This window comes from Dioscorea cayenensis, chromosome 1 (genome assembly GCF_009730915.1).
Source record: "Dioscorea cayenensis subsp. rotundata cultivar TDr96_F1 chromosome 1, TDr96_F1_v2_PseudoChromosome.rev07_lg8_w22 25.fasta, whole genome shotgun sequence".
NCBI lineage: Eukaryota > Viridiplantae > Streptophyta > Magnoliopsida > Dioscoreales > Dioscoreaceae > Dioscorea > Dioscorea cayenensis.
In genome coordinates this window covers 4,867,391-4,922,499 of record NC_052471.1, presented here as the reverse complement: position 1 = coordinate 4,922,499, position 55,109 = coordinate 4,867,391, and the positions used below count along the sequence as shown (strand labels likewise).

Sequence of the window (55,109 nt, the reverse complement as noted above, 5' to 3'; positions counted from 1 at the left end):
GCCCTGAATTATAAGCTCTCTAGAAAACTTGCCTCGAGTTTTTCATAGAAAGTGTCCCACTTTTCACACTTATATGTGAATCCATCGTGTGTAAAATTGCAATTAAATACACCATTCAAAATTGAACTATGGAATTCATTAAGAATCAAATTCATCCTTTCTACATTGCGAATTACACTATACACCATAGGGAAGGGATAAGAAATAGATAGTGTATCTCCAAACAACCAATGACTTGTTTTTACCCATATGAACCTATTTCGATTTACCAATTACACAAAGTTAGGGTTACTATCATTGTTGAATTATGTTATAGGTACAATCCCATTACCCTCGATGTCCCTGCCACACCGCTTTTCTACCTAGTGTTTTAGTTAAAGGATCACCCGATTTACTCTCCGATCTTACATAGTTTAGTGATATCACTCCATCTTCAAGCAATTGCCCTCACAATATTAGTGCCTTAGACGTATATGCCTACTCTTACCATTATATGATTTATTCTTGGCTCGTACATACAGCCCACATGCTATCACTAATGAATTGAAAACCGAAGGGGTCGGTTTCATCCAAAGAGGAACATCACGAGGAAATTCCTAATCCATTCGCTCGATGCTCTGCTTTTCTCAAGTGCAACAAATTTTGACTCCATTGTTGATTTTATCGCTGCAAGTTTGTTTTGAAGACTTCCAAGACATCAGCATTTCCTCCTAAAGTGAAAAATAAATCCACTAGTTGACTTTTGTTTAATTTGAACTCGAATCCGCTTAGCATCACTATGCCCTTCAAGTATCGCAGAAAACCAGTAATACATTAGTCCAAAAATTAATAGTTCCTTTCAAATATTTTAATATCCCGATCGTGGCAATCCAATGATCCTTATTTTGGACTATGTGTATATCTCGCTCAACTCGCAAAACCGCATAAGCAATATCGAGACGAGTATAGTTCATCAAATATATTAAACTACCAATTACTTGTGCATATTCATTTTGAGAAACACTAACCCATTTATTCTTCCTTAAAATGAAAAAGCACTCATCATATGGAGTCGAGACAGTTTGCAATTAAATTGATTATATTTCTTTAATACTTTTTAACATAATTTTCTTGTGAAAGCATTATTCCATCATCCGACGAAATTTTAATTCCAAGAATAAAATGTGCTTCACCCATGTCCTTCATGTCAAATTTAGATGCAAGAAAATTCTTCTGTCTAACTACTATTTCTAACGTAAGTACCAAAATAAGCATGTCTATCTCGTATATAAACAAATTATAACACCCACATTGTTAGAAAAATTTGTCGAGATACATTTATCGATTCATTTATAAAATAACTATTGAAACTAAAACATGATTAAATTTTTCATGCCATTGTTTTGGTGCTTGTTTGAGCCCATATAAAGATTTTCATAAGTTTGCATACCTTATGCTTGTTGTTAGGAATCACATACCCTTCGGATTGATCCATATAAATTTCTTCTTCGAGATCTCCATTTAAGAAAGTTGTCTTAACATCCATTTGATGAATAATTAAATTGTTAATAGCAGCCTAATGCAATTAAAAATTGTGATGGAAGAAATTCTAGTAACAGTGGAGCATAAGTATCAAAGTAGTCAATGTCTTTCTTTTGAGAATATCCTTTAGCTACTAATCTAGCTTTATATTTATCAATAGACCCATCAGGTTTAAGTTTTTCTTAAAAAAATCCATTTGCAACCCTATAGTTTTTTGAACCGTGTGGAAGGTCTACTAATTCCCAAGCATGATTAGATAATATTGACTCTAATTCACTATTAATAGCTTCTTTCCAAAACACAACATCAATAGAGGTGATAGCTTGAGAATAAGATTGAGGATCATCCTCCATAAGAAATGTAATGAAGTCATTTCCAAAACTATGTTCTTTCCTAGTCCTTTTACTCCTTAATTCAAAATCAGAAGCATCAACATTTGCTGAATCGGTATTAGAAGTAATATGAGGTGAATGTGCAATGTTATCAACACATGATTTCAAAGGAAAAATATGTTGAAAAAATCTGCGTTTTTAGACTCCACAATAGTATTAGGTTTCATAATGTCACTCTTAATGACCCATGAATCTATATGCAAAGACTATTCAAAGCTATATCCAATTAGCATACAATCAAAAGTTTTGGGACCGCTTTTTCCTCTTTTTAAAAAATCATGTAATAGTACTTTTTGCTAAGAAACCCCAAACCTTAAGATATTTTAAATTAGGTGCATATCCTTTCCATAATTCAAAAGGAGTCTTACCAGTTTTCTTAAAAGGAATTTTATTTTGAATATGACAAGCTGATAAAATGGCTTCTCCCCATAAATTATTAGGAGCGTCTGAACTAATTAACATAGAATTCATCATATCCTTAAGAGTTCTATTTTTCCATTCAAACTATTCCATTAGAAGCAGAGTGAGTAAGGGGGAGTTGTCTCATGTATTATACCATGGTTTTCACAAAAGGTTTTCAAAAAATTATCTTCATATTCTCCACCTCTATCTGATCTAAGTCTTTTGATTTTCTTATTTAGTTGATTCTCAACTTCATTTTTATATTTTATAAACATTTCACATGCTTCATCTTTTGATCTAAGGTGTATAAAACAAGATATCTAGAGTAATCATCAACAAAAAGTAATATAATATTTCTTTTCCTCCTCTAGTCATCGAATGTTTTAAATCACCTAAATCGTAATGAATTAAAACCTAGTAATTCGATTCCCTTTCAATAGTCTTACAACCTTTTTGGTAGATTTAGATTCTACACAAATCTCACATTTATCAATTTTTATTGAATCATTATGTTATGAATCAAGCCTCAGTTCTTTCATTTTCTTGATGTATGAAAAATTTACATGTCCCAATCTAGCATGCCATAAATCAATTGAATTCACCATGTACGTAGAAGAAGATGCTTTGTTTCCATTGTTAACATTGAGTACATTGAGAATAAATAAACCTTGACTACAATACCCCTTTCCAATAAAAATCCATTCTTAGACATTATTAATTTATCTCGACTCAAAGGCTACTTTTATTCCAAACTTTTCCAAGCAAAGTGAGACTCGATACTAGATTAGCACGAAGATCGTAGGGCATGCAAACACATCATTCGAAATAAAGTTTTTCCTCAAGTAAGTTTTAGAAGTACCTTCCCTTTTTCCAAGAACCGGAAAAAGGGAGATGAATCTCCCATGAATACTTGTTCCTCACCTTTGGCTAAAGGATCGTAGGATCGAAAGCATTCATATCTCAGTAAATATGCCCTCGTGGGCTCTGACCCTACAATACGCTTTTGCATCCGCCACCATAAGTGTTTGAGAAAACAACATCATGCTATGATATCATCATTGTCTCCTTCAGCTTATGTTGACTTTTAGCAATTGTCTCCTTTCGTTCTTTCTTGTAGTGACATTGAGATGCATGAGTGCCCTGGGTTTGCTACAAAACATAACACCCACCTTTTCTTTTTGTTTGAAAAATTCGATTAAATTTGAAGCCATCCTTCTTATCTCTATTGAATCTTTTGTGTAGAGCCTTTGAATTTATTTCTCGTTCCTTTGAATTTCTGGAATTCGTTGAAATTTGACTTTTGTTTGATCCTCGCTTCAATGAGATTCGCTTTTGGATGAGAATTCTTTAATCTTTGTCTCGCATTATCTCTTTGCTTGGGCTTCTTCTTCAATTCGGATATGCATAACAATGTCTTCAAGAGTCATGAGTTTCCTTTTATGCTTCAAGTTGTTTTTTTGTAGTGTTTCCAAGATTCGGTAGACGCTCAACTGAGGAAGCCAAGAATGAACGCATCGTAAGATGATTTCTTCATTCTTCGCATCATTGACCAAAAACATGATAATCATGAATTTGGGAAGATACATCTTTGTCTTCACTCATTTGGAAATCGAGAAATTTTCTATCGCATATTTTTTGATTCCCTGCGATCTTTAACTACGATTTTTACGCAATGAATCCCATATTTCTTTTGGCATTGCCTCGAGATCGCAGTAGATGTCATACAGTTCATTTGAGAGTGTGCTGAGGATGGTATGCCGACATATCTTGTTTCCCTTCTCCCGCATAGCAAGATTTCCGATAAGTTTCTAAAAGTTGGATCCGGCTTTGTTTCAACGATTATGTGCAAGGTTGAACATGTCTAGCGCCGAGAACACCTTTTGTTGCCATCGTTTTGAAGAACGTGGCTGCGAATTGATCAATCTTTGAGACATCAAGTAGTGACTTAGCGGTGGTCATCGCGTTCTCCATAGATTGTTCTTAAGATTGTTGGAAAAAACAGGAACGGGAAGACAAAACAGAAAAACTGAGGCATGCAAGAGCACTATCCTTAAGAACAAATTCACCTCCTTATTACAAAGGCGACAGAAATCACTGCATCTGCCGTTGTTCTCCGTGATTCAACAACAGTCCTCCTGTTTCACGACAAGAAAAGAGAACGAATGAGCGCTCAGATTTATGATTAGGGGGAAAGAGGAAGATGAATCAGGTTATGCGGATAGGCGGCAAGACAGAGGGCGCAGGAAGACTCAAAGAGGTTCAGAACTACGGCCTCAAGAGGCACAGATGAAAGGCTAAGAGGAACCCGAACAGAAAAAGGCAAAAAAATTAAATTTGACTGAAAGGGGTAAAAAGGCATGCACTGGATCGCACTCCACTAACCGTGCATTCGTGTCCGCGACATGCGCCAAAATGAGTTCAGAATTTCTAAGCTAATTTCCTGATCCAAACCCCAAATTTCAGACCCCTCTACCAGCTGAAGAGAGCATAACTAAGAGCATAACCACTAAAGCAAGATTAAAGTATAATGAATAGTATTATATATAAAGTGGATGAAGTTCTCAGAAAGCTAAGAATGCAGATTAAACTTTTAGTGGAAATGTTTTAAAACAAATATGGGCCTAAAGTATATGGGCCCTCTAACAACATATAGATTCCAAAAATTATTAATACAAATAAATATGTATCACATGAGTTACATAAATAAAAAATAAAAAAAAAATCTAAAAACTAAATGGGAAAGTAAGAAGGACTACATACATGAGATTTTTAGTAATTTTATCTAAAATAATTTATCTAGCTTTATTCACAAATATTAACTCACCAACATCATCATAGTTCTAGTTAACCATCAATCAAACGAGGAAAACTTATTTTATACTTGTCCATGAGTTTTTTACTTGGTTACTAGAATTTTGTACATCACCAAATGTATAACTTGGATTAATTCAGATTGACTTTATTTATGTCTATTTATTCAAAATAATATTGTCTCACCTATTCAACACACTAGTAACTACCAAATGTTTTGATGTTGCCTTAGTGCAATTAAATATGATTAAAGATATTGCATTTTAATAAAAGATTTGAGATCATGCGGCCAATCTAGCGAGATAGCATAAATCAAACATTTGAACGCAGAGGAAAACACGTAACCAATAATGAAAAATAAATACAAATTTGAATTAAAAATAAGCAACTTTGTTTGAAGGTAAAGAATAGCAAAAATGAATATAATATTATTTAGTGAGATGCATTTTTATGCATGTTTTTAATTGTGGAAATTGCCAAAAAAACCTCTTTAAGTTTAGTAAAATTGCCAAAACACCCCTGTTAGTTTTGCAAATCCCCAAAAACCCCTCCTTTTTAAAGTCTATGTTTTTTTCAAACCCCAAACCCCGTAGAACGGATGTGAACCGAGTGAGTTTCAAATTTTTGGACGTAAAAATGCCCTTGCATGGGGAGTCGTGGGTCGCAGCCTATCTCGGCGATTTGAGAGGAAGTGGGGTTTTCCGTAGGGTAACCCCGAGAGACGAATTTATTGGAGCCGCTTAATTGCTTTTTCTCAACTCACGCCTTCGCCTTTTCCATTTCCAGTCGCCTCCGAGTTGTCTCTACCTGCAAGCCTCCGTAATTGCCATTTCATCGCCTTTTTCCCTTTCCACCCAGATCTCAAGGAGAAGTCCCCCGCGAACTAGTTGGCATTTCATCGCTTTTGCAAATCTAAGGTATTGAGTATGGTTTTTATGTTAACTCGCTCACATAAAGAAAGATTTTTTTCGCTTTTGCTTTTCGTGCTCCCTGCTTTTTGTTGGAAGATATCAAGTCTCGCAGGGGATTTCTACCGGGGTTTTGTTAGTCCGCAGGAGATTTCTGCTAGGGTTTTTGTTTTGTTTTGCATTTTCAGATGTATACACTATCGAAATAGTTTTTTTCGATTGTTATGATTTGTGTAATATTTATAATGTACATTTCCGCTTCGCTTGATATGGTTGCGCTTACAAAACGAGGTCGACGCTTTAAGAAATGAGATGTTACGCTTAACATTTGTTGTCTCTGCTAGTATTCTCGCCTCTGCTTAACAAAATGGGTCTCTGCTTAACATTTTTATATCTCTGCTTGATAACCGAGAGTTTACCGCTTAAAACCTTATATTTACCGCTTAAACTTTTTGTCAATACCGCAGTGCTTGTGATTACGGCGGTCAACCTAGTTAATGGGCGCTGCTATTTGACACCCGGCCATGGAGACCTTAGTGAATCGAAAGTTAACACGACCCTCGATAATCGGGAGATTATTCAAGGACACCGCTTTGCGCTGCTCAATCGAGATGGAAGCCATATACCAAGAGAGGGCCCTTCTTGATTCTTTTGCAAAGGTACTGATGGTCGCACTCAATAAATTCGTGGATCGGGGAAAGCTCGCGAGTTTCGCACCTCAAGATGTGGCCCTCGCTCTTGGTCTCAAGGCTGCGATGGCGACGCAGCTGGTCTTTCGTAAGAAGAAAACCGTGTCGGGCTGTCAAGGCTCTAAGATCTCATCAAAGACCCTACGAGAGACACAGAGACTCCATCAAGAGCACTCGGTGCAACTTGTTCGACGTAGGGAGAAGAAGATAATTTTGTCAAACTCCCGATGGTGTACCCTCACGGGACAGCCCCTCTTCCCAAATACATCACGCTCGGTTCCCGAATCGGATCGCTGATTACGCCGATGATCTACCGACCCATGGGGCGACACGCATGGGCGCAGCGACGCACAAGTGGCTTATGGAGGATATTCCACAAGCGGCCGCCCGAGTGCAAGATAGATGCGCCGGAAGAAGACCAACATAGTGGTACATTAAGGGTCGCTTCGTCAGCGCTTAACGCCCGGTTTTCACGAAAGTCGACCGAACGGGAAGAAAGTCCGCTTCTGAGAAGATCCCAAGGATGTCAGCTACTTTACGGTGAGTACTTACCCGAAGCAAGTCGACTTGTGAGAAACGAGCTTGTCATCGCTCGATGGAAAAGAGAGTATTAAATCACGGACAATGTCTAACATAAGTCTTTAATGTTTAAACATTGTTTTTAGCGCTTAACTTTAGTATTTACCGCTTAACTATTATTAATAACCGCTTAAATATTCTGCTCTCCGCTTAATTATATTCTATAACGCTTTAAATATATAGTTTCCGAAATGGTTCCCATGACGTCAAGAAGAAATATTTGTTGGCGCCAACCCGACTGGATGGACGCCATCGCTCCCAACCACTCAGCTCAGGCGAGGATGAGAGGGCGCCTCTATCGCGCGCTACGGACGCCGCTCTCCTACTTCCACCCCACCACGCCGCACGCATTCCTCGGCACGGAGAAGCCCTCCCTCACCCCGCAGATCTGCAACAACCCTCCTACCACGCACAACGACGAGCCCCCGACCATGGCGCCCTCCCGACCGTGGCAGCCCCACCGTGACATCAGGGCGAAGATGTCACCGCAACTCTTACGCAGTGCACGCCAGATATTGATGATCGAAGTTTCTCGGCTTGTCGCTGCGTGCGAGGCGCCGAAGGATCGTCACAACCGGCCGCGCCTATCCCTCGAAAAGAACCAAGCACCCGGGACGTAACGAGGCGTCGAATTTCGACGACGACCTATATCATCGGGAAGGTCATTCCAAGGCGCCACATTCGAAGAGACTTGCGTAAAAAGAGGAGAATAATATCGCCTCGTCTCCACCGGCGGCGACGATGAAACAATAGCAACACCATCGGGCGGCCGATGTCAGCATCGAAGTCTGCCGCCGCTGATGACATGGCCACGACGGTGGAGGACATCGAGATGATGTGGTTGCTGCCGCGGTTGAGAAGGTCGCCGACTTCTTCTCGCCGAATCGCCGACCCGGTGAATCGGGCCGCCGAGATGCGCATCAAAGATGGACACAATCCTCAAGGTCAAGAACAAGTTAAGGGAAGTGTCTCGCGGTTGATGCTGCCGCCGCCGTCCCTCAAGATCGGGGCCGCACACAATCCCACAACAAGAACAACAATGTAAGGATGTGTTCGCAGCTGATGTCGCCGCCATCGTCCCCGCATCCAAGGAAGATGCTGATGAAGACCCCGACCGAGCAACGAGAGAGATGATCAAGGCCAATCAAAAATTGGACCATACGGCTCGGAAAGCTTTTTATTCAAGAAGAAGAAATGGGTTGGCTCTGAGTCGCCTTAACAAATCACGAGCAGGAGTTGATGAGGATCTTCCTCAACCGCACTATGGACGGGTAAGTGTAACGCTTTTTATGATATTGTTTAAAGGGTTTCTTATAGTGTTTAACTATTACCCTAATAGTGTTTAATACCATTATGTTATCATTTAAGTTTTTCGCCTTACCGCTTAATTATATATAATATCATGTAACAATCTGATAATATCATTTAAAATATTATCAATATGGTCTTCTAATATCTCGTTATCGCTTTATCCTCAAAGACCGTCGCATGGAAGAACGACATGCCGAGACCACACGCCGACAAAGTTATACACGCTTGAGGGGAAGGAGATGGTCACTCGATGATGTGATGGACGCCAGATGCATAATACAAAAGTCGCCGAGCAAAGAGCCATATCCTTACAAGAAGCGCGCTCCATCATCGCATCGCTATGCACTGCTTTATGTCAAAGCAGGACGACGCACTACGACACAATTATGGCTATGATCGGGGATGCCGCATGCGAACTCGCATGAAGTTCAAATTGTCATCCTCCCGATAATCATGAATGGCCACTTCCATGTCGCCGTCTCCCGACAATGATAATCAAGAATACGAGCATTATTCTTCACTGTCCCGGGTACGATAAGGACGCCGTTGGACATGGTAAGTTCTTTAATTACGTCCGATTAATATCCTGCTTTGGTATTTAAATCGGTATTCTAATCTCGACTTGCATATCTCGACAGCGGAATCTATTCGACCTTTGTGTCGATATGGAGTTAGGCGAGTGCTGACGGCAAGCAGTACCCGCTGCGACGGCTACGTAAAACCCCACGCTAAAACAAGGAAGCGCCGATTGCGCCGCCTCACGCTCATGCGGTTTATCGAGCGATCATCGGGGGTGAGAAGTTACGGCCACCGCAGATGGACGTTCCTTACCTCAGACACGGTATGTTACCCCGTGATACTTAAGGAGGGAGGGCGTACGTCCATGACAAAGTGGGTCGTCACAGCGGGTTAAATTGCTTTTTGAATAACATGTCTTGTATATCCGATCGTCAATTTTGTTTTCAAACGTAAATCGACAAATTCAATTCATTGTTTTCGTGTTCAAGAACATGACTTGTATACTCTTAATGTAAATTTTGTTTGTTTTGAATTGTAAAGCGGGTTAAATTCCATTCGGTTTTATTTCATTGTTTAATTTACGTTGTGCTTGTGTACATTTCACTTTCATTGTTTAAATATAGTATATATCGTTTAAACATCGGCTTTTAAATATTTCAAATTACGGTGTATCCCGCTAAAATAACACTTTCTCCGCTTTTAAATGAATGCACTTATTGTTTAACTAAATATGGAAAGTTGCCCATCAATACACAATTCAATTCATCGCTTTAAACATCGCTGAAATATTTCAAATTACAGCAGTATCCGCTTTAAAATAACAATGTCTCCGGTAAATACATTCAATTCGCTATAAATACACAATGTTTCCCGTCATCGCTCGGTTTATTAACAATGCCTAGTCGGCGATGCGCTCATCTGCAAGATCGCCGATCGCTGACCGGATCCTTGCGCAATGACGCAATGTAACTTCGCGGACATCAAACGCCATGCGACTCGATCCTCTTTCGCCTAGGCCGCCCAGTCCGCCTTTCTAGTCACAGCGGTCGCAAACGAAGCTCACGATTTCGTCTCAAGGCCTCGCCATCGCGTGCATGGGAATATAGCTTCCTTGTACGCCAGCTTGTAATTGTCGACGGTGAAGTACCCGCCATAAATCGATGTACGCTGGTGTTCCGTCTCGCATTATTGTCGCAGCAGCATGTTTCGCAAGGGATACCATAAACTTGCCACCTTCGATACGAACAAGTTCCGATGGCGAGATCCACGGAGTCTGCCGCATTGGTCGATCACTGCGAACGATCATCGACACAACGACCAATCACGAAGATTTCGTACCGCCCTCAACAATGATCTCTAACTTCGAATGTATGTCCGGGCATAAGTAGGTCTCCCATTTCGTCGCTTGCTCACGCCGGTTACATAACATGCGCATCAACTTGAACCCTGCAAATAAGGTTAAACAAAGACGATGATGGTTAAATAATTCATCAACATGTTTAAACATTATCGTAATTAAATAAACGAAATGATTAATATTTAAAGTCGAAAAGTGTAATTAAACAAAGATTGAGAATGTTTAAAAGGGTAATACAAAATGTTAGTGTAAATCAACATTCGCAGCACCTTATGGAGTCGACCATTTTTCGCCACCCAGAAATGACGAGCTTCCTTGATCCAAGCATCGAAACGACTCCACGACGCTCGAATACATCTCACCCCAACGATCACCTCCGAACGTATAATTCGACCAATGTGCCATATCTCGATTTATTAATCAACCAGTGATGAGCTTCGGTGATACGGCCCTGCAGCTCATTCACTGTATCATCGAAATCTTTAGCCGTGGATGCCCACGCAACGCGAAGCATATGACCAAGACCCTCCCTCAACGCCTTCCCAAGTCCGACATCTGGCTTTCATAAAATTGGCCTCCAAATGTCGAAGACAAGACGCATGTGGCGAAGAAGGGAAGACTCTCGCAATCAAGCGCTCACAAGGCCCTCGACTCGTCCGACACGAAGGTAATTATCTCATGATAATCTCCACCGTCGATAAGGCATCGCCCAACTTAGATACGAACCAAGTCCAATCGGCATCGGGTCTCGTCGTCGACTATACCGAAGGCGACGTGGAAAAACCATTGTTACCATCTTTCCCCTGGCACCCAAAGAGTGTACCTTTGATATTTTTCCAAGGAGGTGGGTACCATCGAGAAACAGCAGCTGCCTCGCAAGCCCTCTCGAATCCCACAATACACGCCACGAAAGAAAAAGAATGCACGCTTTAAAACGATCACCGCCTCTCTCCACGATCGCAACGCCGCCGGATTTGTCTCACCCACCTTATCCACATACCAAAGCAAACAAATCATAGCCGGAGATGTCACTCGCTGCCGAGGACCACCCCGGCATGCTCTTTTTCCCCAACCAAGCCTCGCTTGTAGTGGTATGCTGGACACCATGTTCCCCAGCAACATGTCCCTTCGAATGTCGATGGCCTTGCACAAGGGACTGCCCTTGAGCTCGAATCACTCGTGCGCTAACCCATTTTTTGGACGCTCGGATGCGACGTCGAACCTACGCCACCACCGCAAGTGCGACGGGTTGATTGTCTTGATTCCGAAAGTATTTTTGTTATACTCTTTTGATGCATGATGCGCTAACGACAACCATCTGCAGACAAGATTCCACGATCACCCGATGTTTTTCGTTCTTTATGAATTTGAAGTCAAAATTCCTTTTGATTGCATGATTTCAAGTACATCCCTCGAAAATGTTCGACATCGCCAAAACGTCGACCAATATCCAACGACAACACTTCGTAACGATCTCGACGAGGAAGGAAGACATCCCACACCGCCGTGGTCACCATGGGGATGAATCGGGAGCACTCGCAATCCGAATTCCCCGCCAACACTTCACTCAAATGAAAAGATCAATATGTTAAGCTGGAGAATACAATGTTTAAGCGATAATGACAATAGTTAAACGTTAAATTAAATACTTAAACAATTAACTAATAACGTAAAGGACTAGTACAATATGTTAACCAAAATGACTGACATATTTAAACAATAATGACCCCGCATAACCGGAATAATTAAAAGAAAAGGAACTTACAACGAGTAAACCTCGCTTTTCATTAGGATTCTGCATAGCACATTTTCTGCTCTCGATCGACAAGATCAACTACAAGACATTTGAAGATGGAGTGGACGTGACACATCCACTGGAAGTCAACATCGCTTTTCTATTGGGCAAACCGCTTTTATATCCATCTCGTGTGATGAACTTAACCCTCGACAAGAGAAACTTCGAGACCCCATCGCTCACATATCTCACTAACACCAATTCCCCAAGAAGTCTCGAGCAGTGAACATTAGCACTCTTCCCTCCCCGTCAATCTAGCAATACCACAAAAAAACTCTCCATAATATATCTGGTCGAAAACCAAATCATACAAAACCAAATGAAATGAAGAACAAAACGAAGACGACGTAAGAAGAAGTAGAAGATGTAAAGAACAAACAAAGCAGTCGAATCGCAAACAAAAAAAGCGCATGCTTGTATGATAGAGGTTAGACTAGACGTGATGTGATTGGGCAGGGTATTTTTTTCCCTCCATCCCAAGGGCAAAAAGGGAAATATATGTCATTGTCGCGAGGAAGACATGTTGTCATCGCTCGAATGAAAGTTCTCAACTCAACACGAGTCTCTCGTAAACGCTAAGCTTTTTTTATGTTTAAACGGATACATATAGTGTTTAAAAATAACGAGTTAACCTGCTTAACTAAAAGTCTATATCATGTAAATAATATGTTATTGTTTAAATCGAACGCTTAATCGACATCGCTGCTGCTAGATGGGTACCTCCCCGGGTCACCGCTTTAAACATATTTACGTATTTTTCTTAAACACCGTTGTCATTGTTTAAAGAGTAACTTGAGTATTGTTTAACTTTTTTTCTATTGTTTACAATGACGCTTTTTGTTTCCCACATTGCTTTTTACTAGGTCTCCTGCTTTAAATTTCGTAAGTTCACAAACAAATACGATTGCTTTCGCTTTTATTTATAAAATATTTACAACATTTACAACATTTACAAAGATTTACAACATTTACAACATTTACAACGTCCCGGCTCGGGACTTTGACACTCACGACTCGACCCTCGAGATAACGAAACAAGTGTCTCAGACATTCGAACGCTCACGCCGTCGATAACAAGCGCATCAACTCAACCTCGCAAAAACGCATAACATTAAAAAGGTTAAACAACACACATTCATGAAAAACGACTATTAATCAATGTGTCATGGTAGGACTTAAACGACGATCCCGATAGTTAAACACGTAACGTAATCAGCTGTACAATCGACGTAATTTTCTTAAACGCTAACGTAAAAGTCTCAGTGGTAAATGTCAACCTCAGTCTTTAAAGGATGTTTCACGATCTCCTCCTCTAGAGAATCCTCCGCAATCACGCAATACGTGAAAAACTTTCTTTTCATACCCAAGTCGAAATGCTCTCTTAATCGCTTTCCCGCCATCCACTCACGGAGAATCCTCCGCATTCGTGCAATTATGAGAGGACTTCGGCTAGGCAGAAAAGATAGTTTAACTAGTTCGCTGATCACGGCTAATCGATTCTCAAGATAAGGAAGAAGGCTCACTGAAACATCCTTTCGGGATAGAGTGGTCATGTCAGTGGGAAGAGGAGGAAGAGGAGGAGGAGGAGGAGGAGGACGATGAGGACGACGAGGAGTGGTTGTCCATGGGGAGGGTTCTTCCTGGTTATTTATGGTGTGAAGTCCACAAGCAGTCGACTCTTCAGATCCGAGAAAAAGTTAAACGCACAGCTGCCGACATCGATCGACGAGAACGAACGCGTGTTCGGAAATTTGATGTTATCGCGCATAAGAATTAATCGCCATTAATCTTCACGCACGGATACCATAACCTCGCCACCGCCACGCGCCACATGCCAACAATTCGGATCAAACGAAAAAGATCACCGCTTTACGCAGAGACTTTTGAGAATTTACACGCTTACTTAATAGTTATACATGTAAAAGATAATGTTAAACGGAGATGGGAAGTATTAAACGGATATGATAATTATTAAACATATTAGTAAAATATTTAAACGGATAATAGCAAATAGTTAAACATTATTTAAAAATATACAAATAGATAACCATAAACGAGAAGAACTTTTACTAAACGAAAACGAACTCGTCAGTAATCATCGCTCTTCTCGCCGTAATACAACTTTACAACCATAAACGAGAAGACGTACTAATGGCACATGCTCGCCTCGACAATAAAATCGACTACGACTCATTTGAAGATGAAGTCAGACTTGACCAATCCGATGGAAATCAATTTCATTTTTCTCGCTCGGAAACCGATTTATATATTTTCGTATGATAAACGAGGAGAACAACAAGATGTAATGTAACTCCCTGCCATTTTCTATCGAAACCAAGCAGAAGTTCTTCAAAAAGGCTGAATACGACGTGATTTAGGCTTTCCTTTCCCACCATTTTTCGTGCCAAAACGGATTTCACAATACTGACCCATTCAGTCGAACTGAGGGGGTAAAAGGAAGTTAAACACTAACTAGGGCTAGTCCGTGGTGCGTAAAAGTAGGAGGGTTTTGTAAGCTTTGAAAATTACGAGTGACAATGAATTTTCCCTAAAAAAAATCAGTGATGCAAATATTTTTCTAAAGTCAATTAAACACAATAATTTGGATGTGGTTGCAAACTTCCCTTATCTTCGATCCCTACACGTATGCCATGTGTTTTTCTTCCACATCAATCAGCTGAAAGATCTCTAACAGCAAAACATCCAAACAAACCTATTACCAGTCGACACGTGTATAAACTCTCAATCTATAAAGAACCTTCCAGAACTCCTCGAAGACCTCATTCCCATCTCAGAAGCTTCACAGCCTTCACTTTGTCCGAGAAGTCGAAGGAGGAGCAACAATGGCGAAGATCTCAGCTCAGAGATCCGTCCTCATACTCTTGGGGGACTATGCCGAGGACTATGAGGTATTACTGCTTCTTTTCTTTCTCGTTCGTCAGCTCCATCTCTCCATTTCAATCCGATTGATGGTTTTCTTGCCTTGTTTCGCAAGGTAATGGTTCCCTTCCAAGCTCTGCAAGCCTTCGGAATCGCCGTCGATGCTGTATGCCCTGGAAAAGCCTCCGGCGAGGTCTGCCGCACCGCCGTCCAACAGCTCGAGCCCCATTACCAGGTGATCGTTCTCTCTACCGATGCGTTTGGGTCGATGTCGATTTCTTGATCTTCGTCTTCATCTCTTGTAGACGTATACGGAGTCCCGGGGACATAATTTTGTACTGAATGCGACCTTTGATGAGATCAATGCTAAGGATTATGATGGATTGCTTATCCCCGGAGGTCGCGCCCCGGAGTATCTTGCCATGGATGAGAAGGTTCTGAGCTTGGTGCGTGAGTTTGTTGAGGCGAATAAGCCTATTATTGCCGTTTGCCATGGCCAGTTGATCTTGGCGGCCGCTGGGGTGGTGGGAGGCCGGAAATGCACTGCCTATCCGGCTGTGAAGTCGGCCTTGGTTGCTGCGGGGGCTCACTGGGTGGAGCCTGGGACGCTGGCTGGGTTTGTTGTTGATGGGAATCTCATCACAGCCTCGTCGTACATGGGCCATCCTTGGTTCATTCGATCCTTTGTTGAAGCTCTTGGGGGCTCTATATCTGGCGCTGATAAGAAGATACTATTCCTCTGTGGGGTATGTTTCTGTATCTAGATATCATCTTAGTAATATATATTCTCGGGGTAGTATTATCTTGGCTTCAATTCAGGTCCTGAGTTTTATGCATGCTTAGTAATTAGAACTCTGGTGGTATTAAGAGTTTTGTTGAATGATATTCTTGTAAGGTTGCAGAAATTCAAGCTGAGGATAAATTCACTGAGAACAGTAGCCTTGATACTTACTGTCAAAACCTGTGGATTAGTATATTGTGACAGTTTTGTTAATGATTAAATGATGTTATAAAACTTTAAGTAGGCTTGGAGGAAATTTAGCTTGTGATTATGTTCTGGCTACCTGCTTGATGAAGTTAAGGACACCATGGATGGGAAAGAATTATATTTTGACTTCTCTCTTTTCAAGGATCAATGGAATACATCAAAAGTAACAAAAATTCGTCCACTTCTTAAGTGGCAAGTTGCTTCACTAGTATAAACTGTGTGTTTAATTTGAAATGGTTGTAAGCACTGCTGTTGTGATTATCTTTTTATATGGAGTCTCTTACATAGTTTGGAATCAACTAGGTTCGATTGCAGGGGGTTGTAAAGAGCAAATGACGGTAGGAGTTGGTGGATGTATTGCTCAAACTTCACTGAAATTTCCTTTTAAAGTTGATAGATTAAAAATATGACAATTGTGAAACTTAAAAAGTCCCCAACACTTTGAAGAGTACAAAACAGTTTTGCATGGTGCATTGAGATCACAACATGTATCAGGATCCTGCCTATTACTTGTATGGTAATAACTAAAATAAGTGTTAAAAATTTTGCATGGAAAGACAATAACTCTCTATCATTTCATCCTCAAACAATTCTATTGATCCACATTATTATCATGCTTGCTAATGGGATGGTCTTGAAGGTAGTTAATTACCATTGTTGTGGTAGCGACTGTTTTGTAAATGGAAGGCAAGGCTATGTAATTAAATACAAAACAAATTCCCTTCTGAAAATAAGGTGGAGACAGTAATCTGTAGTCCAGTAGCTCTTTATAATTTGTTATTGTCATGATTATATCTATCATCTCTTCTCTTTGAGCACTCATGGGATGGTTGTAAAGCTATGCATATCTTTTGGCAGGATTTCATGGAGGATTATGAAGTCATGGTACCATTTCAGTCACTTGAAGTTCTTGGCTGCAAGGTTGATGCAGTCTGTCCCAAGAAAAGTGAAGGTGACACATGTGCTACTGCCATCCATGATTTTGAAGGGGACCAGACTTACAGTGAAAAACCAGGACATTATTTTACCCTAAACAAAAGCTTTGAGAGTGTAGATGCTTCATGTTATGATGGACTTGTGATACCTGGAGGTCGAGCACCGGAGTACCTTGCATTGGATGAGAATGTCCTTAACTTGGTGAAGCATTTCATGGATGCAGGGAAGCCAGTTGCATCTATTTGCCATGGACAACAGGTCCTGTCTGCTGCGGGTGTTCTTAAGGTAACTTTAGCTATTACTTTTTGTTGCATATATCCTTTTGGAAATTTGGTTCTTAGGGTTCAATTAAACCTCAAGCTCCTAGGGTAGTAATCAGTCAAATAATTTGTAAAATACAAGCAATATTTTGCATACACTTCTGTGTAGAGCTTATCTATCTTGAAGTGCACATTACATCTTAAGCATATATACATTTTAGTCCAAAGAAAAATAGTTATCTCCTGGGTGTAATATCTGGCTGCAGATCAATTGTGATCGTCAGAGAAATTCTCAATGGCCAGTTTTTCTGTTTAATATTTGTTGTGGTTATGAATGAGTAACTACCATCCTTGAATTCTCTGAAAATTTTCCAGATCTGTATGTAATCTCTGACCAGTTTGGTTTTTGTTAGTATTATGTAGGAATTAAATAAATGATTCTGTATGTATTATTACCAATCAGCATTATTATTGGTGGTAGCTTCTCGCAATTGGACACTTGGTTGGCAATTTTTTGCTTCAGCTCCTATGATCTGCTTTTACCAATCTCAACTACGAGACCTCTTTATTCTAGTTGTTATTATGTTAGACATGATTGGTTTTGAAGAGCAAGGTGATTTTTGTATTGAAGGACCCAAAAAAGCAAGAGACAGGGTGTGACTGAATATTGAGCAGGACATAGCATGCTACCAACACATGTTTTCTCACATGTTAATGTTTATTAACCTGAACCTTTATAGTTCTTGGAATTTTTTCTTTCTGACAATCAATATTTGTATTGCAGGGGAGGAAGTGCACGGCGTATCCTGCTGTAAAACTTAATGTAGTGCTTGCTGGAGCGACATGGCTGGAACCTCAGCCAATTCATCGCTGCTTCACTGATGGCAATTTAGTTACGGGGGCAGCTTGGCCTGGACATCCAGAGTTCATCTCTCAGTTTATGTTACTACTCGGTATTAAGGTTTTGTTCTAAAACAGGCAACCTTTTCTTGGTCATTATGCTTGAATTTCACGGGAAGAGCACCTGTTCAACTTCTCAATCCTCGTCTGCAAACTAAAATACTCTGTAATAATGTTTCTTCCCCATCTCTTGGTTTCCACATATACCATATATGATGAGAATGTGATGCCATAAGACACTATGTTTACCTGCTTTAAATGATCATGTCAATATGAATAATCTATTTTCTTGTTGTCTTTCCGTCGATGCTATTAATGTTTTAATCATGCATTGAAATTGATTGTTCTCCATGTTGTATTCAAACCAAGATATCATTATTTCGCCCATAAAAAAATTCTTTATTGCAAATAAGATTAATTACCATCTATCATATCCTAGAAATAGAGCTAACACATAAATTGCTAGCCTAGCAGATCCATGTTAATCATAACTAATAGAATACTACTGATAACTAATATAATACTTTAGTCACATAAAACCTTTTAGGATTATGTAACTAGCTAGGACTTTGGAATTACTGGTGGCTTGCTTTCAAGTAAACCCTTGATTTCATGCAGGGGAGTTGGTGCACTTCTTTCACCCTCCAACTTTCCTCCATTGCTCTTGAATGACTTGACCTTCTTCTTGTATGGCATTCTCACAGGCTTAACAAGATCCTCCAAGCTCTTTGCATCAGATAAAGAAGTGAATGACTGTGCCTTCCCTTGGTAATACTTTGATAGTCCCTTTCTGCAATGCAAACATTAAAATAAAGACAGTTAGAAATATCTGCATGCATGCATGATATTAAATATGAAAGCTTTGCAAATCACACAACTTGATTGGAAGTTCAGCCTTGACAGAAGACATCTGATAAAGAGTTTGTTTGTTTAATGAAGAAGTAGCATCATCCAAAAAGTCTGCAGATGAAGAGGAAGAAGAATCACTTGCAGAGAAGGATGATGACAAAGAACCAATAGAAGACTCCATTAAACCATCCATTGCTGACTGTATGATCCCTCAACCCTTCTTAAATACTAATCCTTGTAGTCTTTTACAGCTTGGCGGATTACACAAGACAAGATAAGGTGAGAGAGTACTTGGCATGTATTTATATATATATTAAGTACATAATTATGGGAAGAAAATCACTGATTGATTTAATTACACATATGATGATGGCTGCTTTCCATGCATGTTAATTGTTACCAGTTTAGGATAAGATCTCTCTCTACTGGTTTTCCACCCATTGTTTTTCTGCTCATAACTCTACTTGTGAGAGAAACAAACAGCCCATTGTTTTTAGAATGAAATTTTAGCCTGCATCATGTGCATTGCCTTAAATCAGTAGGATTACTGTTATGTGACACAGAATTTTAGAATGAATGTCTCTTATGTGTTTTTTCGGTGCTAATTTATTTAATTATTTTTGTGATCTTTCACAATATTTATTGCATTATTTTGTGCTCTTATTTGTCCTGATTTATTAAAATTCATTTGGTATGTAGATATATTAGGGAGTTTGTTTTTAAAAAAAAAAAATCTATATTTAAAGATTTTATTAGGGAAGTTTTATGTTTGGAATTAATTTTGTTTGTATAGCATATTAGCATGTCTGGAGAGATCATATTTTTATCAAGGTTGATTGCTTGGTAATATAATTGGAAAGATTGATTTATTCTAAGAAATTTCTGATTTTTATTAACCAAAAAAAAGAAAATTAATTTTTAACTGTTATATGAAAAGATATCTTTTGTCCTATTATTATTAAATAATTAACGGGAAAGTGCAAGGTCATTTATATACCTTTCTTGCAGTACCTTTTCATCGGTTTGTATAATAGATTTATTCATTGATTTTAAACTACTTAACCAAAATAGCTGAGGAGATGAAAGCTGTTTTTTTTGGGATATTCCCGGAATCCCGGGAACAGACTTTGTGTAGATATAGATATAGGCTGCATCTTTTTGAAAAAAAGGTGTTTCTGTTACAGCAGTTGGATTTGCATACCATCTCTGGTTTGTACAGTGTTATCTTTTCATCTCAACATTGCATTTGTACAGTGCTATGTAACAGTATAATAAATGTCAAATCCGATGCATAATATTATAAATAGTTATACCAATAGTTATACAGTTTAAAGTGGGATATATAATATATTGATTTTAACCATTTGATATAACAGTAATATAACTAATCACAGTCGTCCAATTTAATTTTTACTAGCACGTTTTAATAAACATCAATACACCCTGACTATCTATTGTTGGGGTAATTTTTTTAGTTGAGTAGTAACATTTATTTTTGTTTTAATTTAAACACAAACATTTAATTTATATTAAAATGGGTATTAATTTTTAATTTGATTGCACCGATGAGTCTTTTGGAGTTTTCCGGTGAGGGTGAGGATTAATTAATGTAGATGCCGAACTGCTTGCATGGCTACTAGTGGTACCTCGCCACTCAACCCTCGAGACGTCGCAAGGCTGCCCAATACATCTGAAATTCCACAATATCTAACACAGTAGACCACAACTAATGCAAGGGTTCTTAGGATACAGAAATGAATACATAAATATTAACAAGAAGTTTACATTAATGCAATTAATACACTACAACTTAAGAACTGGGAAAATACACAAATAGCTAAACTAGCTACCCTAAAACAAATTCTTGCCATGCACTTCATATCCGCATCGCTTCGCTGAACTGATACCTGGGGAAAGGGAAGAAGGGGTGAGCAACTAAAGTTACTCAGTGAGGGGAGGTTAGCACAACTTTAGCAAAAATACACCAACAGCAATAATAATAAAAAATAAATCATCAAAATAAATGCTTTACCAAAACAATACTGGTTTAGAAACATTATTACATATAATAGAAGTCTTCAAAAGAATTAAAATAACATAATAATACTGAGAAAACCCTTTTTACCCAAACTAGGGTTTATAACACAAAAATCATAAAACATGGTTTCAAATACAAGTAAAAACAACCAAATGTCATGGTTTTGAAATAAATAAGCACAATACCCAACACTCACCCAGCATAACGTGGTCTAGAAAACTCTCTAAACTTTTGCCGTGGCCGTGGCTAGGTTCAGAGCCGCCAAGGTACTCATGCCCTTGACGTTGACCCATCAGTTCACCGGTTGGTGACTCCGGCTACTCGATGAATATCCAGCCAGGGCTTTACACTCTCACCTGAACTGGCCCTCATAGTAATCAGCCGGTCAACACGCCGCCTCAATAGGCTGGCCGTGGAGACCGCCTACTGCAGTATGATATCACCATACAATCACCACAATAAACACAACTCCACTCGGAGTACAAAAGTCATCCATATCATAAATCAATAACACCTCGGCCATTTGCACAAGGACAAGATAAATACACAAGCAAAGCTCAAGCTCTTAACACAAATTAATTTACAAATCCCAACACAAGAAACAACATGAGAATCCTTTCCTTCAACAATTCAAAATGAGTTTCAAGCCTTAGATTTCACAAAATCAATGATTTTCACAACAAATCTCAAGTTTCACACAAAACAAGGATTTCGCAAACTCATTGAAAGATATCGATTACAAATCCAATATTAACAAATCAAATACCAAATAAAACATTCAAGAATTTTAACAATAATAACTATCATTAACCAAAATGCCAAACAGGTAAAAACTAATAAAGATTTACTTAAACCATGATGGAAACCAATATAAGTATATGTATATATATAGTTATCGATATTCTTCTAATAAAGGCATGCTTTTCAATCCCACTCACTGAATTGGCGATTTGTCTTCCTCGCAAGCTAATCCTCGGTTAAATCTTTACCTCGAGCCAAGACTTCTTTTCCTTGTCAAAGCACAACAATAATTAGCAAAAATTAAATCAAACAACGAAACCCTAAGTTTTCTAACAAACAACCCTAATTCGATCTTAGGATTGGCTCAAAGCTAAGTCTAAAGGTTACCACCGAATTTCAAGGGGTTTTAGCTTCACTCTAATCCAAAGAAATTAAAGAAACAACTAACGATTGTCGGTGCTACAGTAACTTCGTTGCTATAGTACCCACCCTTATACTATAATTTTCTCACAATTTACAACACTAAATCAAGAAATTTCTTCACAAACATTCTCATACATGAATCACAAATCATTGGCTTCAATTTGAGCCTATAAATAACTAAATCCATGGAGAAATCTAGGTTTTTTAAAAAAAAATTCTAAAATCAAGGAAATACGAGAAAAATTACGGGATAAAACTTAGATCAAGAGTCATACCGTATTCAAGAGGATGGGAGAAGGAGAATGGAGGCTTTAGTTCGCCGTAAAACCTCGCTGGAAAATTTTTAAGAAAAGAGTAGGGTTCGGCCAACACAAGGAAGGAAGATGAAGAAGAAAGGAAGAAGGGTTTTAAGAGAAGAAAATTCGTGCTGCTACAGTAACGGACTGCTACAGTGTTGGATTGACAAAAAATCTACAGCAATGGGCTAGTTAAATCTACAGTAAAATCTGGTTATGACACCATGAACATAACATACATCACAAAACTTAAGAGAAGTACTTCTGGTGTCGTCGTACTATTTTTATATATCTTCTTACTCTCATTGCGTAATTATAATCAAAGAAAATCACATAATATGAAAAAGAACACAATCATAAAACTCTACAAATCCTATACACTACTTAAATTATATACAACTTTATAACTCTACAACGTCATATATAAAAATCATGATCACGTAAACATACATTTTGTCTTATAAACACAAAAATTATCATGTTGAAAAACAATAACACAGAAATCAGCCATATTTGCTAAGTTATATACATAGAAATCAACAAATTAGGTTGAATTATACACACAATTTTGTATTAATACAAAAACACAATTGAAAAACAGTAACTCAGAAATCAACCACATTTGCTGTAACTTTCTCCTTACGCTCTTGGTCTCTTGCTCTAGAACTGTGATACTCTTGAAGAACTTCTCCTTGTGTTCTCGGGCTCGACTGGAAGAGAGAAATGGGATTCTAAGGCAACGGGGATCGATGGAGAAAGGGGGAAAAAAGATGAAAGTCCTACGTGGCCATAGTAAAAGCCACTAGTTCACCTTGCAGACATGGCACCTTCCACGGATGCAAATGATATGGACCACTGGTAGCTACACAAGTAGTTTAGCGTCCACGTCAATTAACAAAAAAACCTCAAAAGTCTTGTTCGTGTAATCAAATTGAAAGTTAGTATCTATTTTGATATAAATTGAAATAAAAGCAAAAGTTAGTACTCAATTAAGAAAATTACCCTCCATTCTTCTTATAGCTACATAGTTTAGCTATTATTTATACTATTGTTTTTATAACAGTTTGTGTTAGTATTTTTCTATCTCTATTTTTTTTCCTAACCTACGGATGTTCTACAATTGATGTTCTACAATTGACGAACGCTAATACCGTATTAGTTTTACATAATACTTCTAATAATTATTATAATGATTAATTAAATAAAATATTTTAAAATATAAATAAACCCTTTATGTTATATAAAAAGGTACCAAAGATATTTTGTTTATCTTTATTTACTATAAAATTATACAGTACTAAATAATTAATTGAACCAAATGTCTTATTGACACAAGAATCTCAATTTTCAGCCACAAAAATTAAGAAATTAAATGATGACAAGCACACACATATAAAGAACAGTAATAATGACTAAGATGGACAATAAATTAAACTACATTTACTTTTTTTTAGAAATATTAAATATTCAGATTGGCTTTTGAAAAACCCAAAAGTATTTTTTTATAAGTTAAACACTTATGGATTCCAAAAATATTGTTTGTATTGGTTTTTTTGAAAAAACAGAAGCGGTAAAAAAAAGCTGAAAAACAGTTTTTTTCAAAAGCTAAGCTAATCATGACCAGTTTATGAAAAAAGTTGTTTTTTAGCTTATTTTCACAGTTTCTGTTTCTACATAAAAGCTAATCCAAACAGAAAATACAAAAAGTGCTTAAATTTGAAAAAAAAAAAATTTCAGAAGCACTTTTACTAAACTAAAAAAAAATATTTTTTTTGATAAGCCAATCCAAACAAGGCCATATTAGAGAGAGACTTATTAGAGCAAAGCCAGCAGTGAAAGGAATAAGCATCTCCCCCAAATTCAAATTGGCTTGTCTTGCAAACAAATTAAGGAATAAATAAATGAGCATATACTTGAGGACCAGTGTGGCAAGAATAAGATTAATACATTATTGGGAACATTTTTAATCTATTCATTAGGTCCCCTACCACTCAATTCCATCAAGTTGAGGAATTCCTACCTTTCATTTCTTATTTAATTTGAATATTCAACAAATAATTTGATGAATATTCTTTCGAGATAAATGATTTAAGTGTTAATATAAAATATTCTGAAGTTATTGAGTGAAATAATTAAAAAATGTCATTGCGACAATTGTCAAGTGGTTAAGAACTTAAATATTATATACTAAACAAGTAGTGCATTTCACAAAATTTTTATCAAAAAAAAAGAAATGTCAATTACATCTCAAAAGTGTATGTATATTTAGATTTTATTAGTTAATAAATGAATAATAATTTTTGAAGACATATCATGATATAATGTCTTAAATTTTACTGACATTAGTTTGGGTTATAATATTAAAGTTTGTAATTATCTAACAAAAAAATTGTATTTTTAATTCTTACAAATAAAGTGTCCTAAAAAGTTGTCTCATATTTGGAAATTATTAGAATGAAATAAAAATTTTAAAAAATTATTAAAAGTGAAGACTATATACATATATATAACTTTAAAATTTTTCCATTCATTTGACTCTGGTCAATCTCAACTTATCAACCATTTTCTTAAAATATAATATAAGTAAACAAATATAAATAAATAAAGTATGTGCTTGCCAAGTAGCTAGATAAATTTTCAATTTGATTTTTGAGTTTTGGATGCCTTTTTTTTTAATATAATTTAAAACCTAAAACTAAAATCAAATTATAAAATGTAAAAATACAACATATTAATACAAACTTAACAAAGTTTGTTCAAAAGAACTTCTAATTATCAATTTTTTTCTTTGACTTAAATTTGCAACATATAAAGATCTTTATGAGGCTTTTCTGGCATTAAATTCAAATAAATCTCCATTTCAATTTTCCAACTCATTTATTTTATTTTTTTATAATTTATTTACAAGAAAATTACAGGCTGGGTCAGAATGTCCTTCCAACTTGGGCAGGTTGTTGGCAGGCTTGTCCAACTAAGAAATAAATAAAATAATTAATGAAAATAAAATAATAATAATAATAATAATAATAATAATAATAATAATAATAATAATAATAATAATAAAAAGAAAGCCAGCTCCAGTCAAAAAAAATTAAGACCATAACTTTGCGTTTTCATCCTCGCAAAAGTTGTAATTAGGATTTTTTGCATATATATACAGTAAAAATTTATAATTACATGCAAACACCCCTTGCGAAATCCATTTGCTGAAATTTGAAAGTTTATATTAAGACAAACAGTGATAAAAAGTATAAACTTAAATTTAAAAACTAAAAAAAAATTAAAATGTGAAATATCAGATGGTCTGGAGAAAACAGGAGGCCTTGGAATGAGTATCCAATAACTCCAGAAGATGTTTCATAAATATTTATATGAATTAAAAATTAATAATATTTTAGTTTATTAACACAGATATATTGATGTATAATGTATTAATTTTATTATTGTGGTTTGCTATGAGGGGATTTATTTAATTTTATTAAAAAAATAAAAGTATAATAATATTTTTATATCATTTATCTATGAACTTCCAACCAATTCACATCCTATATATATATATGAACAGAGAAATTTAATGAGGGTACCTAATTTTTTGAGCTTTTAGCACTCCACCTGTTAAGGGGAGACAATTGTTCTTGTTGAGGTGACATTTAAATAAATAATTTTTTTTTTAATTTTTAAGTAAGAAAATAGATTCATGTTATTCTCGTGTTAAAATAAATTGTTCACACATTGCATTATATCCATACAATGCTACATCAGCATACATTGCATTATAATTTATATCAATGTAGCACCACCACATCAACATAACCATCCATAAATATCAAGTCAAAAAAAGATCACACATATGCTATTTTCATTAGGTGGAAAAGGATGACAATTTTTTTTTTTTTTTCTCACAAACGTGAAAATGATGTTAAAAGTATGTCCATCGTCTGCTAATAGACCCTCATCCGGTGATATAGAATTTAAGTTACAAGTCAGCATCCACAACGAAGAATTTATTACTACTATTGTATTTAACAGATTTGAATTTTCACAGTATCATTTTTTGTAGTGGGGTCAATATTGCTGAACCAAAAATCCTACAAATAAGCTCCATCTCTAATGTATTTATCGTGATTTAACTTTTAAATTAATATTAAAAGAAACTCAAACTAATCATTTTCATTGCAAATATTCTCTCCATCAAATATCTTAATATTGATGTATAAAACGTTAAGAATATATGGATTATTTTACATTTTTTAAAATTTTGATATATGTTTTAATTAGTTTTTAGTTATCAATAATTGGAGGTCATTTTTGTTTTTTGTTTTTTAAATTAAAAAGGGGTTGTTTAAAAATTTACAATACAACAAATTCAAACCATAAAAGCTTGAGATATATGTTGACACTGTTATCAAAAGTTATTTAGCTCAACACACTAGTTGGTCAATATTTAGAATAATAAGTCATCTCACACACACACACGCACACACACACACACACGCACACACACACACACACACATATATATATATATATATATGAAAAGATAGTTAATGCGAGATGTTTAAATTTAAAATTGTAATGTTAGAATTGATGATAGTAATATAATTGTAACTAGGTAATAATAATCAATAACAATAATAAAATTAAATTAAAAAATATATAAACATTCAATTGATAGAAAATATACCATCAACTAATAGTAACAATTGTAACAACAGATTTAAATACTCCTTAAACAATTAAAATAATAATTAATAATTAAAAATTATAATCAAATAAAAGAATCGACCAATTAAAATGCTGTCAAAATTTAAAAATAAATATAAATGCATTAATAATAATATTTCAAAAAATAAAGGAAACTATTTTCAGAGGGGTTTTCCCAATGACAAAAAATAAAATAAAATAAAATAAAATAATATGGTGATATTTTTAATCAAATATTAATAATATACATGTTTAATTGCAATCAAGAAAAAAACAAAAGAAATAAAAATGGGGTTAAATGAAAAATATTTTATTTTTATTATGTAAAACACTCTATTTAGCCCCTCACAATCTATCCTTTGATTCGTTTAATATGATTTGTTTTTAAGGAGAGATATGTATTTTAATTTTTAAAAAATATAAGTTCTTCTTCATAATATAATTATATTAGAGGAATGTAATGGATTAATTATATTAGAGGGATTAAATAGGATATTTGAAAAAATAATAATTATCTTAAAAGTCAAGGGCCTATTGGCAATTTGGAAAAGAACAGCCGTTCAAGACTCTCCAACCCTCGCGCTTGTTTATCTATAAATACCTTCGGTTTTTTCCGATCCAGTGGAGGAAAAGGGCTTCGAATCGATTGGTTTTGCTTCTCTTCTTCTCTTCAATCTTTGCTCTTTGATCTTGTTCTTTTGCCGGTTTGAGGAAATTTTAGGGTATGAGCTGGTTTGATAAGCTTCGCTGCCTCTCCGATCGGAGTCATTTGATCTTTGTCATTTATCGTCGATTTATTCCTATACGTTGTAATTCTTCATTGAATCCTATACGTTCTTAAGATTGAACGGATTCTTGTGGTTTGTTTCGATTCTTTTGATCGACGCTGCCATGGAGCCAACCAATTTCGTCATTGGAGGTATTGTCTTGATTTTTTGTTGTTTAATTTTAATTTTTATTTTTTTGTTGTTGTTTTTTAGGGGTTTGTGTTTGTTTCTTGTGTTTCCCTTTATCATTATTGAGAAAAATATAATTTTTTTTTTGTTTATTGAGTCAATGATTATGTAAAGTTCTGTTTTTCGAATTTTTAGTTGATTTTTAGGCTGGGAGGAGTTTAATATATATATTTTTCAAAATTTGTATACGTGCATTTATGCATTAATGCGCAATTTGATGGTCCCAAGTTTGTAGCATTATGGATTTAAAAGGGTAGATTCCATAGCCCTCAATAATGAGCAAATTGGTAGGCATTTTCTGTACTTTAATTTGATATATTTTTTTGGGATCCAATGGAGTATTTGTTTTTGGTTGAAATTCACTCCTACAATTTAATCATTAAAACTTGTTGGCTAGTTTAGTATTGTGCTTGACTAGAATGTCAGAACACTAAAGATCATGGCTTTACTGGATTACGGTTTTTCTCTTATTATCACTTGGGTTGTATATATACTTAACTAAACTATGAATCTGTTCTTTCCTGTCATTTTTATTTGTTTCTTGTAGCATATTATGTTCAGTTTGTCCTTCTCTTTGACTTGAAGTTTGATTAGTTGCTAGGGAAAAACATGAGCACCTTAGTTCCATGTTAAAGCACAGAGAACATTAATATTGAGGTACAAAATGTTTAATCTGGTTAGACACTCTCAAATCAATATAATATCTATGGTTTGGAAGGGCCAAGAAGTTAGCTGAAATATTTGTTAGTTAGGCCGTTTGATTCTTCTTCTAGTGAGGCCATTTGATTTCTTCTTATTTATTTATTTTTTTCATTTGGAAGTTGCCGAAAATTAGGTCTGCATATACATTATGTCTTATTCGTTAGAGTGACCTTTAGGTTGCGAAAACTCTTGTATGCTTTAGTAATGATATTTTATTTTTCTTGCTGCAGGTTCATTTCTCGCACACATTGATAAACATCAAACATCCCCCCCTTCAGTTATTGTTGTCGGTGGAGGGATATCAGGGATTGCAGCTGCTCGTGCCTTATCAAATGCATCATTTAATGTATACCCCTTTTATGGTGTTTTTTTTTTTCCAGAATCGGTGTCAATATGTTAATTTAATCTGAGAAGATCTTGTGGTTTTCACATCTTTTCGAGGTGATGTTTTGTTTGCTTCCCTTTTAAAGTTTGATCTCTATGTTTTAGGTCACTCTCCTTGAATCACGTAATCGGCTCGGCGGTCGTGTGCATACCGACTATTCTCTTGGCTTTCCTGTAGATATGGGAGCATCATGGTAATTCTATGTGGATCATAGCTTTTTCTGTCTAACAAATTTAATATTTTTAGTGGATTACCTGACTCTTATTTGTTGAAATTCAGGCTACATGGTGTTTGCAATGAAAATTCTTTGGCCCCATTGATTCGCCATCTTGGTCTAAGGCTATACCGAACTAGTGGTGACAACTCTGTATTATATGACCATGATCTGGAAAGGTATATAACTTTATGTTTCACTCTATTGTTGGAAACTCAAATTTAGTCAAATATTCATGCAATTTTTTTGTATACTGATATGTTAAATACATGCTTCTTATAGCTATACTCTTTTTGATAAGAATGGGCACCAAGTCCCCCAAGAACTTGTTATTGAAGTTGGGCTGATTTTTGAGAAAATTCTCAAAGAGGTAAACTACTTTTCTTTGTCATATTTGTGGTCCTGGTCATTTTCTAATGTAATTTTATTATGTAAATTATGAGCGCCTTCTTTTCTTGAGGATTGCAGACTAAAAAAGTGAGGGATGAGCATATCGAGGATATGTCTATCCTCCGAGCAATTTCAATTGTTTTGGACAGGCATCCAGAATTAAGGTAACTTCATATATTTTTGCATTTTCTGTGCCATTCATTCATATTTTATCTCTGAATGATCTTTATGTATGTATGTCCTATCTTTTCTTTTGTGTAGGCAAGAGGGTTTGGCATATGAAGTGCTGCAATGGTATATATGCAGAATGGAAGCATGGTTTGCTGCTGATGTAGATACTATATCTCTGAAAAACTGGGATCAGGTAAGGCTTAATAACTGTTTAGGTTATTATATTTCTTATAAGCAAGGATAGATATTTTTAGTTGTCAAATCCTTAATGAATTGAGCTGTTCTATATCACTCCCCTTCTGCAACAGCTGGCATATAATATAATCTGGCAATCTATCTAAGTCAAAAGGCAGAAGGGGTAGTAGCCCGGATTGCTGCTTTTATATCAATGGCTTTCACACAGTCAAATTTGGTTGGCTAAACATTTGTTATTTCTTCTTTTTTTTTAAAAATAAAATGCTCCTTTCCTTCCGAGAGGTAGCAGACTTAGTGTACTAAAGGTGTAATTTATGGTTTACACAATATTGATTCTGAATGAACATGTATATGTATGCACCATTAGCATAAGATTTTCTGATTATATTCTATTTATTGAATGCTGGGTATTATTGCTTGAAATTAAGAAGGTATGCATAACATCTCTCATGGCATACTATCCCTCTTACTCTTCCACACATATGACTCAATTTTAATTCTTATCTTTGGATGTCTCTTTCATGCATTATTTGTTACATTTATTCAAGAGAATAATGTTTTAACATGGTTGACACTGGTGGAGAAATTTGACATCTCTTTGGTGATTTTTGTAATAAATCTTTTGAACTCCTTCACTATTATTTTTAAAGATATCAGCAAATAAAAACAGCTCAAGCAAAGATTAACTTTGATTATTGAGGTATTGTGAGCTTATGATCCTTTCTAAATGCAGGAGCATGTGCTCACAGGTGGCCATGGACTTATGGTGCAAGGTTACTATCCTCTAATAAATGCTCTTGCCAAGGACCTTGATATCCGTCTAAATCACAGGTATGTATTTATGAGCACAAGTAATGACACTGATTTCTTATCATTTAGAATGTATGATGATTAGTGGAGCTGTAAATTTATTTACTTAACTGTGAATTATATTTCTGAGTTCCTCTGCAGTTGACGTTCATTGTGAATGTTCTAAACCAAAATATTTCTGCTCTAGTAGTCTCCTTTCAATTGAAATACTAGAATGGTCTTGTGTTGCTGATACTATTGAAATTTTGAAGATAATTTCATTAACAGTTGGTTGATCTTATTTACTTTGCGGTTATAATGTCCCACACATCTGTAAATTTATCTATGGAACTCTGGTTCTATTCCAGTAGCTATTCACTTACTCTCATTCACAATTTATTATTCCAATAGAGCTACCACAATAAACCAATTCTTTCTGAAATTTCTGCTATCTAACTATCCTTGCGAGTCCTCTAGTTTACACATTGGTCAGGAAAAAAATGTGGCAATCTTATCCTGAGCTCAATTTCATGACTATTTTATGGCATGTGTACTTACTTTGTCAATCATTTCCTCCTCAACGATGAAATCAGGGTGACCAAAATTCTCCAGAACAGCAACAAAGTCATAGTTACAGCAGAGGATGGAAGCAGTTTTATAGCTAACGCTGTGATCATCACCGTTCCACTTGGCGTCCTCCAGGCAAATCTGATTGAATTTGAACCTAGTTTGCCTGAATGGAAGCTCTCAGCACTATCTGACATAGGTGTTGGAAATGAGAACAAAATCGCCCTTCGCTTTGATTCAGTGTTTTGGCCAAATGTAGAAGTCTTAGGAATCGTCGCACCAACATCTTACGCTTGTGGATACTTTCTCAACCTTCAGAAGGCAACTGGATATCCTGTTCTTGTATACATGGCAGCCGGGACGTTCGCGTATAGCATAGAAAAGTTATCAGATGAAGAAGCTGCTAAACTCGCAATGGCAGAGCTCAAGAAAATGTTACCCAATGCCACTGAGCCTGTAAGATCAAATTTTTTTGCTGCCTTCTTTTCGCTCTTTGATCAAAACTGACCGGCATTTATTCTGTTCAGGTTGGCTATTTGGTTTCACGCTGGGGAACAGATCCAAACTCTCTTGGGTCTTACTCCTGCGATTTAGTCGGGAAGCCAGCTGACTTATACGAAAGATTTCGAGCTCCAGTTGATAACATTTACTTTGCCGGTGAAGCCACAAGCCTCGATCACTCTGGTACCGTGCACGGCGCATACTCTTCAGGTATTTTGGCGGCCGAAGAATGCCGTCGAGATCTGTCAATGAAGCATGGTTTCTCTGATGCTTTTAATTTGGTTCTGAGGGAAGAAAAGACCGGGCTTGGTTTTTCAGATGTTCTCAATTTGGTTTTAAGGGAAGAAATGGTTCCCTTTCAAATTTCTAGGATTTAACTGATAATTTGCTTGCTGGTTCTCAAGACTCACAAGTGATTATGATGAACCAGACTACTTCTTATTATCATTTGATACATCTTAGATATTTCATTGTATGACATGACTTTCTCAATCTTCGCATTTTCTGATGTTTTGCAGAACTTTTATAAATTTTGATCTTTCCTAAAATAAGTTGATCATAACCAAAAATCAATTATTAGAAATTGTGATTTGATATTAGACTTGAATCAATGCCACCTAAAAGATACAATGAACCTAATTTTGTTTTTTTTTTTAAAAAAAAAAGAAATGCAGAACACTAATTAACTGGAAGGAAGTGCATGTACCATGTGTTCAGACTTCAGAGTGCCAAGTACCATCTTTTTGACCATTAAATATTTAGTGGTCCATTGAGTAAGCTCACCAGCAAATTTTAGCAAGTACCAGCCTAAATGGCCTGTTGCAATAATTTAGCTATTACTGTTGGTAGATGCTTATGATTTATATATATATATATATATATATATTTAAATGCTTATGATTAATATATATATAAATATATACATAAATTTTTAAATATTCAATTTCATTATCTGATCTAATCATATGCGATCGCCAATGGAATTTTATTCTTAGGCTAAGAAATAGATATATTATCCATATAGCCTATATTTAAATGGCTCTCTATTTCATAGGATATTTGAAAAATATTTTTAATATAAATAATATTTTAATAATATGTTCTCAAAATTTATATTTATTTTATTATTAGTGACCTACAAAACTAGGTCAGGGTATGTTTATCTTTATAGTACAAATAACCTTTTAATATATTGATATCGGGTTTATATTTATTTTATTATTAGTGATTTACAAAACTAGGTCGGGTATGTTTATCTTTATAGTACAAATGACCTTTTAATATATTGATATCGGGTTTAAACCTTCGTTTCCACAGAATGAAAGCACAAGTAAATTAAAATATTAACTTGTCTGTTGCGCGCTCTATTGCCGTAGTTTGTCCATATTCACCTATATATATATAATACAAACGTCCGCAGTTGAGCATAATATAAATTAAGTAGCTATAGTGAGTGTTAATTAGGGTTTAATAAGATTTATTAATTTTAGGTTTTAATTTTGTTATAGTTGTTGTAAGTTTAGTAGAAATAAAATCGAATAATTGAGATAACGGTTAAAATCAAAATACTATATATCCTATTTTTTAATGTGAACTATTTATAAGCGATTATTTTTCATATATATATATATATATATATAATAAATCATTTAAATTAAAAAAGGAAAATTATAATTTTATAAATCTAATAAAACAATTAAAACTTGGATATTATCTATATCCCTGGACAAGTAGATATCCTTACATGTTACTTTGCCTGCTGACTTGGCACTCATACATTGGTCCACGTAAGCCAAAGAGTAGGGTCTCAGAGATGAAGCCACGTCATCAATCCAGATCTATTGACGTTACTCCATCAACCATGCTCCGAGATCAACAACACTTATTTAGATCAGCGAAATCCTAACCGTTGATCTCCATCACAATCATCTCCACGTGTCCCACGTGACCAATATATACCACCTCTTCTTCGTCTTCTCTAAACGCTTCTCAAATTCATTTTCTCTTCTTTTGATCTTCGTTACTCTTCTCAAAACCCTCGCAAGCTCTGCTCGTCCCCATCGATGGCGGCGCTCAACCGCCTTCTCCGCACGTCCTTCTTGGGGTCGTTGAGTCGTATGTCGACGACGGCGGCGCCGGAGGGCGGTGGGCGGTTTGTGCCTGAGTTGGCGGTGCCGAAGATGGGGGCTGGGCCGAGGAGAGATCATCGAGAGAGGGGAGTTCAGTGGGTGTTTCTTGGATGCCCTGGAGTGGGGAAAGGTACGTATGCTAGCCGGCTTTCGCAGCTTCTTGGAGTTCCTCACATCGCAACTGGTGATCTCGTCCGCGAGGAGCTCAGCTCTTCTGGTTCTCTTGCTCAGCAGGTGGATTGGGTTCTTGGTTTGATGTTCTTTGTTTTGCTTGAGAAATTTTGGGTGTTTGTTTTTAGATTTGGGTTTTGGTTTTTTGGAAATTTGAATTTATAGATTTGATGATTTTAGGGCATGGGATGAGCTTTGGTGTTGTGGGGAATTGGGAATCAAAATTAATGTTTTCGTGGTCTTTTGGATCGTGAGACAATTAAAAGAATGGTTTAGTATCAATCAGAGAATCAAAACTCTGATTGAAATTGGATTTTTTGAGCCAGTGATTTTAGGGTGTGTGATTTGTTTTGCTGTGAATTAGGAATTTAAGATCAATGTTTATGTGGTTATTTCGATCACGTGAAACAATTAAAAGCATGATTTAGAATCAGTGAAAAATTAAAAGTCTTGTTGAAATTTGATTTCTAGATTCAATGATTCCAGGGTATGGGATGATCGTTTGTGATGTTATGTGAAATAGGGATTTGAAATCAGGGTTGATATAATTATTTGGATCCTGAAATGATCAAAAGCATGGTTTAGCATGAACCAGATGATAAGAATTTTTGGTTCTCAAATAGTTTTCTTGCATGTTTACTGATTGGTTTGGCATTGAAAAGCTCATTCCATGAGCCTATAACATAGAATAAGGCTTGTCTTTGCCAAACATGAGTGATTTACTTTAGCGTGTTCTCTTTTAAATTCTGAAAGCTTTAAATCAGGTTTAGATAAATTTTCTTCTATAATTAATAATGTTTTTTTATGTGTTTTTAACTTTTTCTAAACTTGATGAAATCTCAATACTTTTTTTTTTTTCCCAATGACAATTCAGCTCTAAAGCTCTGTTCAGCTCTTTTGCGTGATCCATTTGGTCTATGGAAGAAATTTTGTTTGCTATTTGTTTTGGTTGTTGGGACCAACGTCTCTGTTTTATTGAGGCAATTAATACACAACTATGTGACTCATATTTGATGATGTTATTGAGCCAATTAATGCACAACTATGTGACTCAAATTTGATGATGTTGAAACAGAGCTTGTCTGATTTTGGGGTCAACGTCTCTGTTTTGTTTCCGTTGTTCTTACTTCGAGTTGTTTATTGACTAAAGATGTGTAATATTCTTACTATTTTGCACCTTTCTTTTTCTTGCTTTATTTCCATTGCTAAGGATTATATTCACTTTTCTTTTGATATTTGATCCCAACATTCGTATGGAATCATTTAAGGCTCGAAAACCTTGTGGTGATCAGTACTTACATGTTTGTTTTGCAGCTTTCTGCAATTGTAAATCAAGGCCATTTGGTATCAGATGAGATAATAATAGAACTATTGTCTAAGCGGCTTCAGAATGGAGCTTCTAATGGTGAATCAGGATTTATTCTAGATGGTTTTCCTCGGACCATAAGACAAGCAGTGAGCATCTATCTGTATGACTTCCTGGGAATTGAATCTGATTCATTCACTTGTCTTTTTGTATTGTGATGTTATAACTGCTACAGAATGAATGGTATGTCTACATCTGTCTACTTTGGCTGCATGTTGAAGAGGTAGATTAATTAGCCTTATTTCTCTCTGCAACAATATTTGATTTGTGGGTAATACTTTCTACCATTTTGGTAGGTTGATTTTGCATTATTATCTTTAGCAATATAGTTATCGAATCCTGATGTTAGGGTTTCTACACTATTTATATAATATACTTCAGAAATTACACAATTTGACCATTTATAGTTATCGAATCCTGATGTTAGAATTCCTACTCTATTTATGTAAAATACTTCATAAATTACACAATTTGACCATTTTGTCAGTTTAAGCTGATGTCAAGAAATTCACTCCTTCCTGTAGGAAATACTGGAGGGCGTGACTGACATAGACTTAGTAATCAACTTGAAGCTGAGAGAAGATGTGCTACTTAAGAAATGCCTTGGGAGAAGAATTTGCAGCCAGTGTGGAGGGAATTTTAATGTTGCCTCCATTGACATCAAAGGCGAAAATGGAAGGCCTGGTATAAATATGGCACCTCTCCTTCCTCCTCCAAATTGTGCCGCCAAGCTTATTACTCGCTCAGATGATACTGAAGAGGTGGTGAAGGAGCGTCTCCGAGTATACAATGACACGGTATTTCACAACTTCTTAATTATCTTATCTTCCTAAAATTGTTTTAAATTTATATATGCAATCTTGCATTCCTCTCTAGTGTGGATACTTATAAATGTCACATTAGGTCAGAAGGACTGGTTTGATCTATTCATTCATATGATAAAATTATGCCTAAATGTTGAAAAGTTGTATTGAACTCGCATGTCATGCTCATCGTACATAATTAATAATTTTAAACTCATGCCTAGTTTAGTTTAATTATACCTTGAAAAAGAAACTAAAAGCATATAATTATTTCGGTTTTTGTCTGCAGAGCCTACCAGTTGAAGAGTTCTACCGCAAGCGAGGAAAGCTCTTGGAGTTCGAATTGCCAGGAGGCATTCCCGAGTCCTGGCCGAAGCTTCTGCGAGCGTTAAATCTTGAAGACCATGATGACAAGCAATCTGCAGCAGCTTGATAAAAGACACCTCGCAAACGATGTTTGCAAGGTCTATTCTTTTAATAAGAACTAAACTGAGCTCCAAGACCTAAAAAACCCAATTCTGCTTCTGGTTTAGGAGGTTGTGACAAGTATATAGGCACGTCCAGATGAAACAGCTATAAATTATTAGTTTTGATTGTGTTTGGGGGTGGTTTATATTTTGGTGCCGCAATCCAATTGTTTAATGTGTTATGTATACTCTTCAAGATGCTGTGTTTATAAAATTTCACAATGTTCTCTCATAAGGCCACTGTCAAGCATACTATAATCAGTCAAAGACATTTATACTATATATATATATATACATACATATTTATATTATTATAATTATTAAGCACTCTATTTTGAATTTGAACTCATAATAAGAAAGACCTGATAAGACTTTCATATATTTACCAACAGAAAACAAAAAATGACAACCAAAATAAAAATAGAAAAATGAAACAAGAAAAACAAGACCTGTATGTTCCTGCTCCACACAAATGTTAAACCTCTCATAATATCCAGATCTATGTCTCATCATCAACTGCTAATGCTTTTCAACATTGTCAACAATGAATTACCTTTTAATTAAACATCAGTAAGATAGAGATGCAAATTTTGCACCCGGCTAAGACCAAAAAAAAAAAAAATGTAGTTCCTATTACACATGCCGACCGGATCAAAGTAAATCAGAAACTGAAAGTACCTTCTCCAGGAAGAAACAAGCATATCTAAATGCTTGATTGATAGGACTTTAAGAAGAAACCAGGAAAGTTACACATGCAACCATCTCTAATTGCCTGTAAAATCAGTGAAAAGAAGCAGCAATCAGCAGTTTCATGTTAATGAGAGTGCGAACTCGGTAGATTTTAATCTGTACTAGTGAAACCATTCTGCTTCTTATGTAGTCTGAGATCAGGAGAATTCGGTTGTAGGGGTGACAGAGGTTGCCTTGGTGAATCCCCTCGATTGTAGTCTATTGCATGTTCGGGACTGCTGTCCTTTACTCTGGATTTACGCTTGCCCTGTGCATAAGTCAAAATCAATAGCTATACCAAACATAAGAAAACACACACACACACACACATCTCAAAAGGTTGAGCATTGCTGAATACAAAAAATGGGTCAATGCATTAAAGCAATGCTGGACCAAGATGAAATTTTTTGCAGTAAATGGCATCAAATTATTTCAGCATGCAGAGTTCATTTTTATTTTGGATTATGGAGAATCACTTCTTGTTTGATGCAATAGTCCCCAAAAATGTGCCCCAGCATCTAACAGTTGCATAAAGATTGATTATTAGCTAGAGATGCAGTCATGAGTACGATATTTGTTATTACCCAAAAGTTTGTTTTATCAATGCTGGTGGTTTTCAAGGAGGAATTTTAATAAACTGCTATCGAAAAAAGAAGTATATGGCTCAAATATGCAGTACATAGTTCCAATAAACAAGCCCCATGGTTCACTATCAAAATTTTCATCATTTAAAGTTTCAGAGATATATATGGATTTCTTATTTCACCTTAGCTGACGAGCTGGCTGTGTGTTTGCTATCAGATCCATGATGATGTCTTTCTCTGTTTAACTGCCTCAGCAACCTCTTGTTCTCTTCATCCAGGAGTTTATTATCCTCATAGAGTACTTTAACCTTGAAGAAAATGGACAACTTATATAATCATTTGCACAAATGGAAAAAAGAGGTGGATAACGATGCACATTTTATTCCTACCTCCTCTTCAGCTGTGCAAAGATTCATCCTGAGATGTTCCTTATCCCTTTTTAGAGATTCAACTTCAGCAACAAGTGTCATGATCTACATATTCAGTTAATTCCAAAAAGCACTTCATTAAAAAATATTTAAATTTAGGCTAGAAAGCAAGCAAGGAGAACACTTGTCAAAGGAAAGTTCGTCAGTTCAAGTTTACATGCTTGTCTACTGCATGAAAAGTACTACAATTCAATAATGACAGAAGAAAACAACTTGATCCTGAGAAATATAGAAGGATACACATGCAATAAAAAATATATTAAAAAAAAATTCTCAAATGATTGCCAAGAGAATAAAGTCTGAGAAAGCTAAAGTTACATTATAAGTCGCAGGTACAGCTAACTGACATTCTCAAAGATGACTTCACCTAAGTATTAGTATTCCTAATAAAGTACCTCAAATCAATAATAAATAATTGTTATAAGGCCGATCATTTGGAAAATGCTTTGGTGTTCATTACTACGTCTGCTGAAAGCATTAAACATTAGTGAGGGATGTATGACACTTGTGAAGAAAATCTCAAGTATAAAGTTCTTCTATACACACAGATTAGTCAGTAAATGATCTCAAAAGCAAAAGAAAAGAATTTTAGGAGGCCATCCCTTTATCGAGTGCAGATATTCAACAGCAAAGACAACTGGTCTACTATCATGTCCGGTGAATTTTGAAATCTCGAGCAATTCAAAGTTTTAAATTAATCCTGATACACAATGATCCTTATAGCCTTGAGCTCATATGGTATTTTGGTTTCCAACTATAACGTTAGTAAGCTACTACTTTACATAAATAAGGGTAGATTAGGAAATTTTAAACAAGTCGAGAATCATAGATGAACAGGGAGATGTTCTGTTATATTTCTGCCCTTAAAAGAGAAGGGTATTGCTAGTAAAGGAATGGCCACATTTACCGCAAACATTATAATAATCATAATCAGCCAAGACTAAACAAATTGATTCAAATGATGAAATGTTTAAACTTTGTAAAAAAATCTTTGTCAAATTTGCATTATATAGGAGGGAGATCAAAGAACATAAAATCTATCCTAGTATATCCAATGTTCAAGTAATTTATTAAAAAACCAGGAATCCTCCCTCCTAGAATCTCATGGCATATTTGCGAGGCATTGACAGACAAATAAAAATCCAGCACTTTCAACACAAGAGAATAAAGGGATCCTGTCTACCCCTGGAAAAAATTTTGTCACTTCACACATGCTCATATTCAACCAGTTCTTTTTGTTCACATGTTCAAAGTTTGATTCATACATACGATATTCCATAAAAACAATTTCATAGCTTCAAACAACCTAAAGCTCACGAACATGACAAAATTATTAAAATTCTTGCACCTAATCTTGCGCAGCATTCCTAACAAATTCATCAAATTACTGTACCAGGCATCGATTCTGGCCTAACAAATCAACATAATTCTTCATCCTATAACTATAGAATCATTAGTTTGCATAACTATACCACCTGTCTCTCTAAGAACATCCTTCTTCCCCTGCTAACACTAAAAACCCTTTTTTTTTCTTACAACTATACAATCAATTCAGCCAAGATTAGCAAGCTTCTCCTTCCAAGACTCATACTTTCAAATTCCATCAAGAAAAAGAAACAAGAACAAGCCACAACAACAAATACAGCGCTCACCTCGGAGTTCTCATTCACGCGAGCCTTGAGCTCCTCATTCTCCTTCCCCAACTCATCGCAAGTATCCATGATCCTCTCAAGGTCCCGCTCATAAAGCGAGCACTCATTCTCCAACTTGTCACAATGACGAACCATCTCAGTGTACGTCGACACAAGCACCTCCTTCTCTTCCACGCACTTCCTCAGCGCTTGCGCATTCATGCTCGCCTCCGCCTACATCCAAGAACCAAAAACCCTAATCACCCCAAAAAAAGAGAGAAAAAAAAAAATCACAATTGCAAAGATTCAAGGAACGGAGCAGACCCGAGAAAGCTCGAGACGCTTGTCGGCATCCTTGAGGCGATCATGGAGGGCAAAGATCTGGTCCTGGAGACGACGGCGATCATCATGAGACGCCAAGAGCTTGAGGCGGAGAGTGCGGGAGGAGACAGGAATTCCAAGGGAGTCCTCGATGGATTCACGGATGAAATCATCCGTCTCAGTGGGGAGATCCATCGCAGGTGGCGATTGGAGCTCGATCGGAGACGATGAGTGGAAGATCGAAGGGATCGAAGAAACCCTAATTGAGAATTTTTGGGGAGAGGTTCCTCAATGGCGAAGGATCGGGCTGAGATCTTGGAAGAAGAAAGTTGATCATTTTATATATTTTGAAAAAACACTGCGATTTCGGGCCGTTGGTGTGGTTTTTTCAAAATTTTGTCATTTTTGGTTACTTTTGCAATTACCACCCTGAAGTATTCTGTATTTGTATTTGCTATTTTTTTTTGCAGTTAGATCCATTTAAATTTTAAAATAGGATAGGGTTTTTTACTTTTTTAGTGTAATATTATTTTATGAAGTGAAAGGAATATTGTATTTTATTTTTCGGTTTTTTTTTTTAAGTTGTTTGCAAAATTTTGTTATTAATGATGGCATGAGTTGTGGGGTTAATCCAAATGGTGGAAGTAAAGATTGTTTACATAAGTGATTTCAAATTTGAATTTTTATGTATGTAACAAAATATTTGCTGAGGTAGATATCTTCTCAAAAGATTTTCAATGTCTTGTATAGAATGGTTTAGAGTCAATGGCTATTAAAAAACTGGTGAATCAAATACTAAAAAAAAAATCTTATGAAGTATGGATATTAATTTGAGAATAAGTCACGATAAATGAAAGGAATTGAATATATACCTTTTACTCCTCTCTCTCTCTCTCTCTCTCACACACACACACACACACACACACACACACACACACACACAAATAGTTTAGTTTATATATATATATATATATATATACCTTGTAGTTTGATGCAAAATAATATCCCTAATATTTACAAACACCTTTTATTATACCATACATATATACAAATAAACCTTTACGCTAGTTTGCAAATTATCTACAATAAAAATATTTATTTGTTATCTAGCATTATATTTATAATTAAAAAATTCTAATAATATGTTTTTAATTGGGAGCGGAATACCTGAAATATTAATAAATTTCTAATCTGCGGACACCCTGGGATCATTGGATCACTAGTCTATCAAACATCGTGATTAGAACAAACAATATAATCTTTATAATATCTTAAAATTTTAAAATATTTTGTATATAATTAGAGTGTAAAAAAATTTATTTAAAAAATAAAATATTAAAATAAAGGAAGAGACATTAAAAAAACAAAAAAAAAAAAACATTATGTATAATCTTAAAGTTGATATATAAAGACCAAAACGCAAATATGAACATTTTATTCAATATAAAATATACCATAAAAGGGATCTAGATTTCTCAATGATCAACTTATCGCATATCCAAATAACACTTTCTTAAATGGCCAAAAAGCCCAATGAATTCAATGAATGATAGGAAGCCGAAAAACTCCAAAAAGAGTAATGAAAAAAATAAATAAATAAACAAGCAATGCCTGAAAATTTTATTTGATCTGAAAAAAATAAAATATATTCATTTTGGTGCAAAGATTAATTAAAACCAAAATTTTGAGATAGAGACCAAAAACTTAAAACCAAAATGATGGGGACGAGGATTTAGCCGGCGGTGATTCAGATCTCGAGCTTCACCGGCGAAGACCCCCACTCCGATCATACAACATGAAAACCCTAATCTTTTTAGGTATTAAAATTAGAGGAAACGCTGATGATATATATATATATAGGTAATAGGCTTAGCCCAGAATTTTTTCGAATTCATTCTTTAAAAATTATATATTTTTAATTTTTTACTTAAATTTAAAATTGTTTTTATATGCTTCTTTAAACTGAGAATTACATGTATAAGGAGAACCGAAAAATAATCCAGTGGACTCTATTTAATAATTACTACCACAGAACCAAGACTAGGAATCAAGATGTAGCTCAATTTTAATCATGAGTTTATAAATTTTATTTTTTGTTTTTTTATATAATATAGAGATAGATTAGTAATCACATTAAAAATTGTTACCTTTGTTTTATATATCACTAAATTGATGCAATACAATGGGTGAGGATAAGTCACATCTTGATTCTGTCATAACTACCACGAAACCGAGTTTATGGGATCATTTCTCAATTACAATTCATTTTCAGGGCCTTTTTTGTGAAAATTCTGTGTGAAGATTATCTTTTGTTCTCCTTTTCAAAATTGCATAGTGGGGATTATCTCTATAAAGCCAGTCAAGCCACTATAACTGGTGCACTCCCTTATCCGTTTTAAATGTATAAACTTATAATTTCATAAATAATAAAAAATATTTATTAATATTGCTGATTTTAAACAATTATTATTAAATATATTTATACTCACATAATCAGTTTTTTTTTTCTTGTGTTCAACAGGGGTTTATATTAACCAATTCATTCAATCGGCCCTCAAATTTCTCAGCTGATGAGAGTATTTCAAGACTTAACTTTTTATGAGTTTTTTTTATAAAATAAATAAATCACGTTTTTTTTTAAAAAACCGTGAGCTAAACCATTAATAACTACTTCACCCATTAATAACTACCTGTAGTGCCTCCAACTTTGTAATAAAAAAAAAAAATTATAATATTTACATTAGTCACCGTAGATAATATAAAATCTGAATACCAGACCTCCTTGTGAGATTTCAAACAATTAGTATATGGAATCGGAATGCATTTTTACTCCAGAATTGCACTGAATAATATATTTTGAAATATTTGTGCTTCCCTAAAACCATCTTTTATATTAGCTTTCAATTTTTAATAGAGTTTCAAATTTCAGGCAAATACACACCGTCAAAGAAGGTCAAACAAGTCATCACACAAAAGCATAACATTGCTTCCACTACAAAAGAAAAGCAAAGAACCACCGTGAAAAAAGAAAAAGAAAAAAAAATCATCATCTCAACCAGAAAGCACATTTGACCTAACTGATAGCTTGAATGTTTCCCACATTAAACCAACCGGAAGAGGAGAAAATTATAATTTAGAGCAGAGACAAACCATATAACTCATAGAAAAAGAAAATTATAAATAAAACTAAAAGAAAAGCTAACAATCAAATATATGCTTGAACAAAATATTTACTTGATAGTTTGACACATCATACCACACACACACACACACACACACACACACACAAAAACATTTGAAGAACTAGGGTTGCTGATAAATATTCAAGCTTTCATCAAAGCTATTCTATAGCCCCCCTTTCTTTTTCATCCCCAAGAACTCACCGAAGGATCAGTTAGGAATGTCAGATCCATGTTAAAGAAATCATGGAATTTGATATACCTGATTCTTCGAATGTTACATCACTATCAAACTCCAGAGTCTTCGATGCACCAGGAATGGATTGTGTGAAGCGGAATGGCCGTTCTTCCCCTCCCTCCAGTTGAGATGAGCAGAATGACCACAGTAACTGCAATGGAGCAGGCAATTCCAGTCAAACTCAGGAGACCAGAAGCCTGTGAGATGATTTATGAGCTTACAATTACTATACCTTTATAGAGTCTGCTCGGAGAAAATGTCTCTGGAGCCTCCGACCGTCAGGTAGACGAATACCAACTCTTGAAAGGAGCTCCCTCTTTTCCTTTGGTTCTTCAGGTAGAGGAGGATACACGAGCTTTTTACTCAAAATGGTTTCAGGTTCTTTCTCCACTTTGGGTTCATCTTTAGCTGTAGATGGCCTGATGGCAACTTTTTTCTCTTCCAGAGAGGCTGCTATTGCACGCAAAACTTCTTCATCCTCATCACGCAATGTATCTATATGCACAGAAAAAAAAAACACTAATATCTTAGGAAGAAATGGTTAGCAACTTATAGTTATAAGTTTCATGCACATCTGTTCCCGTCTCATCACTTCGGATGTTCATAAAAATTGATTAAGAGAATTCTAAAGACCAGACGTCTCTTTGAAATTTCTTAAGAGACCTAAGCCTGCAAAAGGAATGTCATAGCAAAATATTCTAACTACAGTTGACAAGCATGCGCATAACACAAGTAGAAAAGTCAATATTAACAATTTAGAAGAAATGAGGTGGCTCAAAATTTTAAACAGCTTCTGTAAGAAAATAATAACAGATTCATTCTTGGTTCCTAGAATATAAAACAGGTTTGTGCCTGCATACCTGCTACACTGGGCACAGACACATGAGGAGTTTGTCTTGCACGCTTAGGAGGAAGAGTAACATGATTCTCATTAGGGCCTTTTTCCAGAAAGGGTAGTAAATCCTGGATGAAAAAAATTTAGCAATTAAAAGAGCAAACTAGAATTCTGTGCAAACCAAACGCTCAGGAGTTAGGTCCAACTCCAAAATGCTTAAACAATCAACACATTCAAGCTAACCATGCCTTCCTACCTCCAACAGACGTTCAGGAGTAATCATGCCATTCCATGCACGCATCTTTTGTCCTGTGATGGGATCAATGACAAGAATTGAAGGGAAAGCAACCAAGTTGTAGTATGTGCAAACCTTCTTCCCCTCAGTGCTATCATGATAAACCTGATGCACAACAGTACAACAAAACATGAAGTCAGAGCTAGTGCATATTGACTAATACAGTAAAGTTTCTTACAAAATGCAAGCAAAAAGCAGTTCTCAAACCTGGCATAATTCAGAAAATGCCACATTTGACAAAAAGGGAAAAAAAATTTCAGAAAAAGGTGAATTTCTATCAGTCAAATACTAATGAGTCTAGAACAAAGGAAGAAATTACATTATCTTATTCTAAACATGTTAAAATTTTCTTTCACAAGAACCAGAGATATAAAACTAAATAAAGTCTAAAACAGCACAAACAAAAGGTTCAGCAAAATGAAGTGTTTAAAGAAATAATGCCCTTCAATAACTCATGAACAGGAAAGAAGTGGAAAAAAAAAAAAGAACTAGAGAAATTATTATTGTCCATAAATGCTTTAAAATATAACTAATTAGAACACAAACCTGCCAGAAAATGAAATTTGTTGAAATTGTTTGTGCCACTGTTTCATTTGACCATGTATCCCGGTTAAGCTAGGCAAACACCAAGTTAAGTCAGCACCCAAAAAACAAAGAGAACTCCAAGAAGCTTCTAGGAAAAATTACCATGTGTGAGTTGAATTCTGCAGTCGATTGCAAATTAACTAAAAGCCATTTATCCATGTGAGAAGCCTCCACCTTCGCCTGTAATTCAAATGATGCAAAAGCATGGTCAATTGAACAGGAGAGAAAGTAAAATAGAGTATCTAATGCAACAGATAATAATGATTAAATAACCACCCCTTTGATCCGTTTTCTTTGTTCCTTCACTCTTTTAGAATACTTAAGCACCAGTGTAAAATGTGAATCACCGTTAAGGAATGACTAAAACAAAAGCACGATGAATGATGATATTGGCAAAGACAATGGGCCCTGGACTGACATTCTAAACATGCATTTCCAAACAACCCTGTTACCAAACTAAATCAAGTACATGCAAAGGCTATGCATGATGTGCTAATTATCTAAATGCCAAAAAGTAAACTAATCATAGGTAACACCCCAACAAAAAGTAAACTAATTGTAGGTGAACACCCCAACATGCTAAGCCTCATCAGGCACATCCGAACACTAGACATGTACGAACCAAAAACAGCATCATTAGGATGCAGACATCAAGAATTGAGTATCGAAAGTAACATGACAATGAAATTTGTGGAAAGGGGATATTTATAAAGTGAAAAAATGCAAAAGACTATCCAAGGATTCCAGAATAGTTGAAAAGATAAAAAAAAAAAAAAATTTGATTTAAAAAGATAACAGAGATTGATAAAGGTTAAAAAAGAAAAAGAAAGAAAAGAAAAGATATAATCAGAAAATTAGGAAAATAGTTTTACTGGATACAAATTCAAAATTGAAGAACTGTACATGTGGAAAAATAACATATCATCCATCTGACCAGAAAGATAAAATCTATATCCCATATCAACCCGAGAAATAAATAAAATGCACAAATGTATACATAACGTAAGTAAATTTTTAGTATTTTATAGGATAAGGCATTGGGATAACACTAACAATATATCACTTAAAACACTCAAACAAAACATAACATACAATCAAGCAAAACATTTTCTAGAAATCTAGAACTACTCAAGTGAATTCTATTTTCGTAAGTCATCTAATTCTACAATATCATCATCCTCATCATCTAAGTGAGCTTCAACTCCATCACTAGATTTAGAGTGCAACTTCTACTGCATCTTCAATTTTCTCTAATTAATTAGTTAATCCCTTAATTTACTTATTATTTTTAAAAAATGAGCAACTATGCATTTAAATCACCCAGTTTTCTCCCCAAAATTTATTTTCTACCTTATTAAAAAGTGTGCTTTTTTAAAATCGCCTAATTTTTGTCCTAAATTTATTTCCTTCCATATTAGTAAGCAAGCCTTTTAAACATCACAAAATTTTTCTACCTTAAATTTATTTCCTTCCTTCTTAGTAAGGACGGCTTTTTAAAATCCCAACCAACACTAATTAAAAGCATCAAATATGGGGTTGATAGAAAAATAAGACAGACACGCCTTGTAAATGCCTGCCGCCTGAAAAAAGGCGCTCGTCTAAGCTCACCACATTATAGACGCCTCACCCAAGGGGTGTTGAGGTGCTAAGGCCTCACCTCGCCTAAGTGCCTATGCGAATGTCTTTCTCGCTTTTAATAACACCGATTCCGAAACAACCTTGTGACATGATTACAGATAACTAAATACTTTGTGCATATACTCTAAAGTCTAGACAGCCAAGGTCAAACTATCATATGTGTACATCATTGTGTGCTAATTCACTAATCATCATCTAATCCATCAATCCATGAGAGTAATATCCAATAGTAACTTATAAATAGGTTTTGCATTTTTACCTGAATTTATATGATGCCTATTCTAGTTATTTATTATTCTTAACTTTAAAGTATGGAACAATTTCATAATTAACAATCACTTTATCAGCTTGCTTTTAACCAAATGTGATTTGTTTTCCTCCCTCCGGTCCTTTCTACTTATCCACTTTAACTAATTCAAATGAATTAAAAAATTCGATTAGAGTTAGTTGATAATCTAAAATTTATAAAAAAATTATATTAACTTTCCAAGATTACCCTTATTTAAAATTTGCAGTTGAATATAATTTATTGGAAGCTGTAGAAGTACATTAAATATAAAAAGTAAATTTGGAAAAAAACAATATTTAATGCTTCATAAATTTTCTAAGAGAACAAGCAAAAAGGACAAAAACAACTCTAAATAGAGCCAATTAACCTTAAAACAAGTTAGATAATATGACAAAAAATTGAAAATGGATCAATTACCAACCAATCATATCATAAATTGTGTGTCCTTCTAAAAGTCATATCCAGCTATAGTTTGGAGAAACAACAAACAAAGAGCTCGAAAAATGAAGCGTGCAAATACAATCAGAAAATACTATCATCTTCTCTACAAAAAATAATAGAAAAAAACATCAGATCCTTATACCTTGTCAAATGTTCCGTTAAACATCAAATCAAAAGGAGGCCGATATAAGGAAGCAAGATTATCACGGGAGCCATTTGCTGTAGATGGAGCATTTTTATCTGATTCCCATACAGGCTGCCGCTTTGACTCCTCCTCGAAATTCCGGAATGCAATCAATGGACTTTGTTGAAATCTAAAGTCACGACTAGAACCGGGAGAGAGAGAGAGAGAGGGGGAAGGGTCAGTCTATCAAAGTATATGTTTGACAAAAATCAGAGCACAAAATCCTAGGTGGCATGAGGCTTTTATATTTAACAATTATAAGTTTCACTTTGATGAAAAAGGTAGTTCTAGCATCAATTGAACTTGTCAACATACAGCATGAACAGGTAGCATCACAAGTACAGAAAATCAAAGCATGGTTTCACCAAACCAACTCCAAACAACCTGTCTCTGACCGAAGGTTTGCAAAGCCAGACACTAATGTTCCAAACAAAATAATCTTTTATCATAGGAGATAGGACCAAGGTCACACTTATAAAAAATTTAATTAAAAAAAAAAGGTAGAATGTGATGTGCCAAAAGATGCTCACTCCATCAACATGTGTCAGAAATTTTCTGCTGTCATTAATAATATAAACAATAAAGCAAGCATACTAATCAGTTTAAGCAAATGAAATACAGCAATAGCAATAAATCAGGCAGTCTTCACATAAGAAGATGATGAGAGCAATGTGGTGTTCTTAAGTAATTCTCAATTCATCAGCACATGGCAGGAAGATTTTTTTGATATCATATGTAGCATAATATATTCATCAAACATGTTGATCAATTTAAGCAATATATGAACAAAGAAACATAGCAAGTAATCAGAAAGCCTATGCATAAGAAGATGAAGAGCATAATGTGATTTTTTAAAAGATTCTAACTTCATTGACACAGATGTAACAAGGTTTTCTAAATGTCATCCGTTAACATAATCAATATACATCAAGCAAGCCGATCAATTTAAGAAATACATCAGCAACGACACACAATAAGAAATAAGGTACTCTTCACATAAGAAGAAAAATTCTATGATAGATCTCTAGTATGAAACAGAATACAGTTCACTATAATTGGCCTGAATAAGCATAAACACAAAAGAGACCCATACACTACAAAATCTCCAAGCATGAACCATAAGCCCCAAGATCACAATACGCAATACAAATAAAGACTTACTTAAATAAGGCAGCATCTCCATATAAAGTTTCTCTCTTGACAGGCAATGGTGCACGCACTCCATCTTCTCCAACATCTTGACTCACATTAACACTACAAATCATAAAACCAAGTCATCACTCAAAAATCCAAACCTAGAGGTCAATCCCTTCCAACACACCTAGAGGACGGATCCTCAGCAGCCGGCGGCGCCGACGGCGCCGGCGCAGCAGCGGCAGCACCAACAGCACCGTCACCACCAACAAAGAACAGTTGAATAGCCTCCTCAAGGATCCAATTCGTCAACTACAACAAAAAAAAGCACAAATCGAAACCGAGATTACAAACAGAGACAAAGAACCCTAGGTTGCTCAGCAGGAAAGATCAAAACGCAATCAGACCTGGAGGAAGTGTACGGCGGTGTCAGCGTTCTGGCCGACGGCGATCTCGAGGAAGGAGGAGACGAGGCCCTGCTGCTCCGGCGACAGGGCAGCAGCATCCATGGGGATTCAATCGAGAAGAGAGATCGAATTGGAAATCGGAGAGCTAGGGTTTGGGGATGAAGTCGAGCATGAAGAAGAGATTTGGATGAGTAGCCTCTTGAGAAAACTTTATATAATTTTATATAATTTATGAATTTATTTATAAATAATGAAAATAAAAAGAAAGAAAGGAGGTGTTCATACATAGCGGTGGAGAACTACTGGATCCGTTAACCCGAATCCGAATCTGGATTGAAATCCGGGTTTGGATCCGATTTGAAATTGATTTTGGGTTGAATCCTCTGTTTAGTGTTTTATGTTTAGAAGAGTACTGTTGAACATGAATGAATGGAACCCGATAACCCGAATCCGAATTGGAATCCGGGTGTGTGAGAGGATCCGACCCGTTTGAAGATGAGAAGCACTGCAATAAATGATGCTCCGTTTATTGTAAAATTAATTATGAATAAAATTTTACTTTTCCGTACACATAATGGAAAATAAAATTAATTAATGATTTTAATTATGAATTAATTAATATAAATTTTTTTTCAAGAGATTTATAAGTATATAACTATATATAATCATAGCAATAATATATTTATAAAGCCAAAAGGGTTCATAATCAACTAGATGCGAGCTGAATATTTAATTTCTGACCTATGCACACACCCTAACGTTTTCATCAAATAATAATAATAATATTGTTATAATTAGCAGTTCCACAAGTTAATTTAACATCACACTAAATCCTACTTAAGAAAGCAGGAACAAAACGAAAAAAGTTTTTTAGGGGGCCAAAAAAAATTTTTAGAGGAAAATAAAATTCTTATATTAAGTACAAGTTAAAAGGAAATGAGACAATATATTTTTTTATAAATATTTTTCTAAAAATATATTTTTAAATAATATATATACTTATTTATAGAAAACCAATTTGCATGACAATTATATTTAAAAAAAATTATTACTATATAACCAATTTATTGAATGTCAAGAGATTAAAAAATAAAATCTTATAAATATGTTTTTTTAAAAATTATAATGTTTTTATAATATTTTTAGATTATCTATTCCAATTTGTAAAAAAAGACCAATTGGCATATGAAAAGCAATACTTATTTTATTTTAAATTATTTATTCATTTTATTTAGATTTTTATTATAAATATATTTTCTTATCTTTTTTTAATTTTTTTCTTATTTTTAAAAATTATATTAGAGATAATGAAAAATAATAATTTTTTTTTATAATTTTTATATTATATAAGGGGACTTTGTAAAAATGGAGGGTTTGTGATAAAGATTTTTTTAAAATTTATAAAACTATTATATAATTTTTATATTATATAGGGGATTTTGTAAAACCGCCCAACTACGCCCATGAACACAAGTATAGCCACACATAAAATAGTATTAATCAAGTTAAACACAAACTATTATATACAAACATAAAAAAATAAAAATAAAGAAAAGCCACTATTAGATGCTTATTAATATAGGTCAAAACGTAGAATTTTGAATTTATACAAATGGGATAAAATACAATCCATTATAAGTAGCTCATAAAACTACTCAACATTCTAAATCACAAATTGCACGCATAAATCATCACACTTTTGTTTCTTGCATTTTAAACAATCAAACAAAAATGTAATAACAACAAAGAGTAAGTATTTTGTTCACAGAACAAAAAATATACAAGCAAATATTCAAATTCTTCTAATTGACTAATCCAATTCCTATTTCTCTTAGTGCTTGTTTGATGGGCATGATAGGATATGAACGGATATAATAAATTGATTGAATAAGCATAGGAAAAGATATGGGTATGATAAACTCATATCCTATTCTATGTTTGATGCATACCAGATAAGCCATTGGATAGCATTTTGTTATCTTATTTTACATTTGAAGTAGATGATGAGTGCATTTTATGTCATATTTTACATATATCCAATGCACTCCTTTGCTTGTCTTTTAGTGCATTTTGTCTATAAATGATGCTACTCTGAGTATGTTTGTCTATGTTGCAGGTTTTAGGGCTCATAACACATATGGAGTGAAATCAGGGACAAAACCAACAAATGAAGACAATACTTTTATGTGTCCAATGTGAGCACGGGCTTGTCATTTTCCTATGGTTTCCTATGTCTGGGATTTCCCTAGTTGTCAGCGAGAGCACAGGCAACGCACAGGGGTGCTTTCTCCCAGTGGTTACTTCGGGAAAAGATGGTCCTATACTTTCAGGGGAAACACTGTCCTCGTGCTCCATTAATGGTCGTGCTCAAGCATAGCACGGGTAGAGAATGATCCTGCTCTCCCCGTGATTCCCTCGGGATGTCACTTACCCTTTTCACTCAGAAGCTTCAAGAAGAGCAAGGTCTAAGCACGACCGTGCTTAGACCCTGTTGAGCCCAAAAAGTCCGTTTTTTGCCCAGACTTAGGGTTTCTCAATATCTTTGGTTCGGGAGTTTTTCTTCTCTAGCGGAGGAACCTTTGAAGGAATGATGATCAGCCGCCACCACTCGAACTATGAAGGCCAAGGGTGAATTAGAGACGGCGGAGGAGTGGAATTGCCCATTCCATGGAGCTTTTGAAATACATTTGAAGAGATTTTGTAAAAAAGGGGAGTCTAGATGTCTCTCTTCCTTATACTTGTTATTCTCTCTCATTTGTATGAATTCATGAGGGGCTCACCGTTCCATAGTGCCCCGGGATTGTGAACTATGTTGTTTTTGCTACTTTGACTACTTTGAATTTTAATGCCTATGGAGTTCTATTGTTTTCTTGTGTTTATTCATGTATTTGCATAACTTGGCATGCTTGATTTGCGTAGATGCTTGTGTAAAATTTGGCGTGTGTAGATTACAGTAGTTGCGATTACCTAGAGTAGTTGCAAAACTTGGCGTGTATGAAGCTCGTAGTTATACTTGCAGAACTTGGCGTATTTGATAGCCATAGATGCATCATTGCTCTTGAGCACCCATAAGGATCTTAGAATGTACTCTGATAGGCATTAGACTCAAGTCAGTATCTTAAGCCTAGTCTACTTAGTTCTTCCATCCTTTGTTTTTATTCTTATAGTAGTTATTACCTTCATCACTCTTTTCAGTTGATTAGACATTAAAAGATCAACTACTACTAGAAGTCCAGTCCCTGAGGTTTCACAACCCTACCCCCTTGCGGGGTACTACTTTATTACTTGTAACGATCTGTGCACTTGCGGAGAATACATTAGTAGACCAGATAATGATAAAATATTTATTAGTTTTTATTAATTTTTTTTAAAAATAAATAACCTATAAATAATGTCCACAAATAGGGTAAGTTTTTTTGGTAGGTCACCCAACTTTCAAGTTTTTTCAATTCGATCATCCGACTTTAATTTTATCCAAATGCTCAGTGAACATCAATTTGTTATCACCGGCATATCACTCGTGAGTTTCCAGTTCCCCTTTACTCGCGTGGCAACCAGAAAAATACAGTCAATACACCAAACTCGCCATGTCACCCCAAAAAATCCATATCACCATCGTTGTGCTCAAGAAGGCTTCTCTTATCCTTTCTTGTCTGGGAGAGGGGTTGCATGTCCGAAAGGTAATCTAATCTCCATTTTCTAGGGTTTCTGGTGTCCGAAAGGGCTTCTTCCCGGTTGCTTCCTAGTTTCTGGCAAGAAGGTAAGGTTCTAGGGTTGTGTTGACGAAGACAAAGAAGACAAGCTAGGGGTCATTGGGAGAAGAAGACGAGGGAGGGAAAGTGAGCGAAGTTCAGTTGGTGCACAATGTCAGTCAATTGGGAGATACAATTAGCCAAGGATGAAGCTCCTGAGTATTGCAAGTCATTGTTCTGGAAACCCTTTTCTCTTTGTTTTTGTTTGGTTTTTAAACAATGTATTGTGATGTATTGTGATTTTCATGCGAAGTTAGGTGGGTATATTGTGGAGTTAGAGTGAAGACAATGAAATTATCCAGTGCCTAAGTTTGGGGTTTTGTGTGATGATTTTTATTTAGTATTGTGTTTAAACTTTGTACCATTAAAAGGATGTCTCCTTTATTGTGGTCCCTAGCAGACTAGAACTAGAAATATCTACAATGATTAATAAATCCTGTCACATGAACTAACTACAAAGGATCCTAAATGTATGCTTTGAGGTGAAGGCCAAATCACTTTCAAAATAACATAATTCGCATAATGTTCTGTGTAGTAATTCATTAATTAATTTAAGATTGCATGATTTAAAGCACCAGGACATTAATCAAATAGACAAAAGTGATTAGAGACTAACCTAAATCCAAAGTAATGCCTAACCATTCTGAATCCATTCTGACCCATCTCAATTAAATAAGACAAATCTCATTTTGATTTAACTGAGATAAAGTAGCATAAGCAAAAAAGATACAGTAACATTTATGGTTTACATATTGGTTCTTTTATTTTTTCCATGTCAGTCCTTTTCTTTCTCTTTTGTCTATCCTCATTATGTGATGTGTTGTATGATGTTACTGTTAGAATTAGATTCACCTTTGGTATCAAACATGATAACAATCTCCAATAATTAGGGAGTAAACTAAATTTAAATAATGGCAATGCCTTTATTGAGTTCCAGGATAGCATAACTAGAAACCATGTTGATGTAATTCATTTATAAACCATATAACTGGAACACTGGAACACTTTGTAACTAGAGATGATAGAAAACTCTTTTTATCCTCTTTTAGATCCATAAATTTGCATTTTAGGATGAATTTATTTCCCCTTAATGTACATGTTCTACTGAGGTGCATTTTTTTCAATTTCATGTACATGTTCTGTGTTGGAATGAATATTGATGACTAATTTAATGGGACGGTATATAGAATCTAGTATTGAAATTGTCTCGTCCTCTATGGTTGTTTTTCTTAAGGTGTTATTTTTATTTCCATCTTTGTTAGTGGTGTTCATTACAAATTAAATTTGGCATCCATTTCAATACCAACTAGTGGACTGTTTACAATAAGGTTGTA

The 55,109-nt window shown here is 35.3% G+C and overlaps 5 protein-coding genes and 2 long non-coding RNA genes across 9 annotated transcripts; 4 read left to right on the top strand and 3 right to left on the bottom strand.

Moving 5' to 3' along the window:
• Window positions 1-15,068: 15,068 nt before the first annotated feature.
• On the top strand, window positions 15,069-18,549 carry LOC120260999 (protein DJ-1 homolog D-like). The gene is made up of 5 exons (XM_039268652.1): window positions 15,069-15,193; window positions 15,280-15,399; window positions 15,470-15,910; window positions 17,011-17,373; window positions 18,133-18,549. Exons 1-5 carry the CDS (start codon window positions 15,128-15,130, stop codon window positions 18,319-18,321), a joined length of 1,179 nt encoding a protein of 392 aa, XP_039124586.1. The 5' UTR covers window positions 15,069-15,127; the 3' UTR covers window positions 18,322-18,549.
• Window positions 18,550-18,926: 377 nt separating this feature from the next.
• On the top strand, window positions 18,927-19,457 carry LOC120261007. The gene is made up of 2 exons (XR_005536538.1): window positions 18,927-19,016; window positions 19,188-19,457. It is a non-coding gene; the product is annotated as an uncharacterized LOC120261007 (long non-coding RNA).
• A 1,359-nt stretch (window positions 19,458-20,816) lies between these two features.
• On the bottom strand, window positions 20,817-22,957 carry LOC120265195. Of its 2 annotated transcripts, none has more exons than XR_005537611.1 (3): window positions 22,575-22,957; window positions 22,074-22,139; window positions 20,817-21,004 (listed from the first exon to the last, which is right to left on the bottom strand). It is a non-coding gene; the product is annotated as an uncharacterized LOC120265195 (long non-coding RNA). The 2 variants fall into 2 exon arrangements; XR_005537610.1 differs by lacking the exon at window positions 20,817-21,004 and adding an exon at window positions 21,376-21,561.
• A 4,954-nt stretch (window positions 22,958-27,911) lies between these two features.
• LOC120264202 (polyamine oxidase 5-like) lies at window positions 27,912-32,677 on the top strand. The gene is made up of 10 exons (XM_039272022.1): window positions 27,912-28,218; window positions 29,188-29,303; window positions 29,447-29,535; window positions 29,622-29,735; window positions 29,839-29,926; window positions 30,025-30,110; window positions 30,208-30,310; window positions 31,046-31,143; window positions 31,695-32,124; window positions 32,196-32,677. Exons 1-10 carry the CDS (start codon window positions 28,191-28,193, stop codon window positions 32,544-32,546), a joined length of 1,503 nt encoding a protein of 500 aa, XP_039127956.1. The 5' UTR covers window positions 27,912-28,190; the 3' UTR covers window positions 32,547-32,677.
• Window positions 32,678-34,155: 1,478 nt separating this feature from the next.
• LOC120263981 (probable adenylate kinase 1, chloroplastic) lies at window positions 34,156-37,337 on the top strand. Its single transcript, XM_039271968.1, has 4 exons — window positions 34,156-34,532; window positions 35,784-35,924; window positions 36,360-36,632; window positions 36,928-37,337. Exons 1-4 carry the CDS (start codon window positions 34,233-34,235, stop codon window positions 37,069-37,071), a joined length of 858 nt encoding a protein of 285 aa, XP_039127902.1. The 5' UTR covers window positions 34,156-34,232; the 3' UTR covers window positions 37,072-37,337.
• A 183-nt stretch (window positions 37,338-37,520) lies between these two features.
• LOC120278849 (myosin-11-like) lies at window positions 37,521-41,128 on the bottom strand. 2 transcript variants are annotated; one of them, XM_039285685.1, is made up of 6 exons: window positions 40,802-41,128; window positions 40,499-40,711; window positions 38,808-38,891; window positions 38,601-38,726; window positions 37,967-38,102; window positions 37,521-37,877 (listed from the first exon to the last, which is right to left on the bottom strand). In XM_039285685.1, the coding sequence occupies exons 1-6, from the start codon at window positions 40,991-40,993 to the stop codon at window positions 37,870-37,872; spliced, it is 759 nt and encodes a 252-aa protein (XP_039141619.1). In that variant the 5' UTR covers window positions 40,994-41,128; the 3' UTR covers window positions 37,521-37,869. The 2 variants fall into 2 exon arrangements, with proteins under 2 accessions (XP_039141619.1, XP_039141560.1); XM_039285626.1 differs by having other exon boundaries at window positions 37,521-38,102; window positions 40,802-41,126.
• Window positions 41,129-43,985: 2,857 nt separating this feature from the next.
• On the bottom strand, window positions 43,986-50,231 carry LOC120262261 (plant UBX domain-containing protein 7). The gene is made up of 10 exons (XM_039270348.1): window positions 50,024-50,231; window positions 49,804-49,928; window positions 49,644-49,736; window positions 48,441-48,624; window positions 46,033-46,110; window positions 45,892-45,960; window positions 45,307-45,450; window positions 45,076-45,178; window positions 44,448-44,710; window positions 43,986-44,366 (listed from the first exon to the last, which is right to left on the bottom strand). The coding sequence occupies exons 1-10, from the start codon at window positions 50,123-50,125 to the stop codon at window positions 44,202-44,204; spliced, it is 1,326 nt and encodes a 441-aa protein (XP_039126282.1). The 5' UTR covers window positions 50,126-50,231; the 3' UTR covers window positions 43,986-44,201.
• Window positions 50,232-55,109: the final 4,878 nt, after the last annotated feature.

Bases quoted from the DNA above. Each gene is read 5' to 3' on its own strand.
- LOC120260999 (XM_039268652.1), top strand. From the start codon at position 15,128: ATGGCGAAGATCTCAGCTCAGAGATCCGTCCTCATACTCTTGGGGGAC. The intron at 15,400-15,469 runs GTGATCGTTCTC...CATCTCTTGTAG, and splicing joins AGCTCGAGCCCCATTACCAG to ACGTATACGGAGTCCCGGGG. The intron at 17,374-18,132 runs GTAACTTTAGCT...TTTGTATTGCAG, and splicing joins CTGCTGCGGGTGTTCTTAAG to GGGAGGAAGTGCACGGCGTA.
- LOC120264202 (XM_039272022.1), top strand. From the start codon at position 28,191: ATGGAGCCAACCAATTTCGTCATTGGAG. The intron at 29,927-30,024 runs GTAAACTACTTT...TGAGGATTGCAG, and splicing joins TTGAGAAAATTCTCAAAGAG to ACTAAAAAAGTGAGGGATGA. The intron at 30,111-30,207 runs GTAACTTCATAT...TCTTTTGTGTAG, and splicing joins GACAGGCATCCAGAATTAAG to GCAAGAGGGTTTGGCATATG.
- LOC120263981 (XM_039271968.1), top strand. From the start codon at position 34,233: ATGGCGGCGCTCAACCGCCTTCTCCGCACGTCCTTCTTGGGGTCGTTG. The intron at 34,533-35,783 runs GTGGATTGGGTT...TTTGTTTTGCAG, and splicing joins CTGGTTCTCTTGCTCAGCAG to CTTTCTGCAATTGTAAATCA. The intron at 36,633-36,927 runs GTATTTCACAAC...TTTTGTCTGCAG, and splicing joins TCCGAGTATACAATGACACG to AGCCTACCAGTTGAAGAGTT.
- LOC120278849 (XM_039285626.1), bottom strand. From the start codon at position 40,993: ATGGATCTCCCCACTGAGACGGATGATTTCATCCGTGAATCCATCGAG. The intron at 40,712-40,801 runs GTCTGCTCCGTT...TCTTGGATGTAG, and splicing joins AGCGTCTCGAGCTTTCTCGG to GCGGAGGCGAGCATGAATGC. The intron at 38,727-38,807 runs GTAGGAATAAAA...ATTTTCTTCAAG, and splicing joins TTTGCACAGCTGAAGAGGAG to GTTAAAGTACTCTATGAGGA.
- LOC120262261 (XM_039270348.1), bottom strand. From the start codon at position 50,125: ATGGATGCTGCTGCCCTGTCGCCGGAGCAGCAGGGCCTCGTCTCCTCC. The intron at 48,625-49,643 runs GTAAGTCTTTAT...TCCCGGTTCTAG, and splicing joins GGAGATGCTGCCTTATTTAA to TCGTGACTTTAGATTTCAAC. The intron at 45,451-45,891 runs GTTTGTGTTCTA...GTTGTGCATCAG, and splicing joins CAAATTTCATTTTCTGGCAG to GTTTATCATGATAGCACTGA.